The sequence below is a fragment of the Oncorhynchus mykiss genome, chromosome 12 (assembly GCF_057628025.1).
Source record: "Oncorhynchus mykiss isolate SJ-2025 chromosome 12, ASM5762802v1, whole genome shotgun sequence".
Lineage (NCBI taxonomy): Eukaryota > Metazoa > Chordata > Actinopteri > Salmoniformes > Salmonidae > Oncorhynchus > Oncorhynchus mykiss.
Window position 1 is genome coordinate 94,808,554 of NC_143033.1, and position 72,089 is coordinate 94,880,642.

The 72,089-nt window shown below is 43.6% G+C and overlaps 2 protein-coding genes across 6 annotated transcripts; both read right to left on the bottom strand.

The window, feature by feature from the left end:
• Positions 1-7,117: 7,117 nt before the first annotated feature.
• LOC110485264 (sarcalumenin) lies at positions 7,118-40,535 on the bottom strand. 2 transcript variants are annotated; one of them, XM_090191523.1, is made up of 7 exons: positions 40,395-40,535; positions 17,167-17,271; positions 15,436-15,531; positions 14,373-14,402; positions 10,950-11,066; positions 10,200-10,433; positions 7,118-9,524 (listed from the first exon to the last, which is right to left on the bottom strand). In XM_090191523.1, exons 1-7 carry the CDS (start codon positions 40,450-40,452, stop codon positions 8,710-8,712), a joined length of 1,455 nt encoding a protein of 484 aa, XP_090047649.1. In that variant the 5' UTR covers positions 40,453-40,535; the 3' UTR covers positions 7,118-8,709. The 2 variants fall into 2 exon arrangements, with proteins under 2 accessions (XP_090047649.1, XP_090047650.1); XM_090191524.1 differs by lacking the exon at positions 14,373-14,402.
• Positions 40,536-47,539: 7,004 nt separating this feature from the next.
• Positions 47,540-67,202, bottom strand: LOC110487015 (transcription factor AP-4). Of its 4 annotated transcripts, none has more exons than XM_036939099.2 (7): positions 65,967-67,202; positions 63,689-63,896; positions 56,780-56,878; positions 56,250-56,438; positions 53,466-53,564; positions 51,644-51,811; positions 47,540-51,349 (listed from the first exon to the last, which is right to left on the bottom strand). In XM_036939099.2, exons 1-7 carry the CDS (start codon positions 66,053-66,055, stop codon positions 51,197-51,199), a joined length of 1,005 nt encoding a protein of 334 aa, XP_036794994.2. In that variant the 5' UTR covers positions 66,056-67,202; the 3' UTR covers positions 47,540-51,196. The 4 variants fall into 4 exon arrangements, with proteins under 4 accessions (XP_036794994.2, XP_036794995.2, XP_090047652.1 ...); XM_036939100.2 differs by having other exon boundaries at positions 63,731-63,896; positions 65,967-66,684; XM_090191526.1 differs by lacking the exon at positions 53,466-53,564 and having other exon boundaries at positions 63,731-63,896; positions 65,967-66,766.
• Between the last annotated feature and the right edge of the window lie 4,887 nt (positions 67,203-72,089).

The following is a 72,089-nucleotide window of genomic DNA, read 5'->3' on the forward strand; positions in this document are numbered from 1 at the left end:
GGTAGGCTGTTTGGAGTGTTAATCCGACTGGATTACAAATGATGCCCCCCCCCCCAAAAAAAACAAAGTTTCACCCATGGAATATGCTATAACCAACATGAAATGTATGCCCTTTGGGGCACCATATTCCCTATAAAGTGCACTACTTTTAACCAGAGCCCTATGGGCCTGGATCAAACATAATGTACTACAAAGGGAATAGGTGCCATTTTTGGATGTGGTTAATATGACTTTATTATGCCCTGGTTTATTCTAAATATCCCCACTAATGTACACCCACCCTAAATTTAGGGCTCTATTAAATCTGTGTAGCTCATGGGTTACAGATTCCTCAATGATTGAGCCCTTAATGATTGAAGTTGCAGTATGTGACACACACTCACCTCACACTCCAGTAAAACCCCTGCTGAGTCAGCCCTTCACTGTAGACTGATGACTCAAATGGTGTGTGTGTGTGTGTGTGTGTGTGTGTGTGTGTGTGTGTGTGTGTGTGTGTGTGTGTGTGTGTGTGTGTGTGTGTGTGTGTGTCAGGTTGAGAGATCAGGCTGGCAGTGGGATTACTGTCTCCTGTTTGGTCTTTCCAGTCTGTAGCCCTGTAGGGTTGAGGATATCAGAGAGGAAGAGGGTGGATTATATTAAACAGAACAGAGGAGGACACCTTTAGAGCTCACCTGAACCTGGTCAGGCTTTATTTAGTTATTATTTCACCTTTAACCAGGTAGGCCAGTTGAGAACAAGTTCTCATTTACAACTGTGACCCGGCCAAGATAAAGCTTGGAGATGGATGAGGATTAGAGAGAGTGCTTACAGACACACTTGGCTAGTGTATAATAACATGTAAAGGTGGTAGAGAGATCACACATGGATGCAGGTACAAGTACGCACACACACACATGCACACAGAGACACATACACACATGTACAGGCAGTCAGGTAGCCAGACACACACACATGCACGCAGAGACACATACACACATGCACAGGCAGTCAGGTAGCCAGACACACACAGACAGACAGGCATGCAGGTTATCCCCTCCTAACAGAACGAGAGGAAAATCCTCAGCCTGTCCAGCATGTTCACACCAGTAATGAGTTCAGACATGCTCAGACGTCAGAGTATTACACATTCCAGGGAGAGGAGATGAAGGAGAACGACAGATGAGGGAGGAAGAGGAAGGGGAGGGAGAGAGAGTCAGGACTTGAGAGAACTCAATCTGGAGGTGACTTGAGATGTGAAGAACTATGAATATGTATGTGTGTGTGTGTCTGCATGCATTGTGTGTCTCTTAGTTACCACAGTAAACGTAAACAACAACTACAACCAGAAGGCACCTTGACACTTGTATCCCCTTTCACTTTCCCTTTCATCAGAGAACAGTGAACCAAACTACTGTTGTGTAAATATACCTGTGTTCACGTCATTGGGCTTACCTCTCTTTCAAAGTGGGGAGCTATGATCTCACCATCAGGCTAAGCAGAATATATGCACAATGTAGACATGCTGAAACTGAATCATGCAGATACATTATGTACTGAATTATGTGTACTGTCAGCTATTGTACTGAATCATGTGAACTGTCAGCTATTGTACTGAATTATGTGTACTGTCAGCTATTGTACTGAATCATGTGAACTGTCAGCTATTGTACTGAATTATGTGTACTGTAGGCTGCTGTACTGAATAATGTGTACTGTCAGCTATTGTACTGAATCATGTGTACTGTAGGCTACTGTACTGAATCATGTGTACTGTCAGCTACTGTACTGAATTATGTGTACTGTCAGCTATTGTACTGAATTATGTGTACTGTAGGCTACTGTACTGAATCATGTGTTCTGTAGGCTATTGTACTGAATCATGTGAACTGTCAGCTATTGTACTGAATTATGTGTACTGTAGGCTACTGTACTGAATCATGTGTTCTGTAGACTATTGTACTGAATCATGTGTTCTGTAGGCTATTGTACTGAATCATGTGTTCTGTAGGCTATTGTACTGAATCATGTGTACTGTCAGCTGTTGTATTGAATTATGTGTACTGTAGGCTACTGTACTGAATTATGTGTACTGTAGGCTACTGTACTGAATCATGTGTTCTGTAGGCTATTGTACTGAATAATGTGTACTGTAGGCTACTGTACTGAATCATGTGTACTGTAGGCTACTGTACTGAATTATGTGTACAGTAGGATACTGTACTGAACCATGTGGTATGTAGGCTACTGTACTGAACCATGTGTACTGTAGGCTACTGTACTGAGTCATGTGTACTGTAGGATACTGTACTGAACCATGTGTACAGTAGGATACTGTACTGAACCATGTGGTATGTAGGCTACTGTACTGAACCATGTGTACTGTAGGCTACTGTACTGAGTCATGTGTACTGTAGGATACTGTACAGAACCATGTGTACTGTAGGATACCGTACTGAACCATGTGTACAGTAGAATACTGTACTGAACCATGTGTACAGTAGAATACTGTACTAAACCATGTGTACTGTAGAATACTGTACTGAGTCATGTGTACTGTAGGATACTGTACTGAGTCATGTGTACTGTAGGATACTGTACTGAACCATGTGTACAGTAGAATACTGTACTGAACCATGTGTACAGTAGAATACTGTACTGAACCATGTGTACAGTAGAATACTGTACTGAACCATGTGTACAGTAGGATACTGTACTGAACCATGTGTACAGTAGGATACTGTACTGAACCATGTGTACAGTAGGATACTGTACTGAACCATGTGTACAGTAGGATACTGTACTGAACCATGTGTACAGTAGGATACTGTACTGAACCATGTGTACAGTAGAATACTGTACTGAACCATGTGGTATGTAGGCTACTGTACTGAACCATGTGTACAGTAGAATACTGTACTGAACCATGTGTACAGTAGGATACTGTACTGAACCATGTGTACAGTAGGATACTGTACTGAACTTTGTGTACAGTAGAATACTGTACTGAACCATGTGTACAGTAGGATACTGTACTGAACCATGTGTACAGTAGGATACTGTACTGAACCATGTGTACTGTAGGATACTGTACTGAACCATGTGTACTGTAGGATACTGTACTGAACCACGTGTACAGTAGAATACTGTACTGAACCATGTGTACAGTAGAATACTGTACTGAACCACGTGTACAGTAGGATACTGTACTGACCCATGTGTACGGTAGAATACTGTACTGAACCATGTGTATAGTAGGATACTGTACTGAACCATGTGTACTGTAGGATACTGTACTAAACCACGTGTACAGTAGAATACTGTACTGAACCATGTGTACAGTAGGATACTGTACTGAACCATGTGTACAGTAGAATACTGTACTGAACCATGTGTACAGTAGGATACTGTACTGAACCATGTGTACAGTAGATTACTGTACTGAACCATGTGTACAGTAGGATACTGTACTGAACCATGTGTACTGTAGGATACTGTACTGAACCATGTGGTATGTAGGCTACTGTACTGAACCACGTGTACAGTAGAATACTGTACTGAACCATGTGTACAGTAGAATACTGTACTGAACCACGTGTACAGTAGGATACTGTACTGAACCATGTGTACAGTAGAATACTGTACTGAACCATGTGTATAGTAGGATACTGTACTGAACCATGTGTACTGTAGGATACTGTACTGAACCATGTGTACAGTAGAATACTGTACTGAACCATGTGTACAGTAGGATACTGTACTGTACCGTGTGTACTGTAGGATACTGTACTGAACCACGTGTACAGTAGAATACTGTACTGAACCATGTGTACAGTAGAATACTGTACTGAACCATGTGTACAGTAGGATACTGTACTGAACCATGTGTACAGTAGGATACTGTACTGAACCATGTGTACAGTAGGTTACTGTACTGAACCATGTGTACAGTAGGATACTGTACTGAACCGTGTGTACAGTAGAATACTGTACTGAACCATGTGTACAGTAGGATACTATACTGAACCGTGTGTACAGTAGAATACTGTACTGAACCATGTGGTCTGTAGACTACTGTACTGAATTATGTGTACAGTAGGATACTGTACTGAACCATGTGGTATGTAGGCTACTGTACTGAACCATGTGTACTGTAGGCTACTGTACTGAGTCATGTGTACTGTAGAATACTGTACTAAACCATGTGTACTGTAGAATACTGTACTGAGTCATGTGTACTGTAGGATACTGTACTGAGTCATGTGTACTGTAGGATACTGTACTGAACCATGTGTACAGTAGAATACTGTACTGAACCATGTGTACAGTAGAATACTGTACTGAACCATGTGTACAGTAGGATACTGTACTGAACCATGTGTACAGTAGGATACTGTACTGAACCATGTGTACAGTAGGATACTGTACTGAACCATGTGTACAGTAGGATACTGTACTGAACCATGTGTACAGTAGAATACTGTACTGAACCATGTGGTATGTAGGCTACTGTACTGAACCATGTGTACAGTAGAATACTGTACTGAACCATGTGTACAGTAGAATACTGTACTGAACCATGTGTACAGTAGAATACTGTACTGAACCATGTGTACAGTAGGATACTGTACTGAACCATGTGTACAGTAGGATACTGTACTGAACCATGTGTACAGTAGGATACTGTACTGAACTTTGTGTACAGTAGAATACTGTACTGAACCATGTGTACAGTAGGATACTGTACTGAACCATGTGTACAGTAGAATACTGTACTGAACCATGTGTACAGTAGGATACTGTACTGAACCATGTGTACTGTAGGATACTGTACTGAACCATGTGTACTGTAGGATACTGTACTGAACCACGTGTACAGTAGAATACTGTACTGAACCATGTGTACAGTAGAATACTGTACTGAACCACGTGTACAGTAGGATACTGTACTGACCCATGTGTACAGTAGAATACTGTACTGAACCATGTGTATAGTAGGATACTGTACTGAACCATGTGTACTGTAGGATACTGTACTAAACCACGTGTACAGTAGAATACTGTACTGAACCATGTGTACAGTAGGATACTGTACTGAACCATGTGTACAGTAGAATACTGTACTGAACCATGTGTACAGTAGGATACTGTACTGAACCATGTGTACAGTAGAATACTGTACTGAACCATGTGTACAGTAGGATACTGTACTGAACCATGTGTACTGTAGGATACTGTACTGAACCATGTGTACTGTAGGATACTGTACTGAACCACGTGTACAGTAGAATACTGTACTGAACCATGTGTACAGTAGAATACTGTACTGAACCACGTGTACAGTAGGATACTGTACTGAACCATGTGTACAGTAGGATACTGTACTGTACCGTGTGTACTGTAGGATACTGTACTGAACCACGTGTACAGTAGAATACTGTACTGAACCATGTGTACAGTAGGATACTGTACTGAACCATGTGTACAGTAGGATACTGTACTGAACCATGTGTACAGTAGGTTACTGTACTGAACCATGTGTACAGTAGGATACTGTACTGAACCGTGTGTACAGTAGAATACTGTACTGAACCATGTGTACAGTAGGATACTGTACTGAACCGTGTGTACAGTAGAATACTGTACTGAACCATGTGGTCTGTAGGCTACTGTACCACATATCTCTCTCTGCTGGACATGCCCTGTAACTACAGTTAACTACGAGGTCTACAAACGCCAAACCAAACGTGTGGAACACAGTGCACGGAGAGCAGAGCTGACAGAGGCACAGTATTGTACACATGCTTTATTTAGGGGAATCCATTTTTTATCACTGCAGTAAAATTCTCACTGATTTTTTTCTTCCTTTTTTCCCTTTTTTGCAATAAAACATTGTTAGGCCCTGTTGATCAACAATGGTCAGTGAAGGTTAGGAAGAGAGGGTGAGGATAAGTGACTAGTTTGTTAACAGAAGGGATTGGACGTCTAATGTTAGTGGAGAATAAAATGATATTGTTCAGACGAAGGCTGTTGCCAAAACGCTCTGCTGCTAAAAAAATACATTCAAACTTCAAGAATATTTCAGTGAGTGCAGATTTTTCCTTTTGTCCAGTGTATTTTGCCTTTTGAACCCGGCACCCAAAATGATTTTTGCTACTACAAACTTTAGAGTTGAGGACACCAATTACTCATTCTAATGTTGTTCGTGAGCCATGCACCTCCCATGCAGCATCAGAGGCCTGTTCAAGAGGATGTAATGTTCCAGAACGTTCAGATAGAAATGTTTTGAGTAGAACAAATCTGATAGAAATGTTTTGAGTAGAACAAATCTGATGGGAATGTTTTGAGTAGAACAAATCTGATGGAAATGTTTTGAGTAGAACAAATCTGATGGAAATGTTTTGAGTAGAACAAATCTGATAGAAAAGTTTTGAGTAGAACAAATCTGATTGCCTGTCAGATAGAACAGGGAGTCATATCAGCTCTATTCATTCTACTTCGATCAACAACATTTAGAATGTTTCACATCACTGAATAGACCCCAGTTGATCCCCACCTGGCTGTAGCAGGAGAGGAGTGACCTCAGGTCTGGAGTTCAGCTCAGCAGCCTCAGCTTAGAGTAGGATGAAGGTGCACCTAGACCCTGATCTGAGGTCAGTGTTGCATTCTTCCCCCTGATGGTTAAGGTTAGGTGAGGGTAAGCTGATCCTAGATCTGAGCCTTTGGGTGACTTCTACCCACAGCCCTCAACTATAGTCATGAATCTGTTCACTCCTCCCTTCTACTTCTCTTCTTTACCTCTCCCTAAAGAGCAGAGGAAGTCCCACTGTTCTAGAGTGCATGAAGGCAATAAATTAAATTTGAACTAAAGGATGCATCCTCTGAGAGGGAGTTACTCAACAATCTTTCTCACAAAACCCAATACAACCTCTTGGCACTAGTTTGTGTGTGTTGCAATGTGTCATTATACTGTGTAATAAATATATAACTGTGTAACAATCTATGTTTTGTAATGATTGGCTACTCGTGTAATGTTGAACTATGTACAGTGGGGATGAAAGATACATAATTATTACAAGACCTGTAAATGGCTCGCTAACCTGCAGAAGAAATGGATAAAGATATACATGTCACACTCAAACACACATCATTTGGTTTATTTACTGTCACACCATGAGAAGGTTCTCCATCATTCATGTAACCTGTTTCCCTTTTATATCCTGTTGGTCATTCAGCTAAACAGCTGGCAAGCGTATCATTTTAAAGGAGAAAGAAAACTTTGAAATACAATATTGAATTCCTATCAGACAATGGAAGATTCATGGATGGGTTGCCAGACTTGTTTGTGCTTTAGCCAACTCTTCTCTGTTTGTACTTTGTCATGCGATATGATAGAAGGGCTAAAGCACAAACAGACCTGGCAACTAAGCCAGCAAATGTATATACTCAAACAACAGCAAAGTAAGCATAGTTAAGAAGTGAATCAGAGTACACCCAAACCCGCACCCCATCACCCCACCCTACCACCAATAGGATGTGAAGATCATGACCCTGACATCTGCATTCAAGACACTGCTCATATCAAAGATGGTGGATAAATGAAGATGTCCCACTCAGGCCTTTTACCATGGAAAAAAATGGTCACAGTTCCGGTCTGCTTAAGGGGTGTTCTCCCATAGACACCAATGTGATAACAGCTGGGTCTGGTCTACTTAGTTCATGGACTGCATATGAACCAGAAAAAATAAGGGAGTAGGATGTCTCGCTTCCTCATTCGTCTCTGCTCATATCACAGGCTGTCAACAACCTGAGAGCGAGAAGAAGCATATAAAACAAAGATGGCCAAGAGAGTGGACCATCTTACAGCACCGTACATAGAGTTTGTTGGGACTGCACCATAAGGTTTGTCAGTTGTTTAAGGGAACATTATTCAAAGTTCAAAGTGAGAAATGTAAATACATGCACCTATGATATCATCTGTTATTAAATAAATACCATCTGTCATCTAACATGCAGTGTTAAAAGGTATCTTGACAGTGTTATTACACCTAAAGGCTGAGCTTATAATGCCTTCATAGGAGAGAAAAAAGATCCAGATCTAATGTCTGTGGAAAGGACTGAACCCAGACTTCAAAAAGAAAGACAAAGAACGTCGCAGAGAATTGAGACCTGCTGCAATGCATTTTTCAAATAAGATTTTGTAAAACAAATTGGCAACTCCTGTTTCCAATTTCCCATTTTATTCACATACAAGGGAGCTGGTGGTAGACTGTTTCAGTCTCACCATTTTGTATTTTTATACAATTTTACATATTTTTCCTGCAATCACAGACAGTTCATTGTGGTTGTGCAAGGGAGAGAGGAGGGAGATGAGTTATTCTGTAATCTTCTCATCTCTCCAAGCAACTATTATTCTCAGCTGCCAAATCATACACACAAACCCTTCCTCCCTCCATCTCTTCCTCTCCCCAAACCCTCAACACACCACCACCTCTTGTTCTCCTGAGAAACAACCCTCTAAATGAACCCTTCCCTTCTCTGTCTCCTCAAACAACAACATTACAGGCTACTGACAAGATCGTGGGTCTGACCAGACTGGGGGTCTGACAAGACCGGGGGTCTGACAAGACCGGGGGTCTGACCAATGTCACCGTTCCGCTTTTTCCTTTATCACTCCTTCACACCTCCTCTTCTTCCTTTCTTCTCTTCCCTCCTCCTCTCTCTCGTATTCTATCAGTTTTTCCGATAGCGGTTCTTAGGCTTGTCTCCGCATCCAGTGGCCTCGCAGGAGGACAGGCCGGGGGGGGCCTTGCCTGGGTTGATGCTGCTTAGAAGACCCGGCAGCTCACTGGTGATGGCCTTCTCGATCTTGTCCAGCAGGCAGCCGCCTGAGTAGGAGCACTGGGCGGACAGGGACTTGAAACTGCCAATCGGATTCACACCGAAGAAGTCCTGGTAGGCTTCACGGTTGGGCAGGTCGAACTTGCTCACGTTGGTCTTGGCCAGGATGGACTTGAAGATGAAGAACTTGTCCGGGTCGTCCACGATCTCCTTGAACACCAGGTCCGGGTCACTGAAGTAGCTCATCTTGTCCTTGAAGGTCTGAACGTAGCGGTCCACCAGAAGTGCATGGATGCGCACCCGGATGGCATGCTGGCGGATGAAGGCGATCTTGTTCTCCATGCGGTTCTCGATCACCTGGTTTAGGTCTTCCAAGAGGGAGATCTCCTCGCGCTTAAACAGCTCGCGACTGGTGTCGGGTGCGTAGTCGAAAGGCCAGAAAGAGCTGACGTAGACCCTTGGGGGCTCTGTGACGTTGATGAGGGGTGCTAGCGACCAGAAGAGGGCACCGTAGACACGCATCAAGTCCTGGGTGGCCAGGTTGTCTGCCTTGTTGAGGATGATGCGGATCTGGGACTCACGGCCCTTCAGCTGGCGGAAGAGCATCTCCAGCTCCAGGCCCACGTCCAGCTTGGTGGGGTCAAAGGTCACGAAGATGAGGTCGGCACGATCGATGAACCACTGGCACACATCGTTGAAGGGATAGCCTGGAGGGAGGAGGTAGAAACAGGGTCATTTAACATCAATGTCTTGAACAGTCAGGAGTCATGGTTGCATTCCATTTAACACCAATGTCTTCGACAGTCAGGAGTCACGGTTGCATTCCATTTAACACCAATGTCTTGGACAGTCAGGAGTCATGGTTGCATTCCATTTAACACCAATGTCTTCGACAGTCAGGAGTCACGGTTGCATGCCATTTAACACAAATGAGGCTAGATTGATTCTAAATGTCAATTTTTCTATTTTAGGCATTTATCAGACGCTCTTATCCAGAGCGACTTACATCTTAAAATGAATGTAGATTATTATTACATAACACTCATTATTATTTATTGATGTAGATAGATGTATAGGTCTAATTGTGTAACATAAATCTTAGAGGTTGACAGGTTTTTAGGGGTCACCACTGTCTTAAAATTCCTCGGTCTATCTGATGATAAGAGGTGATCATGTTTAATATTTCATGTTCATGTGAATTTGAACTGAAGATACTGTAGCGATGAAACTTAGAAAAACAGCCATGGCAAAGCTGTTGGACTGACAGTCGCAATGACTTGTGTTTGAGCCCCGGTCGTGCTGCCGCCTGAATTTGCTACAAGATCTTCAGCTCTCCTGCTCTCTGTGTGCCTTACCTCTCTCCTGCTCTCTGTGTGCCTTACCTCTCTCCTGCTGCTTGCGGTTCTCAATGATTCCAGGCGTGTCCACGAAGGTGACGCGCTCCAGCAGCTTGTGGGGCATCTCAATGCCAATCAGCTTCTCAAGAAAGCTCTGCCCAAACTTCTCCAGGGGCGAGAAGGAGCGCGAGCTGTCGGCCGCCATGACGATACCCTCTATGGAGCGGGTCTTCTCGCCGTGCATGATCACAGTGAACTCAGAGGTAGTGGGCTCAGCACCTGGCATACAGAGGGAGAGAAAGACGGGAGAAAGATGTGAGAGAGGGAGATGGAAAAGGGGAACAGGAAAGAGGAGAAGATGCAGAGAAGAATGAGAGAAGATGATAGAGCAGAAGAGGAGGAGTAAGTAGGTAGAGTGAAGAGTTAAGTACATCAGAAACCAGGTGAAAAACCTAAATGACTTCAATTACCTCAACTAACCGCACATTGACTCGGTACTGGTACCTCCTGTATATAGCCTCGTTATTTATATTTTATTGTGTAACTTTAAATACTTTATTTACTAAATATTTTCTTAACTATATTTTCTTAAAACTGCATTGTTGGTTAAGGGCTTGTAAGTAAGCATTTCACAGTAAGATCTACTACACCTGTTGTATTCTGCACATGTGACAAATATATTGATTTGATTTGAAAAACAGGTACATCAGAAACCAGGTGAAAAAAACAGGTGCATCAGAAACCAGGTGAAGAAACAGGTGCATCAGAAACCAGGTGAAGTTTGAAGGGGCTTACCTGTGTACAGCTGGTAGGGGCTGTCCTTCAGGCCAAGCAGGTAGTTGATCATGGAGGACTTGCCTACACTCCAGGGCCCAAGGAACAACACCATGGGCTTGGAGGTGATCTCCCCATCTGTCAGGTAGAGAGAGGAGTTGGTGATGCTGGTTATAGAGCCGTGGAGGTTCACTGCACTCATGACGACATGGAAGACCAGAGACATAGAGCCACTCCAGTACGTCTGAAACCTAATCTGATAAATCACAACAGCCTGTTCACCGGGAGTGTATTCAAATGGAAACAACCGCTGGCATACTGTTACCTACAATTACACTCAAATAAAGAGAATGAGACGCTTCCCTGAAAGTAAGTCGATGTTCATAAGATGGTCAACGAAAACTTGAGTTGTTCTAAGCTGGCCAGCTGACAACGTAGAAAATGTTTTGCAAAGGTTCCAGACCTCTCTGTGTCTGAGAACATGTTTCTCAACTGTAGGGGTCAGGAACCAGTGCAATGGCCAATGGGATGCAGGCTTGATGCTTCCTCAACCACAGGCTGCATGGTGCACATGCTTGTAGGTGACAGACAATAAAGTAGCATATGACAGCAAAGCTAGACCACGAGCAACTATAGAAATTGTAGTTTTTCACCGGAGTTGCTTTCATTAGTTTGATGGTGATGCAATTTCTATACAGAATGTTAGACATGCCCTGCATTGTGGCATTCCCATTTCTATGTCTGGCACAGAGCGCAGGCATGCACTGAGTGGACAAAACATTAGGAACACCTGCTCTTTCCATGAGAGAAACTGACCAGGTGAATACAGGTGAAAGATATGATTCTTTATTGATGTCACTTGTTAAATCCACTTCAATCAGTGTAGATGAAGGGGAGTAGACGGGTTAGAGAAGGATTTTTAAGCCTTGAGACAATTGAGACATGGATTGTGTGTGCGTGCTATTCAGAGGGTGAATAAACAAGACAACATATTTAAGTGCCTTTGAACAGAGTATGGCAGTAAGTGCCAAGCACACCGATTTGAGTGTGTGAAGAACTGCAACGCTGCAGGGTTTTTCACAGTCAACAGTTTCCCATGTGCATCACAAATGGTCCACCAACCAATGGACATCCAGCCAACTTGACACAACTGTGGGAAGCATTGGAGTCCACATGGGCCAGCATTCCTGTGGAACGCTTTCAACACCTTGTAGAGTCCATGTCCTGATGAATTAAGGCTGTTCTGAGAGGAAAATGAGGTGCATCTCAATATTAGGAAGGTGTTCTTAATGTTTTGTGCAGTCAGTGTATTGTATTTTGTCCTCAGTAGTGCAATATATAGGGTGTAGGGTGCAGATGCATCCCAAGGGTGTGCTGGGCAGAGGATTCACTAAACATAGTAAGACAGCCTAGTTACTGGACAAAAACTAAATATATCTTAGCAGCAGCATACTGCCAATGATCTCAGACAAACACAGAGGAGCAACATGGAAGAAAGAAGCAGAACAGCAACATGACAGACAGAACAGCAACATGACAGACAGAACAGGAACATGACAGACAGAACAGGAACATGACAGACAGAACAGGAACACAGACAGAACAGGAACATGACAGACAGAACAGGCACATGACAGACAGAACAGCAACACAGACAGAACAGGAACACAGACAGAACAGGAACATGACAGACAGAACAGCAACACAGACAGAACAGCAACATGACAGACAGAACAGGAACATGACAGACAGAACAGGAACATGACAGACAGAACAGGAACATGACAGACAGAACAGGAACATGACAGACAGAACAGGAACATGACAGACAGAACAGGAACATGACAGACAGAACAGGCACATGACAGACAGAACAGGAACACAGACAGAACAGGCACATGACAGACAGAACAGGAACATGACAGACAGAACAGGAACATGACAGACAGAACAGCAACATGACAGACAGAACAGGCACATGACAGACAGAACAGGAACACAGACAGAACAGGAACACAGACAGAACAGGAACATGACAGACAGAACAGGAACATGACAGACAGAACAGGAACATGACAGACAGAACAGGAACATGACAGACAGAACAGGCACATGACAGACAGAACAGGAACACAGACAGAACAGGAACATGACAGACAGAACAGGAACACAGACAGAACAGCAACATGACAGACAGAACAGGAACATGACAGACAGAACAGGAACATGACAGACAGAACAGGAACATGACAGACAGAACAGGAACACAGACAGAACAGGAACACAGACAGAACAGCAACATGACAGACAGAACAGGCACATGACAGACAGAACAGCAACATGACAGACAGAACAGGCACATGACAGACAGAACAGCAACATGACAGACAGAACAGGAACATCTTTTAAAAGATTCCAGAAAATCTATGTATTTCTTTGCAGTCACTTGATAATATTGAGGCCTGATTCATTCCTTGGCACGTGTATCATCGCAGTCCAATTCCCTGTATTCTACCTGAGGCTGTTCTGCTGCCATAGACTGGAGAAGGTCTGGTGACTGTTCATCGCCAAGCAGAAAAACAAGCCCCAGCAGGAAAATGAAAGGTGAACACAGAGGAGGATATATAACCTATGAAAGGAATGGATCGGCCTTCAACCAAACCAAAGCAAGCTTTGTAATGGGAGGTTGTCGGAGATGACCACAAAGTCACTTAAAAGCGACCAGATGTTGTTGTCTGTATATCTGCATGTCAGAATTACAGAGAGAGTCTGAAAGTTGATCAGATCTTTAGTATAGAACTTTCCCCAGGTTGTATAGGATTTAATACTGATGGTGCTTTTTACAACCTTGTGCCCTAGTATTTGTTCATTGTCAGAAGCACCCTTTCCCACCCTTACCTGCTTATTTTGCTTAAGCCAGTGCTGCACATGCACCCCTCTTTACATCTTTGATCCAATGGGGTAGTGCCTTTAAGCATCCCAATTGTAATGGACCAGACCTCAGGGAATCCTTTCATGTGTAACTGCAGATTGAGGATCTCCCCTTATTAATTGATTAGTATAGAATTAAGAGGCTGAGTTAGAATGGTATACTGTATTTACTTAGTATCAAGGGGAAATATGTCCCTCAATTGTTTTGTGAACGTTCAGTCATATAATCAGATTCATAAAATGACCTCGTACATTACTTTCATTTTCCATTACAGTAGGTCTTTGAAATGCAAATGATTTCTGCTCAAGTTTACAGCAGTTCAAAGTGATGTGAATGAAAATGCCTATGTCACAACTGATGACAATTGTGACATACAGGATCATTTGTTTGCGCCAAACAACCAAACTGGTCCATACCAAGGACCAATGGCTGGGGTCCCGGGAGTGTGAAAGAGGGGGGTGAGCACTTCAGCCAGTGCCATGCTTCGGCAAAGGTCCCCCCACTATACCAACCTGTGTTCCCATCCCCAAGTGTTCGTCCGCCTGTTAGGTGAGGTGGGGATGAGGTGGGGATGAGAGAGGGAAAGTGAGAGGGAAGGAGAGATGTCGGGGCATGATCATGTTTAACTGGAAGTGTCAAACATGCAGATCTATAATGGATGAAGTTGAAGGTTACTGGACAACAGGTGGCGGGGGGGGGGGGGGGGGGGGGGGGATCTGTGGGATCCAGATTAATCATTCCTTCCTGTGCACTGCACTCCACACAGTTCAATTCATTATGTGTTCCTTCCTGTGCACTGCACTCCACACAGTTCAATTCATTATGTGACAGTTAGTCAAATTACAGTAAAGAGAGAGAGAGACAAAGCAACATCTTCAAGGAATTTCTCAGTCAAGGGAACAAACCATTGCTTCGATAACACCTGGCTCCCTCTAAACCTTTTTAACACCGTATCTGAGTATTCTGGGATGGCTTAGCACTTCCTATAAAACCTTTTATTCTGATTATGTCAGGAGGTTCAGTATTTGTATGAAGGTTAAAGACCATGCCAGGCCACAAGAGGGCGAGCTTTGCTTCAAGATGGGGAAGTGCAGTTGGGTCTGCACAGGTTGACCAAGGAAGGAGGGAAAGTCATCCCCCCGAAGACATGTTATCAAAAATAACATTAACACCTCCTATGAATATCCTGTTTATAATGCATTATAATGCCTTTTCTAACGCCTTATGGGCTATGCATAATGCATTATAATGCACAACAACATGGGTTATAATAACTGCTTAGTAACATCTGTAACAATACTGCAATAAGAGTTATATTAAGGTACTTAACTTTTAAACCCTTAAAAAATCTTTAAAACAAAAACAAAAAAGTTGAACATGCCTACACTCAGTCACCATGTCAACCCAAACAAGGAAACCACACACACACACACACTTAGCCTGATCCCAGATCTGTTTGCGCTATCATGTCAACTAATAAATGAAAAGGTGACATGATAGCACAAACAGATCTGAGATCAAGCCAACACACAATAACAACCTGAAACAGTGTGCTAAGCAAAGCCCTCCCTGTACCTGAGATCTCATGTGCTCTGAGCTCGTTGTACTTATAGGCCTGTTCCATGGGCTTGATGGCTGAGTGGTAGATCTTACGTAACTTCTGAATAGCAGCTGGAGGGGGAGAGAAAGAGAATGAGGGGAGGATGGTAAGAACAGGGTTCAAATTACAGTGGGGGAGAGGAGAGGCTGGGCACCCCCCCATAACAATTAGGACCACCATATTAATTTAAATATCAATGTCAGCCCCCCCATAACAATTAGGACCACCATATGAATTTAAATATCAATGTCAGCCCCCCCCCATAATTCTCAAAAATATAAATGTCGGGCACCCCCAAGTGGCTTCGGGCAACCCCAAGAGTCTATATATTTTAAATGTGGTATTGGGCACCCCCAAGAGTCAAAGTATTTGAACCCTGGTGTCCATGGTAAGAAGGAATGTAGATGGAATGAGATAGAGGGAGGGAGGTAGAGTTGGTTCATGTAAGAAGAAAGGTAGAATGGTGAGAGAAGATAAGACAAGGGTAAGAGAAGGTAAGACACGGGTAAGAGAAGGAAACATAATAAGATAAGGAGTGTAGATGAAAGAAAGGAGACAGAGAGGTAGAGTACAGGAGTTTCAGTTAAACAGGAGAGGAAGAACGGTAAGAAAATGTTAGATAAATGACAAACAAGTCATTATAGAATGAGAATGAGTTGGAGAGTTCAGAGAGAGAGAGAGGGATGGAGAGAGAGGGAGAGAGAGAGAGAGGGAGGGAGAGAGGGAGGGAGAGAGAGAGAGGGGAGGAGAGAGAGAGAGGGAGGGAGAGAGAGAGAGGGGAGAGAGAGAGGGAGGGAGAGAGAGAGAGGGGAGAGAGAGAGAGAGGGATGGAGAGAGAGAGGGGAGCGAGAGAGAGGGGAGATAAAAGGAAAACAGATTAAAAACAGAAGATTTGGGACTCGTTAACACTAACGATGTTACCCATTAGCACTAATGGAGAAGAGGTCCATTAAGGCTCTGGCACCACGTGTTTCTTTCTCTAACTAAAGCTATAGGGTGTGTGCCAAAAACCACCCTATTCATTATATAGTGCACTACTTTTTTACCAGAGACCTATGAGCCTGGTGAAAAGTAGTGCACTATATACGGACTAGGGTGTAATTTGGAACGCACTCATACACAGGCAAGTACCCACAGACCCATAGAGGATCACCCATCATTACTTTCTATGATGTGCTTCATTAACCCATAGATTAGTATAATGACACATCAGAGCAGGACAGGGAACATACTGAGTACATTTATCGAAACAGAAATATTCATTTTTCTCTGTAATAACACTACTGGTGTTTGACAGGTAATTAATAGACACGAGAAATTCAAAACCAAATCTGCATCCCGAATGGCATCCTATTCCCTATTTAGTGCACTACTTTTGATCAAAGCCATATGGGCCCTGCTCAAAGGAAGTGCACTACACAGGGAATATGGTGCTATTTGGTACATGTCCCATGTCACACCAGGTGCAAAAATGTCTTGTGAATATCTGCAAAGTGCTCTACTGCATGTCTTCTTGTATCTCACAATATCTTTGTAATAATGCTAATGCTCAACAATGACATTTGATAACGTCAACAATATCTAAAGCTCTACAGCCTATTAAGATGGGATCATACTTGATATTTAGGGACAGGAGTTTTTCTTTACCATGTGACCTGACCAGGAACAACTGAAAGCCTCAGTAATATATTTAACCTATTATTTACCATGATAGTTTTCTGCTGCGTTCTCCTCAGAGGCCAGCCTCAGTGTCTCGTCGATGTGTGATCTGTCTCTCAGGATGTGGCTCAGGACATCCTCCACCTCCTCCTCTGTGGAGAGAAACAGCAGATCTGAAGTCAGTCTCTGCTAGTGAATCTTTGCACATTGGACTGGATTAACTGGCATGACAGATGAGGCTGGTAGGGGGCAAATGGGAAAGGTTTGTATGTGCTAAAACATTATTTGCAATCACAGCCCAAAAGTGGCATAATTTACTGGTATGACCCCCCTCTATGGCTGCTGCCTCCCAAATGGTTCCCTATTCCGTACATAGTGCACTACTTCCTGAGATTGTAAATCCTGTTTTAGGACAAAACATCTATATCACTTGCATTGGCAATGTAAACATATGTTTCCCATGCCAATAAAGCCCTTTAAATGTAACTGAATTGACAGAGAGAGAGGTGCTGACTGTTGTGTGTCGTAAACGTTCCAGTAGAGGCTTTACAGTGGCCAATTACCACCATGTTACATCAAGGGTCTTTTCAATCAGTAAATGCGCTGTCTCAATCTCTCTCTCTATTGCTGGGGTCTACAGGGATGGGTGTCAATCTAGAAATAAAATGACCAATGGATTCTAAAGCATAAGAAACAACAACTACGAAATGAACAACTGTGTGTCAGTCAGTGGCACCATACAGTATGTGAATAACAAAGCCAGAGGATGAATAGAAGTGATATGTTCTGTTGTATAAACTGAGGAAAACAACCCTGTGTGATGTCAAATCCAATCAAAATCAAATGTTTTGGTCACATACACATGGTTAACAGATGTTATTGGTCACATACACATGGTTAACAGATGTTATTGGTCACATACACATGGTTAGCAGATGTTATTGGTCACATACACATGGTTAACAGATGTTATTGGTCACATACACATGGTTAGCAGATGTTATTGGTCACATACACATGGTTAGCAGATGTTATTGGTTACATACACATGGTTAGCAGATGTTATTGGTCACATACACATGGTTAACAGATGTTATTGTGAGTGTAGAAATTCTTCTGTTTCTAGATCCAACAGTGCAGCGGTATCTAACAGGTCAAATCTAATAATTCCACAACAAAACCTAATATCTAACACATTCCACAACTAAACCTAATATCTAACAAATTCCACAACTAAACCTAATATATAACAAGTTCCACAACTAAACCTAATATCTAACAAATTCCACAACTAAACCTAATATCTAACAAATTCCACAACTAAACCTAATACACACAATCTAATAAAGGAATGGGATGAGAATATATAAGTATAAAATATATAGATGAGCAGTGACAGAGTATAAAATATATAGATGAGCAGTGACAGAGTATAAAATATATAGATGAGCAGTGACAGAGTATAAAATATATAGATGAGCAGTGACAGAGTATAAAATATATAGATGAGCAGTGACAGAGTATAAAATATATAGATGAGCAGTGACAGAGTATAAAATATATAGATGAGCAGTGACAGAGTATAAAATATATAGATGAGCAGTGACAGAGTATAAAATATATAGATGAGCAGTGACAGAGTATAAAATATATAGATGAGCAGTGACAGATGAGCAGTCGGACCAAAATGCAGCGTTGTGATGATTCATGTTTGTTAAATAAAGGAAAAACTATACATGAATAAACTACAAAATAATGAAATGTGAAAACCTAAATAGTCCTATCTGGTGCAAACACAGAGACAGGAACAATCACCCACAAACACACAGTGAAACCCAGGCTACCTAAATATGGTTCCCAATCAGAGACAATGACTAACACCTGCCTCTGATTGAGAACCATATCAGGCCAGACATAGAAATAGACAAACAAGACATCCAACATAGAATGCCCACCCAGCTCACGTCCTGACCAACACTAAAACAAGGAAAACACACACGAACGATGGTCAGAACGTGACAAGAGCGGCTAAGATACAATAGATAGTGAAGGATGACAGTACACATGAGATGAGTAATGCGAGATATGTAAACATTCTTAAAGTGGCATTATTAAAGTGACCAGTGATCCATTTATTAAAGTGGCCAACATCAGTTGTACTGCAAGCACCTTTCCTCAAACTCAGCCACAGGCTGCGTAGCTACCATACAAGTCCTCTCATATAAGCTGCAGGCAGGATATTCATAGATATTCCTGTCTATCTGTCTCCCAGGCCCAGAGAAATTCCTGTCTGTCTCCCAGGCCCAGAGAGATTCCTGTCTATCCGTCTCCCAGAACCAGAGAGATTACTGTCTATCCGTCTCCCAGAACCAGAGAGATTTCTGTCTATCCGTCTCCCAGAACCAGAGAGATTCCTGTCTATCTGTCTCCCAGAACCAGAGAGATTCCTGTCTATCTGTCTCCCAGAACCAGAGAGATTCCTGTCTATCTGTCTCCCAGAACCAGAGAGATTCCAGTCTATCTGTCTCCCAGAACCAGAGAGATTCCTGTCTGTCTCCCAGAACCAGAGCGATTCCTGTCTATCTGTCTCCCAGAACCAGAGAGATTCCTGTCTATCTGTCTCCCAGAACCAGAGAGATTCCTGTCTATCTGTCTCCCTGGCCCAGAGAGATACCGGTCTATCCGTCTCCCAGAACCAGAGAGATTCCTGTCTATCCGTCTCCCAGAACCAGAGAGATTCCTGTCTATCTGTCTCCCAGGCCCAGAGACATACTGTAAGTGGAGAGAAGAGGGGATGTTGAATGAGAGATATTTATATCCAGTTACATGGCTGTGGGATGAACAATTCCTCCAGGAGGGTTACATTTAGAAGTGTCCCCATTCATTAGCATTCTAGCATTCTGTGTGTGTGTATGTGTGTGCGTGCGTGTGTGTGTGTCTGTGTATGCGTGCGTGCGTGCGTGATCTCAACATTTGAATATCTATGTTATTTATTGCATGTGATCACAGCTGCTACTACAGTATGATCAGTTCTTTAATTAGACTGACTGCTGAAAATACAGGTTTGTTTCACGTAGCCATGGTTTCACAATAACACCATAGATAGTGTTTGTGTGTGTAGTGGGGGAACCCCCAGTTTCATAACAACCTGGGACAGGAGTGTGCACACACACACGCACACACGCACACTCTCTCTCTGCTCCACACCCTAACAACCCCATTGTCATAAAGAGGGGAGAACACGTCAGACTTTCTCTACCCCTCTGCTTCACCTCCTCCAAATATAACCCTCTGTTGTAGACTTATCAGCCTGTTAGGACTGTCCTTGTGTGCCCATTACCCAGGAACAACCATAATTTTATGGCCCCTGACTGTACCGTACAGGGGCCACTAGGGGCCCACAACCAGGTCAGGTTACACAGCAGCACTACAGCCATAGAAATATAACTACTAGAACAGGTTTTCCCATTCAAGTCAATATTCTGTGATGGGTGGACCAGTGGCCATATTGACTGTACCCACAGGAGTAATACCATGTCAGCCATATTGAGTGTACCCATTCTGAGGTGGTCGGAGGGGCTTTGACTGTTCTAGTAATTATATTTCTATTTTTATTTTATTTATTTTTTACCCTTTTTCGTGGTATCCAATTGGTAGTAGTTACTGTCTTGTCTCATCGCTGCAACTCCAGTACAGACTCGGGAGAGGTGAAGGTCGAGAGCCATGCGTCCTCCGAAACAACCCAACCAAGCCGCACTGCTTCTTGACACAACGCACATCCAACCAGGAAGCCAGCCGCACCAACGTGTCGGAGGAAACACCGTACACCTAGCGACCTGGTCAGCATGCACTGCACCCGGCCCGCCACAGGAGTTGCTAGTGCCGGCCAAACCCTCCCTTACCCGGACGACGCTGGTCCAATTGTGCATCGCCCCATGAGCCTCCCGGTCGCGGCCGGCTGCGGCAGAGCCTGGACTCGAACCCAGAATCTCTGGTGGCACAGAGATCACTGCGCCACCCGGGAGGGATGTAATTATATTTCTATGACTACAGCTACAGAGCAGAGCTATATTTATGGGCAACTGGGATATCACCCTGTTTCATACTGCTACACCCAGGGGGTCGTGAAACTCGGATGCTGCCTTCGTTGTTGGTCCTATCACGGGAGATCGGTATTTGACTCTTAGTCGAGACTGCACCCTAAACTATACGAACAGAACAAACTGCACCCTAAACTATACGAACAGAACAGACTGCACCCTAAACTATACGAACAGAACAAACTGCACCCTAAACTATACGAACAGAACAGACTGCACCCTAAACTATATGGACAGAACAGACTGCACCCTAAACTATATGGACAGAACAGACTGTACCCTAAACTATATGGACAGAACAGACTGCACCCTAAACTATATGGACAGAACAGACTGCACCCTAAACTATACGAACAGAACAAACTGCACCCTAAACTATACGAACAGAACAGACTGCACCCTAAACTATACGAACAGAACAAACTGCACCCTAAACTATACGGACAGAACAGACTGCACCCTAAACTATACGAACAGAACAAACTGCACCCTAAACTATACGAACAGAACAGACTGCACCCTAAACTATACGAACAGAACAAACTGCACCCTAAACTATATGGACAGAACAGACTGCACCCTAAACTATATGGACAGAACAGACTGCACCCTAAACTATATGGACAGAACAGACTGCACCCTAAACTATACGAACAGAACAAACTGCACCCTAAACTATACGAACAGAACAAACTACACCCTAAACTATATGGACAGAACAGACTGCACCCTAAACTATACGAACAGAACAGACTGCACCCTAAACTATACGAACAGAACAAACTGCACCCTAAACTATACGAACAGAACAGACTGCACCCTAAACTATATGAACAGAACAAACTGCACCCTAAACTATACGAACAGAACAGACTGCACCCTAAACTATATGAACAGAACAAACTGCACCCTAAACTATACGAACAGAACAAACTGCACCCTAAACTATATGGATAGAACAAACTACACCCTAAACTATATGGACAGAACATACTGCACCCTAAACTATATGGATAGAACAAGCTACACCCTAAACTATATGGATAGAACAAGCTACACCCTAAACTATATGGATAGAACAAGCTACACCCTAAACTATACGAACAGAACAAACTGCACCCTAAACTATATGGATAGAACAAACTACACCCTAAACTATATGGACAGAACAAACTACACCCTAAACTATATGGATAGAACAAACTACACCCTAAACTATATGGACAGAACAAACTACACCCTAAACTATATGGATAGAACAAACTACACCCTAAACTATATGGACAGAACAAACTGCACCCTAAACCATATGGACAGAACAGACCACACCCTAAACTATATGGATAGAACAGACCACACCCTAACTATATGGCTAGAACAGACCACACCCTAAACTATATGGCTAGAACAAACTGCGCCCTAATCTATATGGCTGGAACAGACCACACCCTAAATATGGCTAAAACAAACTACACCCTAAACTAAAGGAACAGAACAATGGATGCAAATTCTCTACTGCATTGTTTCTCCTTCGTAACTGAACATATTGACAAAGGATTTACCTAGACAGTAAACAGAGAAGATATTTATTATTGAATCATACATTGTTATTTTTAACTGAATCACCTGAATAACACAAAGTCATAAATGACATCCTGTCAGCCAGTACTGTTCATTTTCACCTGTCAATCAGTCATGGTTACCAAAATTGTACCTCCTAAAAATGTTGTCAGAATGAACGTGAAAAAGCCAGACATCAAGTTCTCTTCCCTTCAAACATGATCAGACCACATGCATTCCTCTGTACTTCCCCCTCAGTCCAGTCACCACCAAATGTTCGCCCACAAACGTAGAGCAGAAAATGTTCCAAAGCTCTGGCCCTGGGAGGTATAATGTTGGAGATGTCTGTCCAGATCAAGCTGAACCAAGGATCAAAATAAATAAAATCTAGTAATATTGCTCTTGGCATGGTTTTGTCATCTGAGCTGGAAACTAAACTACGAGGAGGGGCGTGGGCCTGGAGAATGGAGGTCATGCCAGGTTACTTGTGTAATTGTCACAAATCACACGGCTGGTGGTGACCGATGTGGGGCAGAGGCTCAGAGAAGACCTCATCAATAACTGGACCACAAAACTGGTCACATAAGTCAGACTTGGTCAAAGAGGAGAGACTATTTTTGGACAGCTGTTGGTCAAATCAAATCAAAGTGTATTTGTCACGTGTGCCGAATACAACAGGTTCACCTTAGAGTGAAATGCCGAATACAACAGGTTCACCTTACAGTGAAATGCTTACTTACAGCCTCTAACCAACAGTGCAATTTCTAAGTAAAAAAAAGAAGGTATTAGGTGAACAATAGATAAATAAAAACAGTAAAAAATAATGAAAAATAACAGTAGCGAGGCTATATACAGTAGAGAGGCTATATACAGTAGAGAGGCTATATACAGTAGAGAGGCTATATACAGTAGCGAGGCTATATACAGTAGCGAGGCTATATACAGTAGCGAGGCTATATACAGTAGAGAGGCTATGTACAGTAGCGAGGCTATATACAGTAGCGAGGCTATATACAGTAACGAGGCTATATACAGTAACGAGGCTTTATACAGTAGCGAGGATATATACAGTAACGAGGCTATATACAGTAGCGAGGCTATAACATTTGCGAGGTTACATACAGTAACGAGGCTATATACAGTAGCGAGGCTATATACAGTAGAGAGGCTATATACAGTAGTGAGGCTATATACAGTAGTGAGGCTATATACAATAGCGAGGCTATATACAGTAGCGAGGCTATAACAGTAGCGAGGCTACATACAGTAGCGAGGCTATATACAGTAGCGAGGCTATATACAGTAGTGAGGCTATATACAGTAGCGAGGCTATAACAGTAGCGAGGCAATATACAGTAGTGAGGCTATATACAGTAGTGAGGCTATACACAGTAGTGAGGCTATATACAGTAGCGAGGCTATATACAGTAGCGTGGTTATATACAGTAGCGAGGCTATAACAGTAACGAGGCTATATACAGTAGCGAGGCTATATACAGTAGCGAGGCTAGATACAGTAGTGAGGCTATATACAGTAGTGAGGCTATATACAGTAGCGAGGCTATAACAGTAGCGAGGCTATATACAGTAGCGAGGCTATATACAGTAGTGAGGCTATATACAGTAGCGAGGCTATATACAGTAGTGAGGCTATTTACAGTAGCGAGGCTATAACAGTAGCGAGGCAATATACAGTAGTGAGGCTATATACAGTAGTGAGGCTATATACAGTAGTGAGGCTATATACAGTAGCGAGGCTATATACAGTAGCATGGTTATATACAGTAGCGCGGCTATAACAGTAGCGAGGCTATATACAGTAGCGAGGCTATATACAGTAGCGAGGCTATATACAGTAGCGAGGCTATAACAGTAGCGAGGCTATATACAGTAGCGAGGCTATATACAGTAGCGAGGCTATATACAGTAGCGAGGCTATATACAGTAGAGGCTATATACAGTAGAGGCTATATACAGTAGCGAGGCTATATACAGTAGTGAGGCTATATACAGTAGTGAGGCTATATACAGTAGCGAGGCTATAACAGTAGCGAGGCTATATACAGTAGCGAGGCTATATACAGTAGTGAGGCTATATACAGTAGTGAGGCTATATACAGTAGCGAGGCTATAACAGTAGCGAGTTTATAACAGTAGCGAGGCTACATACAGTAATGAGGCTATATACAGTAGCGAGGCTATATACAGTAGCGTGGTTATATACAGTAGCGAGGCTATATACAGTAGTGAGGCTATATACAGTAGCGAGGCTATAACAGTAGTGAGTTTATAACAGTAGCGAGGCTACATACAGGCACTGGTTAGTCAGGCTGATTGAGGTAGTATGTATATGCATTGTAGGTATGGTTTAAGTGACTGTGCATATATGATGAACAGAGAGTAGCAGTAGCGTAAAAGAGGGGTTGGCGGGTAATGGGTGGTGGGTGGCGGGACACAATGCAGATAGTGCGGGTAGCCAATGTGCGGGAGCAACGGTTGGTCGGGCTAATTGAGGTAGTATGTACATGAATGTATAGTTAAAGTGGCTATGCATATATGATAAACAGAGAGTAGTAGCAGTGTAAAAGAGGGGTTGGGGGGAGGGCACACAATGCAAATAGTCCGGGTAGCCATTTGATTACCTGTTCAGGAGTCTGCTGTTGGTCAAGTTTGGTCATTTGAATAGAAATTCAGTCCTATATGTGAGAGGGGATTTTATGTCATCACTGTACATGTGGAGCACACAGAGTATCCCTTTTAAAGGATTGTGACATTCTGGGGACATGATCCCATCTAGTACATATTACAGATGGACACAATCTGAAATACATCTATTACAACATATGTAATAGGAGTGTCATTACACAGTATAGAGCTTTATAACCTGCCTTGAGTGTCAAGGCAACACAACTTTACTTCTGCCATAATGACTGCTCCTTGTGCTCATTTAATTGAACAAACACATAAACAACACTATATTTAGTTGTTTTAATTTTCCTCAGTTGGGTGTACATTTGATTTGAGACACTGAAATGTTCACCGATCTACATGAATAATGAATCATATGGAAATCAATTAATACCAGAACACAGACTTTCACATTTGTGTCTTCATGTCTGTAATTGAAACCATTCAATCACAAATCAGTATTTCTCACATTTAACATCATTCTAACACATATCTTGAATGACAACAGATTTAAGCTATCGAGTGACTTCCACAGTCCAGTGATCTTTTACAGAAATACTTGGAATGAAAGTAGAACATCTAAGCCATGTAGGATCCCCGGGGCAGTCGACCAGCTGGATCTCAGGTTTAAAGTTCCAGAAGAAACCAGCCAGGATGAGGATACGTGACCTTCTAAACTCCCCTCTCCACTTAGCTGGGGTGGGAAATCCGCCTCACCCCTATCATTCAACACCTCACCCCCAACACTGCCCACATGCCCCCAGGCGCTAAAGAGATCCTCTGGCTAACTGGACTGTTCCTTGGCTACACCAGGGTCATGTTCATTAGGGCATGCAGCGTTATCCGTTTCAAAACATTCTGCAACAGAAAATGAAAATGAGTGTTTCTTATTGGACAAGGAAGTACCTTTTTTTGTCCACTTTTTCTGTTTGGTGCCTAATGAACACAACCCCGAGTCATGATACCAACCATGGGAGGACTGAGCCTTCCTGGTGGGCATGGTGTTGAGGCCAAAGGCCTGGACCTCTGACTCTAGTTGCAAGACTTGGACTCAATCCACAAGATTATTGGCCAAGTCTCAAAAGAAAGCTGCATCAAATGACCCAGAACAACGACGTAGTGGCCACTGGGCATCGGAGTTATTTGTTAACTAGCTCCTGCAGTTAGCATATTTTATTGACATTTAGACTGTTGATGATTTTCATTTTCAAATGAACATACTCAACAGCATCAGCTCTGATTGGGAGTCGTAGAGTACATCTGCTGTTAGAAGGTACAGATGGAACTATGTTTACACTGAGCAGACATTAAAAACGGCAAACATCCGTTAAGCTTTTAGTGCAGTGGGCTAAATCAGGGTCACACACAGTGTTTCTTAGCAGTCTTAAACACATCTACAAAACTATCCACCTCACACACATGGCTACGGGCTAAAAATAAAAAGCACCTGTACCATGTCAGATACAGAGTTGAAATGTATTCCATTTTGAGTTTGCATCCCAATAGTACACTTTATATACATCACAGTAGACTGAAATATAACAAAACCCAATAGTACACTTTATATACATCACAGTAGATTGAAATATAACAAAACCGTGTGAAATACAAACACAGGATTTTCTAAGTAGAAAAAAAAAATGTTTATTAATTATGAAATTATGAAAAATTTGAATAACATTCCACCCATGAGGCCACTAGGTCATTTGACTTCAGGAAAGAGCTACTACCACATTAAACCACATAAAACCCAGAGGAACAGGCGTCCCATGTTAAACATACAAACACACTCCTCCTATAGACACAGGCCTCCTGCTGCTTTGACTCCGCCTCCCTACGCTCTCCACCAGTGTCAACTGTTGAATGGCAAAGACAGACACTGTAGCATTGTGTCAACGCTAACCAAGGGAAGTGATTACGGGGGGCCTTGAAACTGTCTTGTGCCAGAGTAAGAAGGGAGAGGATAGTGAATGCTACAACACGCCACAGCAAATAATTGTTATGAGCATATTCTACCGCTCAGACTTAAAATGAATGCTAGACAGATGCTCCTTTCAGCGCCGGTAGGCTGCTGGTGGCAGCGCCATGGTAGTGATGACACATGCTGCCTGGTTAAGGCTTACTTCTTCACTGCCCATGATAGTGGAGTCAACCTGCTAAAAATAAAGACTGCACAATGTTGCTCTCAGCACGGCCCAAGAACAACCAACAACCAAAGGTTAGCAGGGTGGAACAAAGGGAGGATAGGACAAAATAGTGCCTTTCAACAGCTTCAACAACAATAGTGTATTGTATCTGCATAAAGAGTGTCTTTGATAGTCTGATACCTGGTACAGAGATCTGTTAAAGTGGTCTGGTACAGAGATCTGTTAACGTGGTCTGGTACAGAGATCTGTTAAAGTGGTCTGGTACAGAGATCTGTTAAAGTGGTCTGGTACAGAGATCTGTTAAAGTGGTCTGGTACAGAGATCTGTTAAAGTGGTCTGGTACAGAGGTCTGTTAAAGTGGTCTGGTACAGAGATCTGTTAACGTGGTCTGGTACAGAGATCTGTTAAAGTGGTCTGGTACAGAGATCTGTTAAAGTGGTCTGGTACAGAGGCCTGTTAACGTGGTCTGGTACAGAGATCTGTTAAAGTGGTCTGGTACAGAGGTCTGTTAAAGTGGTCTGGTACAGAGATCTGTTAAAGTGGTCTGGTACAGATGTCTGTTAACGTGGTCTGGTACAGAGGCCTGTTAACGTGGTCTGGTACAGAGGCCTGTTAACGTGGTCTGGTACAGAGGCCTGTTAAAGTGGTCTGAAACAGAGGGAAGTTACAGTGAATGAAGATCGGTGAGGCCTGGGGATGTCTGTGAGTCTCCAAACCGGCTAACACTCTAGGTCTTAAAATAGTGGAGAATTCTCTGCCCCCCTCCTCCTTCCATCCCCTGACTCATTGTAGGGCTATTTCTGGCCACAGGGGGTACCAGCTCCAAACGCTTTAGCACCTGTTGCTACCCCCCAGCAACCAACCATGCCCTGCACAAGCCTCTATGTGTTGTTGTCAACCATTTTTGTTATAAGCCCGGGAATGAACCACAGAAACTCTATATTAAATAAATGTTCTTATTTTTTTCCTTAACTTTTTTGGAATAGGAGTTGGGCCTAACTTCACTAATTTTACAGTCTATAATGATCATTCACAGAATGACTTGTCTCTGTAACGATGACACTAGATCAGTGTCACATGGGTTTGACAGTCATGTGTGGATCAGAGTATTCCATCCATGGAGATGAATAGTGTGGTTAATAATGATCTCTTGGTAATGAAAGTGTATTTTAGATAGTGATGCTGCTCCTCTCTGATGGAAATCCCCTGGCCCGGTGTAAAGGTTGCCTGAAACTCCCCGTGGCCCAGAGTAAATCCGCAGGGTTTAAAGACCTAGCGGGCTAATCATGTCAACGCTAATTTAATTGACCTCTGCTCCCTGGTGGTGCAGCAAGCACAGCAGAACTTCATCTGGAGGTTTTACACTGATATTAGATGTGTATGAGAGCACACACTCAGACACGCACTATAGCACACACACACACACACACACACACACACACACACACACACACACACACACACACACACACACACACACACACACGGACAAGACACTGCAATCGAAGCAGGACGTTTACAGTGCCTTGCAAAAGTATTCACCCCCCTTGGCATTTTTCATATTTTGTTGTTTTACAACCTGGAATTAAAATAGTTTTATTTACACAACATGCCTACCACTTTGAATATGCATAATATTTTTATTGTGAAATAAATAAGAAATGTGACAAAAAAACTGAAAACTTGAGCTTGCAAAACTATTCACCCCCCGAAGTCAATACTTTGTATAGCCACCTTTTGAAGCTGCAAGTCTCTTGGGTTATGTCTCTATGAGCTTGGCACATCTAGCCACTGGGATTTTGGCCCATTCTTCAAAGCAAAACTGCTCCAGCTCCTTCAAGTTGGATGGGTTCCGCTGGTGTACAGCAATCTTTAAGTCATTCCACAGATTCTCAATTGGATTGAGGTCTGTGCTTTGACTAGGCCATTCCAAGACATTTAAATGTTTCCCCTTAAACCACTCGAGTGTTGCTTTAGCAGTATGCTTAGGGTCAATGTCCTGCTGGAAGGTGAACCTCTGTCCCAGCCTCAAATCTCTGGAAGACCGAAACAGGTTTCCCTCTATTTAGCGCCATCCATTATTCCTTCAATTCTGACCAGTTTCCCAGTCCCTGCCGATGAAAAACATCCCCAACGCATGATGCTGCCACCACCATGCTTCACTGTGGGGATGATGTTCTTGGGGTGATGAGAGGTGTTGAGTTTGTGCCAGACATAGCATTTTCCTTGATAGCAAAAAAGCTTACGTTTAGTCTCATCTGACCAGAGTACCTTATTTCATGTGTTTGGGAAGTCTCCCACATGCCATTTGTCGAACACCAAACGTGTTTGCTTATTTTTTTCTTTAAGGAATGGCTTTTTTCTTTCCACTCTTCCTTACAGCCCAGCTCTGTGGAGTGTACGGCTTAAAGTGGTCCTATGGACAGATACTCCAATCTCCGCTGTGGAGCTTTGCAGCTTCTTCAGGGTTATCTTTGGTCTCTTTGTTGCCTCTCTGATTAATGCCCTCCTTGCCTGGTCCGTGAGTCTCTTGGCAGGTTTGTTGTGGTGCCATATTCTTTCCATTTTTTAATAATGGATTTAATGGTGCTCAGTGGGATGTTCAAAGTTTCAGATATTTTTTTATAACCCATCTCTGATCTGTACTTCTCCACAACTTTGTTCCTGACATGTTTGGAGAGCTCCTTGGTCTTCATGGTGCCGCTTGTTTGGTGGTGCCCCTTGCTTAGAGGTGTTACAGACTCTGGGGCCTTTCAGAAAAGGTGTATATATACTGAGATCATGTGACAGATCATTTGACACTTACATTGCACACAGGTGGACTTTATTTATTGAATTATGTGACTTCTGAAGGTAATAGGTTGCACCAGATCTTATTTAGGGGCTTCATAGAAAAGGGGGTGAATATATTGGCCTGCACCCCTTTCCGTTTTTAATTTTTTTAAATTTTCTGAAACAAGTTATGTTTTTTCATTTCACTATTTTGTCTATGTCCATTACATGAAATCCAAATAAAAATAAATTAAAATTACAGGTTTTAATGCAACAATATAGGAAAAACACCAAGGGGGTGAATATCTTTGCAAGGCACTGTATGTGCAATCTTTACATACCTGAGAGTACTAGAGAATATAATGTAAGGTATTGCATACTTTTGTTACACGATACAGTGCATTGCGAAAGTATTCGGCCCCTTGAACTTTGCGACCTTTTGCCACATTTCAGGCTTCAAACATAAAGATATAAAACTGTATTTTTTTGTGAAGAATCAACAACAAGTGGGACACAATCATGAAGTGGAACGACATTTATTGGATATTTCAAACTTTTTTAACAAATCAAAAACTGAAAAATTGGGCGTGCAAAATTATTCAGCCCCCTTAAGTTAATACTTTGTAGCGCCACCTTTTGCTGCGATTACAGCTGTAAGTCGCTTGGGGTATGTCTCTTATCAGTTTTGCACATCGAGAGACTGAAATTTTTTCCAATTCCTCCTTGCAAAACAGCTCGAGCTCAGTGAGGTTGGATGGAGAGCATTTGTGAACAGCAGTTTTCAGTTTTTTCCACAGATTCTCGATTGGATTCAGGTCTGGACTTTGACTTGGCCATTCTAACACCTGGATATGTTTATTTTTGAACCATTCCATTGTAGATTTTTCTTTATGTTTTGGATCATTGTCTTGTTGGAAGACAAATCTCCGTCCCAGTCTCAGGTCTTTTGCAGACTCCATCAGGTTTTCTTCCAGAATGGTCCTGTATTTGGCTCCATCCATCTTCCCATCAATTTTAACCATCTTCCCTGTCCCTGCTGAAGAAAAGCAGGCCCAAACCATGATGCTGCCACCACCATGTTTGACAGTGGGGATGGTGTGTTCAGGGTGATGAGCTGTGTTGCTTTTACTTGCATTGTTGCCAAAAAGTTCAATTTTGGTTTCATCTGACCAGAGCACCTTCTTCCACATGTTTGGTGTGTCTCCCAGGTGGCTTGTGGCAAACTTTAAACGACACTTTTTATGGATATCTTTAAGAAATGGCTTTCTTCTTGCCACTCTTCCATAAAGGCCAGATTTGTGCAATATACGACTGATTGTTGTCCTATGGACAGAGTCTCCCACCTCAGCTGTAGATCTCTGCAGTTCATCCAGAGTGATCATGGGCCTCTTGGCTGCATCTCTGATCAGTCTTCTCCTTGTATGAGCTGAAAGTTTAGAGGGACGGCCAGGTCTTGGTAGATTTGCAGTGGTCTGATACTCCTTCCATTTCAATATTATCGCTTGCACAGTGCTCCTTGGGATGTTTAAAGCTTGGGAAATATTTTTGTATCCAAATCCGGCTTTAAACTTCTTCACAACAGTATCTCGGACCTGCCTGGTGTGTTCCTTGTTCTTCATGATGCTCTCTGCGCTTTTAACGGACCTCTGAGACTATCACAGTGCAGGTGCATTTATACGGAGACTTGATTACACACAGGTGGATTGTATTTATCATCATTAGTCATTTAGGTCAACATTGGATCATTCAGAGATCCTCACTGAACTTCTGGAGAGAGTTTGCTGCACTGAAAGTAAAGGGGCTGAATAATTTTGCACGCCCAATTCTTCAGTTTTTGATTTGTTAAAAAAGTTTGAAATATCCAATAAATGTCGTTCCACTTCATGATTGTGTCCCACTTGTTGTTGATTCTTCACAAAAAAATACAGTTTTATATCTTTATGTTTGAAGCCTGAAATGTGGCAAAAGGTCGCAAAGTTCAAGGGGGCAGAATAGTTTCGCAAGGCACTGTATGTAATACATTACAGTACATTTGTACAGTGCATTGCGAAAGTATTCGGTCCCCTTGAACTTTGCGACCTTTTGCCACATTTCAGGCTTCAAACATAAATATATAAAACTGTATTTTTTTGTGAAGAATCAACAACAAGTGGGACACAATCGTGAAGTGGGACACAATCGTGAAGTGGAACGACATTTATTGGATATTTCAAACTTTTTTAACAAATCAAAAACTGAAAAATTGGGCGTGCAAAATTATTCAGCCCCTTTACTTTCAGTGAGAGCATCATGAAGAACAAGGAACACACCAGGCAGGTCCGAGATACTGTTGTGAAGAAGTTTAAAGCCGGATTTGGATACAAAAATATTTCCCAAGCTTTAAACATCCCAAGGAGCACTGTGCAAGCGATAATATTGAAATGGAAGGAGTATCAGACCACTGCAAATCTACCAAGACCTGGCCGTCCCTCTAAACTTTCAGCTCATACAAGGAGAAGACTGATCAGAGATGCAGCCAAGAGGCCCATGATCACTCTGGATGAACTGCAGAGATCTACAGCTGAGGTGGGAGACTCTGTCCATAGGACAACAATCAGTCGTATATTGCACAAATCTGGCCTTTATGGAAGAGTGGCAAGAAGAAAGCCATTTCTTAAAGATATCCATAAAAAGTGTCGTTTAAAGTTTGCCACAAGCCACCTGGGAGACACACCAAACATGTGGAAGAAGGTGCTCTGGTCAGATGAAACCAAAATTGAACTTTTTGGCAACAATGCAAGTAAAAGCAACACAGCTCATCACCCTGAACACACCATCCCCACTGTCAAACATGGTGGTGGCAGCATCATGGTTTGGGCCTGCTTTTCTTCAGCAGGGACAGGGAAGATGGTTAAAATTGATGGGAAGATGGATGGAGCCAAATACAGGACCATTCTGGAAGAAAACCTGATGGAGTCTGCAAAAGACCTGAGACTGGGACGGAGATTTGTCTTCCAACAAGACAATGATCCAAAACATAAAGAAAAATCTACAATGGAATGGTTCAAAAATAAACATATCCAGGTGTTAGAATGGCCAAGTCAAAGTCCAGACCTGAATCCAATCGAGAATCTGTGGAAAGAACTGAAAACTGCTGTTCACAAATGCTCTCCATCCAACCTCACTGAGCTCGAGCTGTTTTGCAAGGAGGAATGGGAAAACATTTCAGTCTCTCGATGTGCAAAACTGATAGAGACATACCCCAAGCGACTTACAGCTGTAATCGCAGCAAAAGGTGGCGCTACAAAGTATTAACTTAAGGGGGCTGAATAATTTTGCACGTCCAATTTTTCAGTTTTTGATTTGTTAAAAAAGTTTGAAATATCCAATAAATGTCGTTCCACTTCATGATTGTGTCCCACTTGTTGTTGATTCTTCACAAAAAAATACAGTTTTATATCTTTATGTTTGAAGCCTGAAATGTGGCAAAAGGTCGCAAAGTTCAAGGGGGCCGAATACTTTCGCAAGGCACTGTACATACTGTTGGTACACTATACAAATATACTGTATTGTATGCTGCATGCACTATTCAAATTACTGCCAGTGCTTTAAAGGTTAGATTCTCTTTATTCTCTGTGTCACGCCCTGGTCTTAGTATTTTGTGTTTTCTTTATTATTTTGGTCAGGCCAGGGTGTGACATGGGTTAATTATGTGGTGTGTTTTGTCTTGGGGTTTTGTAGGTATCGGGATTGTGGTATAGTGGGGTTGTCTAGAAAAGTCTATGGTTGCCTGAAGTGGTTCTCAATCAGAGGCAGGTGTTTATCGTTGTCTCTGATTGGGAACCATATTTAGGCAGCCATATTCTTTGAGTGTTTTGTGGGTGATTGTTCCTGTCTCAGTGTTTGTTGCGCCAGATAAGGCTGTTTAGGTTTTCATGTTACGTTTATTGTTTTGTATTGTTCGTGTTTATCTTTTATTAAACATGTATCAAAATAACCACGCTGCATTTTGGTCCGCCTCTCCTTCGACACAAGAAAACCGTAACACTCTTATCTGTCCCCCAGTGACCCTTGGACCAACTAAGTTTATGAACTTCATGAACCTCTCCTACAGTACTTAATATGGCCCCCATAATAATGGAGCATGCAGTCATAGCAGGGAATAACAGGGCTCAGAACTGGTACTTTCATAGTATTGATTGAGAGAGAGAGATGAATCTGCCACCAGTATCAGGAATATTGTAACATTTCCTTCTGTTGGCGCATCAGTGAGATAATGAACTGCTAAAGTTGAGGCGTGACACAGAACTTCCCCCAGCCCTGGTCACTAAAGCCTGAAGAACATCAGGGCGTGTCTCACCCGTCCCCAAAAGCCCAGAGCCTACACCATCATCGGCAGCTCTACCCGCAGCATTCTGACTGGAAGTGCTGCCTGTTGCCTGTCGGAATGTTTCTCCAAACTGAACTACGGTTGCCTGGCAACAGGCTCAACTAGGACTGACACATGGTCCGGGTGACAGACGTCCTGGGGTTCATATCAGAAGGTTCGCCTGGCGCCTTGGGGGGTTAATTTAGAGAGTGCAGAGGTACGGGGGCTGATGCAAACTACAGTAACGACATCCAGAGACAACAGGCAAGAAGTCCTCTCTCTCTGATCTATATTCTACAGCTCCATGCTGGATGTTGGCTAGAGGGTGTGGATGATTAGGCGGGGAGGTGTTAAGTCCAGATGTATTTTCTAAAGCTCTATATTCTGGGTAGGGTAGAGGGTTCGATCTATTTTCTACAGCTCTATATTATGCTGGGCTATACACTAAGTGTACAAGACATTAGGAACACCTGCTCTTTCCATGACATAGACTGACCAGGTGAAAGCTATGATCCCTTACTGAGGTCACTTGTTAAATCCACATCAATCAAATCAAGTTGTTATTGTCACATGCTTCGTAAACAGCAGGTTTAGACTAACAGTGAAATGCTTACAATCAGTGTAAATTTAAGGGGAGGAGACAGGTTAAATAATAATTTTTAAGCCTGAGACAATTGAGACATGGATTGTGTATGTGTGTCATTCAGAGGGTGAATGGGCAAGACAAAAGAGAGATGAGGTTGGTGGCACCTTAATTGGGGAGGACGGGCTCTTGGTAATGGCTGGAGTGGAGTAAGTGAAATGGTATCATGCCATTCCATTTGCCCCATTCCAGCCATTATCATGAGCCCGTCCTCCCCTCAGCAGCCTCCACTGGTGCCTTTGAATGGGGAATGGTAGTAGGTGCCAGGCGAACCAGTTTGAGTGTGTCAAGAACTACAACGCTGCTGGGTTTTCCACGCTCAACAGTTCCCTGTGTGAGTCCATGCCCAGATGAAATGATGCTGTTATGAGGGCAAAAGGGGGTGCAACTCAATATTAGGAAGGTGTTCCTAAGGTTTCGTACACTCAGCGTATGTAGGCTTGAGGGTGAGGATCTATTTTCTACATCTCTATATTATGCTGGGCTATATGTAGGCTAGAGGGTGAGGATATATTTTCTACAGCTCTATATAATAGGCTATATGTAGGCTAGAGGGTGAGGATATATTTTCTACAGCTCTATATAATAGGCTATATGTAGGCTAGAGGGTGAGGAGGATTAGGGAGGTGTTAACAAGTCTGAAGCAGCTACTCAAGAGGCCGCTGACAAACCACATGACACTCAATGATGCATTCCAAATAAGGGAAAGGGGTTAACTGCATTGAATGCATTGAACCAAAATGTCTTACACATAGGGATACAACGTTCAGGAGTTCTTGTCAAATAGAAATGTAATACACAGAGTGGGCGCTCTCTTCAAGGTGAGAATTAGGCCTGCTCTTTACTTCCTATTTCTATGAGCAACTTTCTGAACATGGAGCGGATTTTCTGACCCTATAACCCCCTTCTAATTGTTGCAACAGAATGTAATGGTCCTTGGGGTATGTTGGTTGTAGTGGTGGTCTGATACTGGTAAAGAAGAAGACAAGTCCCATATCCTATCAGTAGCTGTAAGTGTGGTCGCCAAGCAACAAGCCAGTATCAGGTAAAACTGCCATGTTGGGAACACACTACTACTGGTTGTTTTCACTGTCTTAGGTTTACATTCCTGTTCAGTCTCAGACAGCCCTCCGTGCCGGAGACCAGTTGGCCTGCTTCACTAAATGGATGCAGGAGTGATTATGAGAGTGTTTTGGCCGCTCTGAGTGCATTCCAAACAGCCCTCTGTCACCCCCCAACATCTTGATTCAGAATAAGGACCCGTCTAGCCTCATGATAGTTGTGATACAGCCATCTTGGAGAACCAGGTAATCTAATCTGTGTTCTTCCTGGTCAGGTCACATGATCAGGAAACAGTCACACTCATATGCCAGGAATCATCACACTCATACTCATGTACATACCTTAAAACACATTTAAACTCCAATACACAGGGTACACAAGCTCTCTCCATATGTACAAACCCATACATAGACTCCAGACGAAGGGCAAACCAATTGTCAACGTGTGTCAAAAATGGAGACACAGAGTTCATGCCATTTTACAGATAAAGAACGTTCGAAGGACTCCTGGACCGGGGCTGTTTTTAGGGATACATCTTAAAAGGATTTCATGGCTTAAAGGCTACGCTGGCCAATGTCACAGGCCACAGTGTAAGCACTCTTGGTGACGTGGTTCTGGATGCTAGGAGCTGGCCGATGGAGGGCATGTCCGGGTGGTAATTCCACAGAAGGGGGGCGAGGACCATGAGGATCAGTCTGAGGACACAGTGGAGTGACACGGGATGGGGGGAGGGGGGGCACTTTACGCTGGGGTGTTGATCTGACTCTACTCTCCCAGCAGTCCTGTCACTGATCCACAGAGACTCACCAGGTGACCGACCTTGAGGCTGAGGGGACTGAGGGGCTTGTCCAAGAGGGGGAGGAGGGGGTCGGGTGTCCCCACTGCCGGCACTGGAGGGATGCCCCGGGCCCCCGGGCCTACTGCTTGCCATCAATGGGGGACACAGAGGGAAAGATTTGCCCGTGTCACCCCATATCTCCTCATACTTCAGGTCGGGCCAAAAGCATTCTGTTTCCTGTTACTTCTCTGATTAGTAGGGAAAGGAAAGGGGGAGACCTGGTCAGTTGTACAAATGAATGACTTCAACTGAAATGCTTCTTCAGCATTTAACCCAACCCCTCTGAATCAGAGAGGAGCGAGGGGCTGCCTTAATCGACATCCACGTCACCCACGCCAGGGGAACTTGCTCAGGGGCAGAACGACAGATTTTTACCTTGTCAGCTCAGGGATTCGATCCAGCAAGTATTATGGCTTCTAGTGTAAACAGTCAGGAACACAGGACAATACAGCAATCAACTGTTAACACTTATCTCCCACTGACTTCAATGCAGAAATCATCCAAAATCAGGATTCTGCTTTAAGTAAGAGAAGAGAAAATGGTCCAGTTAGCACAACAGGAAGACCAACCCTGGTCTGAATGAGCAGAACAGTGTCTGAGCACCACTCCTGGTTAAACAGGTGGCCTGTAGAAATAGCCATTAACATTGTCAGGATAACAAGTATCCCTTTGTAGCAGTGATGAATCCAATTAAAGGAGCCATGTCATTTATAATCATTGCAGTAATATAATTTGCTGATGACATACAATAGTCTAACTGAACATGACAGTGTGGAATTTCCATCTGGACGCTCCAATCTCTTAACCAGTGTATCACTCCAACACTTCCGCTACAGTACAATACTCTTAGTCGTTACTACTACTGTTACCATGGGCTTTGAAGGACCTCATGCATACCAAGGAAACAACATTTACTGGCAACCATTTAGTTAAATACGGACAACATCCCCACAGTTCAGTTTTACAGTGTAATCTAGGCGATGCTAACATGAGCCTAAAGTAGGCTAATGCTATCCTCGTTAGCCCAGGGGAACTTCCTGTCAGTCCTTCTCCACTCATATGAATAAGCCATCCACAGGAACAACAACATCACCCTACAGTAGCGCTCCATGGAATCAGTGTTACACACTAACAAACCTAGCTATAGGAGGACGGGCTCATTGTAATAGCTGGAATGGGATAAATGGAACGGTATCAAACACAGACATTCCCTTTCCAGCCATTACAATGAACCCCTCCTATTGCTCGTCCCACCAGCCTCCTCTGCTAGCATTAGCCACCTTGCTTTGCTATTCAACCCTACATAGCTAGCCACCCACGCTGCTGGACCAGACTAGGCCCAAGCTAAGCTAGCAGGGGTTGTGACTAGAGGGAGTATAGCTACAACCGGAAGTTACTTTCAGTAGCAGGTTAGGAGACCATTTTAACTAACCCTAACCCTTTTCCTAACCTTAACCTAAGTCTCCTAACCTGCCACGTTAATTCTCCTAACCTGTTACAAAAAAGTTACTTTCAGCCGTAGCTGTAGTCCCTCTAGTCAGAACCTCTAGCAGGGTCTGTGTGCTCCTGCTCCGGCCTCCTCCCTCCTCCGGCCCCGCCTGACTCGATAATGCATGTCCCTATAAGGCCAGCTGCTGGGAATAAATTGTCATTGGGGTGACAGCAGCTGTGAAGGCAATGTGGCTAAAGGGTAGTGCTGGGTCTGGGGAGGGGTGGAAGGGGGCCGGGGGGCCGGTGGGAGGGATGGGGGACCTATAGTGGACGGTGTCCGGTTACGGGACGCCTGCCTTCCAATCCTAGACATCTGACAGCAGGCTGGGATTGGGATAGGAAAGCATGTTGCCCTGGTGCTGAGCGGAGCCCAAGGACAGACAAGGGTAACAGGAAGAAACGGTTTTACTTTCGAGAGATCCCTCCACCACATTTCTGGAGAGAGGCTGATCTGGATGTAATCTGGGCATTTTATTTCACCACAAAGGCAGATAAAGCTATGGACAATACATGGAATCACTTGAAAATACAAGTATGTATTATATATGAATCATCCAGTAAAATGTAAAGCTAATCAGTCAATAGATACAAGTATCAAACATGTCCCTACGACATCTACTTGTCAGCAAGGACAGAGAGGGGAGGGAGAGACATTCTAAGAAAGGGAAAATAATCAAAGAAAGCGAGAGAGTGATACAGTGAGGGAATACAAGCTCTTCTCTCTAGTACAGTCTGAGACGTTCCATCAGCTGGTGCCATGCTTTAGGACAGCTGACACACCGTCACCACGCCAAAAGCCTCTGGTTTATTAAAGTCACACCGACTGTGTGTGTGTGTGTGTGTGTGTGTGTGTGTGTGTGACCAATAAAGATCTCGATGAGGCTTAATAAAGAAATATATGCACACACAGTAAAAATAACGAGAGACAACAAGATGTGCCAAGTTGGCACCATTTTAAAATGTGTTTTTCTAAAAAGATGAGACCTTAAAATATTCTGTCCTGATTGAACTCAGCATTCTACCACATTTAATTTGCAACCCTTTTAAATAGTGCTGCAGGGTAGTAGAGAGAGAGGGACACGGGTGTCTATGCTCATGCCTGCGTCCAGGTGACCGCCACTGTTTGAAGGACCCCTGCACGTCCTGACTTAAACTACAACACTAAAAAATACAAAATCTACATTTCTACAGTACCTTCTCTGTCCCTATAAACCCACACCACTGACTGACAGAAGAATCTATCTGCTAAAAGCCCGAAGAGTAAGACAGTTTAGTCCACTGAAAAGAATGTCTGGAAGTATCGGTATAGAGATCTCAGACTTTCCCAGTTTGAATAAAAATAAAGTATGTTGGATCAGTAAAAATGGATCCAGTGTGTGTGTCTACAAGCCAGTAAATTGACTGGACAATGAAAGCATGCAGACAGCCAAGACATCCAACCCAACCATGCCACATCTCATACATTTGATACATGAGCTGTACCCCAGGACATGTACAGTCCAGCACTGTAGTCTTCCAACGACCAAAAGCACTAATAAGCCTATAAACACACACCCATACAACATCTATTTATATCGACATCCACATAAACATATAAAACGGTAGATGAGGTGTGAGGCCCCTTACCTGCTAAGGCCAGGACAAGCAGGCTGAAGAAGCAGCAGATTGAGACTATACCCTTCATGATGGCTGCCAGGAGAACTCTGATAGCCTCACTGACTATATATACCAAGGTAAGAAAGTCAAAGGGTATGAGGTAGCACAGGGGGCGGGACAGAGCGAGAAAGAGAGAGGGCCGTTGGGTGGAGGGTGTGTGTGTGGCAGGCATCACGGGCGTCAGAGCTGCCACACGGGGCCTTGAGCGTAGCGGCAGCTGACTGTCTTTCGTTTAGATAGACAGGCAGTTTGGGCACTGAGGTCAACACATTAAGGACAGAGGTTTAGCATTTCCTTGTCAAATCATTCCTCAATTATATTATACAATGGTATATGGATTAAAATAGCATGTAATATTAGATTCTGTACAAACTGGGAGTGCTGATACATTCATATGGTTGAATGAGTGGCAAAATCAACTCATTTACAATCTACACCCACTGAGCAAATGATGATCTTTTAGGATTTAGGGATAATTAAAATAATAATTACGATAAACCGTATTCACAAATTACACCCATTATCTGATCAACATGAAAACAGAACAAGCAGCAACGCCTTGTCAACAACAGAATGCAATTAGCAAGTACTGTATCTGTGACAGTTGTATCACTTTTACTACACAAACTATTCACAATAAATCATTTTCATTTAACGAGGTTGATTGTGGCGTTGAAATGAGCTGTCGAACTCACTCTAGGTCTGTTAAAAATAAAGAATTATGTCCATTTGGATGCCATGTTTGGGGGTTATCAATCATAAATGTGACAGAGCTTGACTGTGTGTGCGTGTGTGTGTTTGTGTATGGGTCTTTGTTTATGGCTGTGTGTGTGTGTGTGTGTGTGTGTGTGTGTGTGTGTGTGTGTGTGTGTGTCTGTGTGTTGGCTGCCACAGCAAGACCACAGTCACCCTGGCTCTCCAAAACAGCGTGATGGGGGCTTAGTATTTTATCACAGTGAACCAGACACTGTGGTGAAAATAATCTCACAACAACTCAGTCGGAGTTAACGTCTAACCACAAATTAATCCTCAAATATGGAGGGTTAAAAATGGTACTTCAAAATTGATTAAAGCCCAAAAATGGATTTAATTTTTGCTCTGTACTGTACAGTACAACGCCTTCTGAAACTGGAGAAGATGGTGGGCTTTAGTTTGACCATGGCAGTTTGGTGCTGGTTAGATGGACTTGTTGTATCACGGGAGGAAATGCATGAACGTGTCTTACACAGGGACATCTCTTTCTTGAGGACATAGGGTACACATTCACCCTCCCTGTTAAATAGAGCGGAGACTTACAGAGTGTGAGTGCTCTATTCTGAACACCACCAGGCATTGGGCAGAGGTAGTAGACAACTAACATATCAAATGTTATTTGTCACGTGCCAAATACAACCTTACAGTGAAAGTCTTACTTACAAGCCACTAACCAACAATGCAGTTAAAAAAAAATACAGATAGGAATAAGAAATAAAAGTAACAAGTAATATAACAATAGCGAGACTATATACAGGGGGGTACCGGAACAAAGTCAATGTGCGCGGGAACCGGTTAGTTGAGGTAATGTAGGTATAGTTATAAAGTGACTATGCATAGATGATAACAACAGAGGGTAGCAGCGGTGTAAGGAGGGAGGGGGCAATGCAAATAGTCTGGGTAGACATTTGATTAGGTGTTCAGGAGTCTTATGGCTTGGGGGTAGGAGCTGTTTAGAAGCCTCTTGGACCTAGACTTGGCGCTCCGGTACCACTTGCCGTGCAGTAGCAGAGAGAACAGTCTATGACTAGGGTGGCTGGAGCCTTTGACAATTTTTCGGGACGTCCTCTGACACCGCCTGGTATAGAGGTCCTGGATGGCAGGAAACTTGGCCCCCGTGATGTACTGGCCGTTCACACTACCCTCTGTAGTGCCTTGCGGTCAAAGGCCGAGCAGTTGCCATACCAGGCATTGATGCAACCAATGCTCTCGATGGTGCAGCTGTAGAACCTTTTGAGGTTCTGAGGACCCATGCCAAATCTTTTCAGTCTCCTGAGGGGGAGTAGCTTTGTCGTACCCTCTTTGCGACTGTCTTGGTGTGCTTGGACCATGTTAGTTTGTTGGTGATGTGGACACCAAGGAACTTGAAGCTCTCTGTCCGCTCCACTGCAGCCCCGTTGATGAGAATGGGGGCATTTTTTTTCTGTAGTCCACAATCACCTCCTTTGTCTTGATCACGTTGAGGGAGAGGTTGTTGTTGGCACCAAATGGCAAGGTCTCTGACCTCCTCGAAGTGAACATACAGTCGTGACCAAAAGTTTTAAGAATGACACAAATATTAATTTTCACAAAGTTTGTTGCTTCAGTGTCTATAGATATTTTTGTCAGATGTTACTATGCAATACTGAAGTATAATTACAAGCATTTCACAAGTGTCAAAGGCTTTTATTGACAATTACATGAAGTTGATGCAAAGAGTCAATATTTGCAGTGTTGACCCTTCTTTTACAAGACCTCTGCAATCCGCCCTGGCATGCTGTCAATTAACGTCTGAGCCACTGATGGCAACCCATTCTTACATAATCAATGCTTGGAGTTTGTCAGAATTTGTGGGTTTTTGTTTGTCCACCCGCCTCTTGAGGATTGACCACACGTTCTCAATGGGATTAAGTTCTGGGGAGTTTCCTGGCCATGGACCCAAAATATCGATGTTTTCCCCGAGCCACTTAGTTATCACTTTTGCCTAATGGCAAGGTGGTCCATCATGCTGGAAAAGGCATTGTTCGTCACCAAACTGTTCCTGGATGGTTGGGAGAAGTTGCTCTCAGAGGATGTGCTGGTACCATTCTTTATTGATCGCTGTGTTCTTAGGTAAAATTGTGAGTGAGTCCTCTCCCTTGGCTGAGAAGCAACCCCACACATGGTCTCCGACATCCGACGAGCGTCAGCCTGTGTAATATGATTCGATCTTAGTCCTGTATTGATGGTTCGTCGGAGGGCATAGCAGAATTTCTTATAAGCTTCCGGGTTAGAGTCCGGCTCCATGAAAGCGGCAGCTCTAGCCTTCAGCTCAGTGGGGATGTTGCCTGTAATCCATGGCTTATGTTTGGGGTATGTACGTAGTCACTGTGGGGGTGACATCCTCGATGCACTTATTGATAAAGCCAGTGACTGATGTGGTGTACTCATCAATGCCATCGGAGGAATCCCGGAACATGTTCCAGTCTGTGCTAGCAAAACAGTCCTGTAGTTTAGCATCTGCTTCATCTGACTTTTTATAGACCGAGTCACTGGTGCTTCATGCTTTAATTTTTGTTTGTAAGCAGGAATCGGGAGGATATAATTATGGTCAGATTTGCCAAATGGAGGGCGAGTGAGAGCTTTGTATGTGTCTCTTTGTGTTGAGTAAAAGTGGTCCAGAGTTTTTTTCCCTCTGGTTGCACATTTAACATGCTGATAGAAATTTAGTTTAAATGGATTAAAGTTTCCCTGCATTAAAGTCCCTGGCTATCCCACACTACATTAATGCCATAATTTACACAACAATGAAGAGGTTGTTTCTCCCCCTAAAACAAAGACACACAGCACCCATCAGATGGAACGTACCATGTGTGGTGTAAAGTAGATCTCCACAGGTGGTTAGTTACTTACTTCACTGGTGTCGAGCCGCAGCAGGTGAACAACATTGTGAGTCTGTGGCTGGGGGTAGAGTCAGGAGAAGACAGGGGTCTAGCCATTCATGTAGGCAGGATACGTTCCTGTCCTGGCCCTGCAGTGCACTATAGTGCCGGTTGTTCTCAGAGGCACACTCGGGTTCCTCCCAGCAGTTCTTCCATAAATATAGTATCCAGAGAGGATGACCTCCGACCCCAAAGAGAAGACTGGCTCTGGTTGCATGGATGGCCGGGACTGGAGAGGAGCTAAGCATGGTTAATTGACTGAACCTAGCTACTTAACTACCTCAACAAACGCGCAATTTCCCCATGTCCCTTCAGGCCATCTCTATGCCAGGATACTGTCCTTCTTATGGGTGACTTTTGTTCTCACCTCTCGGTGTGTGTGATGTTCATGTTCTCCAGACTCAGATCTGTCTCGTTTACACATGGTCTGTACATTCTGTGCCTCCGCGACCATGTGCATGTGCTCCGCAACATAATCTCGGAACATAATCAATCAATTCATGTTATTTGTTTGTTTCAAGACCAAACACGTCCATGGATCATTCTGGGGATACATTGGCCAAATATAAACAAAAACATTTTTGTTTTTGTATCCAAATAAAATGCAGATAATGGGGCTGGATCGACCACTAGGAACATCCATCCTCACCAGACCCTGGTCCCTGACAAGGAAACCACTGGACAAAATAAACCGTGGAAGACCAAGGAACACCTAGATGGAAGAACAGAAGTATTCATGGAAAGAAGCAAACAAAATGGTGGAGGTGGAGATCATTCATGGATGACCTCTGCTCACCATGGAATAAAACAGTTGAAGTCAAGTCTGTCACAAGAGACTAGCTCCAACTTCAGTCTGGTACTATCATGTTTATTTATGTCGCGTTCCCCTGCTCAGATGTTGCATGCATCAACCAATGGTTGTGTGCCACGTCAGACTGTGCTGTCACGCACGAGATTGCTAGAACATAAAATACCTATCCAGGCATTGTAAGTTCTGGCATGCTCCAGCAACGTCTGTGCAGAGAAACACAACCTTAGTCATTGTGAACATTCTCCACCTCCTGCTGTGTTGACTTGACACTACCCCAGTCTAGAATGTGCTGATTGTTTTGTGTGTATTCAGACCAGTGTGTATTTTGTGTGTATTCTAATGACCAGGAGTTTCCCTGAACATGTGACCTAGCAATCCAGGTACATGTTGAGACCCAGTCAGACCAGGTACATGTTGGAGCCCAGTCAGACCAGGTACATGTTGGGGCCCAGTCAGACCAGGTACATGTTGGGGCCCAGTCAGACCAGGTACATGTTGGGGCCCAGTCAGACCAGGTACATGTTGGGGCCCAGTCAGACCAGGTACATGTTGGGGCCCAGTCAGAACAGGTACATGTTGGGGCCCAATCAGGCCAGGTACATGTTGAGGTCCAATCAGGTCAAGTGATAAGAAAGACTCCTAGCCCTACCTAGATTATCTCTGAATAACAGAGCACCAGGATTGTGATCCAATTCCCTTTCAATTCCAGGAGGTGAACTAAATTCCAATTACACATTTTCCTAATTGAATAACATTGAGAATAGGAATTTCAGTGTACTTCTTGAATTGAAATGGAATAGACTCCAATCCTGCAGAGCACTGATGTCAAAAGGTGTCCCTTGGTTTGAGAACTTGTAGTTTCAGAAACATCTAGATTCAGAAACTTCTAGAGCTTCAATTATAGCTTGAGCAAACAATGGAGTCATTGAGAATCTTTTCTTTTGACAATCAAATCTGCCATTTGACAGCTGCTAATTTCCACCCAGACAGCATGGATAGTGCCTGTCATAACATGGCGAGTGTCACTATCCCTGCAGTACCATCATGGGGGCATGATTCAGAGTGGGTATGGGCACCAGAACACTTACCATTCCAGAATTCCAATGGGACATTTTTGAATGGCGATCACATATCTGGTGTGAACCTGTGAGCTAGACAGGCCGAGAAAGAACGAGTGAGGGAATGAGAGACAGAGAGAGACTGAAAATGAACACTGCATAGACACTGAAGTACTAGAGGACAGTGACATGCCACCTACTGGAGTCACTAGTGCTGCAAACTGTCACAGACGCCGATGGTGACGGTGGGCCATCTTTATTTAGCACCAGACCAGCCTGACTGTGGGTCTGCCCAGGGGGCTTCTGGCACGACCACCAATCACAAAAGGGACACATGTACATAAACCAGAGAGCTGGAGTGAACCAACAGGAGGGAAGGAAGGAGAGCGAGAACCTGGGCCACGTTCAATAAAACCTGTTTCATGACTACAGAACACAACCCTTTTTTAACCCTTCGCTATACAGTGGGGCAAAAAAGTATTTAGTCAGCCAACAATTGTGCAAGTTTTCCCACTTAAAAGATGAGAGGCCTGTAATTTTCATCATAGGTACACTTCAACTATGACAGACAAAATGAGAAAAAAAATCCAGAAAATCACATTGTAGGATTTTTAATGAATTTATTTGCAAATTATGGTGGAAATAAGTATTTGGTCAATAACAAAAGTTTATCTCAATACTTTGTTATATACCCTTTGTTGACAATGACAGAGGTCAAACGTTTTCTGTAAGTCTTCACAAGGTTTTCACACTGTTGCTGGTATTTTGGCCCATTCCTCCATGCAGATCTCCTCTAATATAACTTTTTGGTAAAAACTCAACTCGTCGTGTTTGGAGGACAAAGAATGCTGAGTTGCATCCAAAGAACACCATACCTACTGTGAAGCATGGGGGTGGAAACATCATGCTTTGGGGCTGTTTTTCTGCAAAGGGACCAGGACGACTGATCCGTGTAAAGGAAAGAATGAATGGGGCCATGTATCGTGAGATTTTGAGTGAAAACCTCCATCCATCAGCAAGGGCATTGAAGATGAAACGTGGCTGGGTCTTTCAGCATGACAATGATCCCAAACACACCGCCCGGGCAACGAAGCTGCTCTAGAGGAGATCTGCATGGAGGAATGGGCCAAAATACCAGCAACAGTGTGTGAAAACCTTGTGAAGACTTACAGAAAACGTTTGACCTCTGTCATTGCCAACAAAGGGTATATAACATAATCTCAATAATAAGTATTGAGATAACATTTTGTTATTAACCAAATACTTATTTTCCACCATAATTTGCAAATAAATTCATTAGAAATCCTACAATGTGATTTTCTGGAATTTTTTTTCTCATTTTGTCTGTCATAGTTAAAGTGTACCTATGATGAAAATTACAGGCCTCTCTCATCTTTTTAAGAGGGAGAACTTGCACAATTGGTGGCTGACTAAATACTTTTTTGCCCCACTGTTACATCACCGGTGTCATAGAAATTGCACTGCCGTAAAAATGTATTACATTTAAAATCAGATATGTAACAGTTAAACTGCTCTTAAATGCTAATGTGCTAGCTACACAAAGTGATAGTGATAAACAGAAACGAGACCAACTTGTAAAAAATGAAGTACAAACTTTATTATTCTGTCTTTACAAAAGGCACAAGCCTCTTCTTTATCCACCCACAAGTTTCTTCTTAAAAAAAAACTCTAAATATAATAGCTTCTCAACGACCGTGTGGACTGACTGTCCAACAAAACATAAGACAACAGATAAAGAGGAGCTGGGGAGGAGAGGAGTGCGTGAGTGACGGAGAGGGAAGACAGGATGAGAGTCTTGTGTTGACTACAGACAGACAAAGAGATGGGGGACAGACAGACATGGGACAGGGGTTGTATTCACTAGGGCACACCGTAGCAATGGAAAATTAAAACAACGGTTTCTTATTGGGCAAGGTCAGGTAGTATCTCCCTGTTTCAGTCCATTTTCTTCCGTTTGGTGCCTAATGAATACACCCAGGGTATATGACCGGGTCAGACACAGGGAAAAGGGGAAATACACAGCTGTGTGGTTTTAGTCTCACAACATATCAAGAGCTTCAGCCGAGGAGAGGCCCCCTTTCAGAAAATAAGAGGAACCCTCTCCCATATATAGTACAGTAAGTGCTTTAGAACCGTAACCCCCCCCATTCACTGACCTCCTCCCTGACCCCTGCCCACCTCACAGGCAATCTGTTATGTATCTAACAGAGATATCGTATAGAAGATACACAAAACATCTATGGGACAGTGCTTGGCATCAGCAGAGAAAATGTTTGAACACAGGTACTGAAAAGGGCTACTACGGACATAGCATAAAGCGTAACCAAACAAAAACAACAACATTTTCTTCAGCAATCAATAGGACTGGATCAGAGGACCGCCCCTACCGATCCAGATTATAAGGTTTATAGAGGGCACACCTCAAGAATCACTGACCATTTCCAAATAATGGAACTCAACATGGCTAAGTTGGTTTTTTTCCTGGGTGAACACAGTGGTTGCGTTCCAGGCTGACTAAATTACAGTCACAGTGCATGCAGCAACCTATGGCTGCGTGCCACCTCACTGACTTTCCAGTCCGGCATCAGTTGGCGGTGTCATTTTGTGGTAAGCTGATACAAAAACACCTATCCAGGCATTGTGAGGTTCTGGCATGCGACTGCAATGAAGTGGCCTTGAACGTGGCCAGTGTGAATCCACTGTAAATACCAAGAAGGAAGGATAGGAGGGAGATGCGTCTCATCTGACCAGCAGTAAAAGGACTCCCTCTACACTCAAAGGGAAGACATAAGGGACAATCAACAAATCAATACAATTTACCATCAAATCATTTTACATTAAAAACGATTCCTCTGCGATTGGCCGTATTGTGGCCAAAAATAACCTCGGACAAAACCGTTGCTTTTTGCTCTTGAAAAGTGCCAGTTAGAGATGCTAAAGGTACTGGTGGAATCTTCTGGAATGTCTAAAAACAATGCATCCACATCTCCTTTTGGAAACCGCAGCACACTAAAACAAAGCATAAGCCACCAAGTGTGTATTTATATTGGGAGGTTCTGGACATAAAGGTTTACAGTATCAATCCTATTGAACAGTGTTCAGGCGTTCTCTATATAGGTGTGGCCAGCCTCTACCTCTTTCTCGCTCTGACTCCAGGGTTGAGTTAAGGCTGGCCTCACAGTGCCTACCCTGCACATTAGAAGCTGTGTTATGGCAAACCGCTGCCCCCCTCTCTCTCGCTCTCCACACACCTCAGGCAGCGTGTTATCCTGGGTGCAATCCAGATGGGTTTATTCTCAACAATTTCTGTAAGTATTGTAAGGATCTGACAATCTGCACAGAATCTGGGTCTCACGAACCCACCATGAGTGTACATGTGTGTCTGCATTCCCCCCCTCACTCCACGGGATAGGAGAACCCCCAAAACAACAAGGTTTCAATCAGGTCAGCCTGGGAAAACTCAGGCTTTTGAAAAAGTGTCTGTGATCCCTGTAAAACCACTGTCATATCTGGGGCACAACAGAACCATCATAGACAGACTTTACAGAGAGAATGAAACACACTGAAAAGCACAATAATAAAAACGGACAATAGCCAGGGATGCTAACTGGTCGGGGCACAAAGGAGCCAAAACATTTTGTTTTGCACTGTGACACGCTAGAAATCTGTGGAAACTGCAAGAAAATGTGTCTATTTTCAGAGTGGGGTTGTCACAATATCAACATTTTACTAATGACGTGATACCACGCCAAGTATCACGGTGCCGAGTAGTATGGTGATACCAGAGATACCTGACCCCCCCCAGGACGCGTGTTCCTATTAGTGGAAACAGAGTGAAATGCGCAGTCAACCAATATCATTGGCAGTTAAGGATCTAAACTCACAAACATCAGAGACGTTTTCAATACTCAAGGACAAATTATGGGAGGAGCTTTATCAGATCTGGGACCATTAATTACACAGGGGGGTGTGAGTGTTCTCCTACAATATCAAACAGAGGCCTGTCCCAAATACAGGGCTTTCCTAACCCCGGACACAACCCACCTAATTACAGCGTGGAGCTGGATACACCAGCCTACCCTATGTGTACAACAGCAAAAACACACAAAGGCTTTTAAAACTCAAGACATTCTCATCGATTAGCTTATTCAACAAGCTAGATGCCAAAATGTCAGAAGCAGCACACGAAAGGGTGAATCGCTGTTACAGGTTTTCATCTGTACTACTAATTAGGGGAGAGTGTCACCTATATAAATGTCTACTGGGAACCCAGCCCAGTAAAACGTGTGATGGCACAGAAAGAGAAAGAGGGAACCGGAAGTGCACTCCTCCTCTTTCCATAGTAAGCTTAGCTTTAGCTTTGTCTCCTAACAGCACCACTGAAATGAACAGACCTCTAGCTGCGTCAATATGGTCACGTTTCAGTTCAATCCCTGTGATTTATCGACCAGAGCCCCCGAGCACAACACAAGATCAAAAAGAAAACCTGTAACGCAAACTCTTACAAATTCTTTGTAAAGTACAACAGAAAAACGACAACATTTTCTCTTACTAAGGAGCCAAAAGGTGTGTTGGAACTGATTTAGAATGAGTCTTTGAATGCTCACAGTGTCTCATCGCTCAGGGGAGATTCCCCTGGGCAGAAATATGGTGAAGAGATACAGGAAGTAGAAGATTTCTTGTAGAAATGATCTCTAGTATGGGGGGTGTGGGGTCACCTGGGACGTCTGTGCTGCTGGTTGGGGTACACCTGTCCTGTCCAGGCGCGCTTTCCTGCTCGCTGGGCAGAAGTTGCTTATTTGGTTTTGGAGAAGGTGAGAAAGAGTCTCCATTGGACAACTGAGCCAAGGGACCGGGCTGGACCTGGGTGTGACACTTCCATCCTCAGGCAGCCCTCTGGAGGAGCTAGACCCAGAGAGGGAGTGGGTTGAATGGGTGTTTCGTGACCGATGGGAAGGCTGCTGGCTGCTTGAGCTATGTGGAACGGTCAGGTCAACCCATCACCTTTCTACTGATGTTTTTTGTCCGGTTTGAGAAAAAGCAAGAAAGCAGAAAAGGGAGACAGAAAGAAGTGTGTATGTGTAATTATCCAGTTACAGTAGACTATCCTAGTTCAGTGTGTGTGTGAGTCTGATCCGTCTATCCAACCTAATAAATGGCCATATAATCAGAGTATTGTGGGTGTTTTACAGGGCCCCCTCTCGTGGCCCTTGTGTGTGATGGGAGGCCTCAGGGCAGTGAGCAGTCCTCTGGCCACTCGCTGTCGGACGCCGTGTCGGACCCCGCTGTGTCTGTGAGGGCGCGTCCCTGGGTGACGATCACCGCCCGGCGCTGTTCCTCCTCCCCCACCCTCTCCTGGATGCTCTCAATGTGCTGGATGGCCTGGAGATGGAGGGAGAGAGACAGATATGGAGGGAAGCAGAGAGTGAATGAAAAACAGCAGTGGCAGACGCAGTGACTACACCACCATCTGGTGTTCACATGTGGAAATGCACTGACAATTGCCACTTTTTATGGACACTTTCCATAGAACTACCAAGTGTTTTACAAACTGACAGAAGAAAAATCTATCTGCAACATACCAAAGATAACAGTTGCATAAATTCAGAGCGCAGTTTTTTCTCCCTGGCTTTGATACAACTACAATTTCTCCACTAGTGTTCTTCTTTGGCTCACCTGCACAATGGTGTCCAGGTTCTGGCGAGACGTGGAGGCTGTGTTGATGACAGAGGCCGGGCCCATGGTTACCACGGTGACGTGATGGGGAGGCGGGGCTGGTGCGGGGGCTGGGACGATGACCGTGGGGTGGTGGGTGGGGGCGGGGGACGACCTGGGGGCCAGCACCTGGAGGGACGGGAGGATGAAGAGGTCACACAGATATACATTGTGCATGTTAGAAATTGACTACAGTAGAGTCAGACTACACAGAATTACAAATCACCTTGCATCCCAAATAACTACAGTGTATTCAGACCCCTTGACTTTTTCCACATTTCTGTTATGTTAAAGCCGTGTTCTAAAATTGATTACATTGTTCGCCCCCCCCCTCACCAATCTACACATAATACCCCATTATGACAAAGAAAAAACAGAGTAAAGGGTCTGAATAGTTATGTAAATATAATATTTCAGTTGTTTATTTTGAATACATTTGCTAAAATGTCTAAAAATCTGTTTCGTTATGTCCTTATTGGATATTGTGTGTAGATTGATGAGTAAAATAATACATTTTATCCATTTTAGAATAAGGCTGTAACTTAACAAAATGTGGAAAAGGTTAAGGGGTCTGAATACTTTCTGAATGCACTGTATTCATGGGATCAAGATGAGTGATTCTGCACCTCTCCTTGCCCAAACCGATCCCCGAAAACACACTGGTTGACACTCGCACTCAGTGAAAGTGAATTTTTAGAAAGAGCAAGACATTTGGTTCAGTCATCCTAAAACGCCACATGATGACTAACAACAGATTATATCCCAGCTTTATTATTTAATAACATGAAAATACACCAGCAGACTCATCTTCCCAACACCCCTTTCCTAGGGGCTTCTGCTGCCCTCTGGTGAACAACAATACAACTACCATACACCTTACTATGTTCCTCTCCAGCCTGAACCCTAGTGACACTGTCATCATGCTGTTCCCTATTCAACCCGAGATGCCACCGTGAGGGAGGGAGAGACCGTCACCGCAGAGATGGGATTTCTAGAGCCATATAAAATGAACAAAATGCATCAGTGATTCGTATTTTCCTTCCACTTCCTGAAGAGGCAACAGCACAGGAACGCCCGTCTGTGTGCACATGTTTGTCTACCACTTCGTGTAGCCGCTAGTGGTGATGCTAATGTCATGACAACCATCTTCTGGTAGATAGAAATGGTTCTTAAAAACTTTGGGAACCATAAAAAGTGGCCTATATCATGATTATTTGCATCAATCGAGGGGACGTCTGTTTTGTAAACTCTGCCATCAAATGAGCGCTACAGAGACATTGCTACCCAAACAACAGTCTCTAGCTGGTGTGCAGCTCAATTAAAGGGTAACTACACCCCAAAATCAACCTTTCTTTTTCCACACCTCAAAAGTTGTCTCCTGGTGTGGTCTAAGTATTATTGTGGACTTACAACATCCAGTTGTGTAGTTTTTCTATTAAAAAATGTGTGATTTTGAAAGCAAAACAGAATCAGGAAAAAGCTATAACAACAAAAATATGGGACTAGAATGATGATTCCCGGGCTCTCAAGGATGTGACTGAAACGTAGTGATCTGTGCGCCAGTAATGGAGAGTCGGCTGTAAATGTGTCAGAGCTGTTGACCGCGGTAAACCTTGAGCTCAGCTATGTGTTACTCTCAGACGGGTGCTGTGTTGATGCGTTTCCACTGTGGCGATTTAGAGTCTTCCTGACGCCTCTGGAGACAATAATGTATGTCACATCAGTAGTGTGTGTGTGTTGATATGCGAGTGTGATTTTATGTCTCTCAGTCTCTTTCTCTCACCTGTGGGCTGTGGGCTGGGGTGCTGGCTCTCTCCTGCTGCTCGGAGTGAGTTCCTAACACATGTTCAGGCTGAGTACCACCAACCACAACACAGCAGACCTGAGTGGTTAACAGAGGTAGGACTCAGACTGGAGACAATAACACGGCCATTACTGAATATGCACCGTCATATCTATTATCTCTGCGCAACATTGCTAATGAGTATGGTCATTAAAGCCTTGGATTGGTCTTTATATACTGAACATAAATATAAACGCAACATGCAACAATTACAAAGACTTTATTGAGTATAAGGAAATCAGTCAATTGAGATAAATTAATTAGGCCCTAACTTATGGATTTCACATGATTGTCCATGTAGGCTACCAGTAGCATTAATCTCACCCTTCCATTTAGGCCACCAGTAGCATTAATCTCACCCTGTCCATGTAGGCTACCAGGAGCATGAATCTCACCCTTCCATTTAGGCCACCAGTAGCATTAATCTCACCCTGTCCATGTAGGCTACCAGGAGCATTAATCTCACCCTTCCATTTAGGCTACCAGTAGCATTAATCTCACCCTGTCCATGTAGGCTACCAGTAGCATTAATCTCACCCTCGCTATGTAGGCTAACAATAACATTAATCTCACCCTTCCATTTAGGCCACCAGTAGCATTAATCTCACCCTCGCTATGTAGGCTACCAGTAGCATTAATCTCACCCTCGCCATTTTGGACACCGATTATGGCCGATTACATTGCACTCCAGGAGGACACTGCGTGGCAGGCTGACTACCTGTTATGTGAGTGCAGCAAGGAGCCAAGGTAAGTTGCTCGCTAGCATTAAACGTATCTTATAAAATACAATCAATATTAACATAATCACTAGTTAACTACACATGGTTGATGATATTACTAGTTTAACTAGCTTGTCCTGCGTTGCATCTAATCGATGCGGTGCCTGTTAATTTATCATCGAATCACAGCCTACTTCACCAAATGGGTGATGATTTAACAAGCGCATTCGCGAAAAAAGCACTGTCGTTGCCCCAATGTGTACCTAACCATAAATATCAATGCCTTCCTTAAAATCAATACACAAGTATATATTTTTAAACCTGCATATTTAGTTAATATTGCCTGCTAACATGAATTTCATTTTAACTAGGGAAATTGTGTCACTTCTCTTGCGTTCCGTGCAAGCAGAGTCCGGGTATATGCAACAGTTTGGGCCGCCTGGCTCGTTGAGAACTGTGTGAAGTCCATTTATTCCTAGCAAAGACCATAATTGACTTGCCAGAATTGTAAATACTTATGACATAACATTGAAGATTGTACAATGTAACAGCAATATTTAGACTTAGGGATGCCAAATTAACATGAATTTCATTTTAACTAGGGAGATTGTGTCACTTCTCTTGTGAAGTCCATTTATTCCTAACAAAGACCATAATTAACTTGCCAGAATTGTAACAGCAATATTTAGACTTAGGGATGCCAGAGAACACCAAGATTGGCAAATTCGCCACTGGCGCCCTGTGCTCTTCACAGATGAAAGCAGGTTCACACTGAGCACATGTGACAGACGTGACAGTCTGGAGACGCCGTGGAGAACGTTCTGCTGCCTGCAACATCCTCCAGCATGACCGGTTTGGTCAGTCATGGTGTGGGGTGGCATTTCTTTGTGCTCCATGTGCTCGCCAGAGGTAGCCTGACTGCCATTAGCTACCGTATGCTGGTGCGGTTGGCCCTGGGTTCCTCCTAATGCAAGACAATGCTAGACCTCATGTGGCTGGAGTGTGTCAGCAGTTCCTGCAAGAGGAAGGCATTGGTGCTATGGACTGGCCCGCCCGTTCCCCAGACCTGAATCCAATTGAGCACATCTGGGACATCATGTCTCGCTCCATCCACCAATGCCACGTTGCACAACAGACTGTCCAGGAGTTGGCGGATGCTTTAGTCCAGGTCTGGGAGGAGATCCCTCAGGAGACCATCCGCTACCTCATCAGGAGCAAGCCCAGGCGTTGTAGGGAGGTCATACAGGCACGTGGAGGCCACACACACTACGGAGCCTCATTTTGACTTGTTTTAAGGCCATTACATCAAAGTTGGATCAGCCTGTAGTTTGGTTTTCCACTTTAATGTTGAGTGTGACTCCAAATCCAGACCTCCATGGGTTGATAAATTTGATATCCATTGATAATTTTAGTGTGATTTTGTTGTCAGCACATTCAACTATGTAAAGAAAAAAGTATTTAATAAGAATATTTCATTAATTCAGATCTAGGATGTGTTATTTTAGTGTTCCCTTTATTTTTTTGAGCAGTGTATATATACAAATCGGCTGATTAATCAGTATCGGCTTTTTTGGTCCTCCAATATCGGTATCGGTGTTGAAAAATCATAGTCGGTCGACCTCTAGTTTTGTGTCATGTTTTTCAAACGAGAAAGCAACAACAAAAAACTGTTTCCTTTGTCATGGAACGCCAAGTTGAAGTCAATATGCTGTTGACCTCAACAAACTGGCCCAACACCCGTCAATTGAAACGCTGGGAAACTCTCACAAAAACGGATCAGAAATAAAAATCATTGGATAATTATATTGGAGCAGGAGAGTTTATAAATAGCCTATTTTCAGGGACTTTTTAATGACCAAATTGAGGAAACGACTGATTTTCAACTCAAGGTTTTCCAGTACTTGATTTTCTGAGCTCCAAATTCAAGTACTTCAATCACTTCAAACAAGCACGCTGTGAAAACCCTGAATACGGACGGAGGTTCCTGGTGTGTCTCTGTTCCTACCTCCTCCTGTCTCAAATGCTCCTCCAGCATCATGCGGACAGAGCGCTCCTTGTCCAGCTGCTGTCTCAGCTCCACCATCTCCCGCCGCAGGTCATCCGTCTTCTCCTCCTCCAAAATGTCTGGGGAACCGATCCCTTCATCCTTCTCCTCCGCCCCGCGCCTCCTCTTTGGGGAGGAGCCGCTGAACTCCTGTTGGAGCAAGAGAGGGAGCGGAGGGAGGGAGGGAGAGTAAGTCATGGAGGACTAAGATAGGGTTGATTTGGACTACGACGGTTGAGTCCTTCCATTGTGTTTGATGAACAGTCTATGAACTAAGGAATGGACACAGGAAAGTAAACTGAATTTTAAGAGCTGAGAATAGTAGAACATTTCATCTACTGAGGCCAGATTACTATTGTTAAAAAACAAAGTAATGATTCTGAGCACAGTAGTGTGTCTAGAGAGCCACGTGCTGGAAGGAACAACTGCGTATCTAAACTTAATGGGGGGGGGGGTTGTAGTAGTGACACCAAATGATGACGGTGTCTCACCTGAATGAAGCGTTTGAGCTGGCTGTTCTGTTGCAGTAGCCGTGTCTTCTCCTGCTCCAAAGCGAAGATGTACTCTGCTGTCTGCTGCAAGATGGCCGCCTGTAGAGGAGTGAACACTGTTATAACTACGACAAAATGTTACATAGCAGTAACAAGAGCCTTTTGACTGGTGCTGTAGCAGCAACTAGAGCCTCTTGACTGGTGCTGTAGCAGCAACTAGAGCCTCTTGACTGGTGCTGTAGCAGCAAATAGAACCTCTTGACTGGTGCTGTAGCAGCAACAAGAACCTCTTGACTGGTGCTGTAACAGCAACAAGAGCCTCTTTACTGGTGCTGTAGCAGCAACAAGAGCCTCTTTACTGGTGCTGTAGCAGCAACAAGAGCCTATTTACTGGTGCTGTAGCAGCAACAAGAGCCTATTTACTGGTGCTGTAGCAGCAACAAGAGCCTATTTACTGGTGTTGTGGCAGCAACAAGAGCCTATTTACTGGTGTTGTAGCAGCAACAAGAGCCTATTTACTGGTGCTGTAGCAGCAACAAGAGCCTCTTGACTGGTGCTGTAGCAGCAACAAGAGCCTATTTACTGGTGCTGTAGCAGCAACAAGAGCCTATTTACTGGTGCTGTAGCAGCAACAAGAGCCTCTTGACTGGTGCTGTAGCAGCAACAAGAGCCTATTTACTGGTGCTGTAGCAGCAACAAGAGCCTATTTACTGGTGTTGTGGCAGCAACAAGAGCCTATTTACTGGTGTTGTAGCAGCAACAAGAGCCTATTTACTGGTGCTGTAGCAGCAACAAGAGCCTCTTGACTGGTGCTGTAGCAGCAACAAGAGCCTATTTACTGGTGCTGTAGCAGCAACAAGAGCCTATTTACTGGTGCTGTAGCAGCAACAAGAGCCTCTTGACTGGTGCTGTAGCAGCAACAAGAGCCTATTTACTGGTGCTGTAGCAGCAACAAGAGCCTATTTACTGGTGCTGTAGCAGCAACAAGAGCCTATTTACTGGTGCTGTAGCAGCAACTAGAGCCTCTTGACTGGTGCTGTAGCAGCAACAAGAGCCTATTTACTGGTGCTGTAGCAGCAACAAGAGCCTCTTTACTGGTGCTGTAGCAGCAACTAGAGCCTCTTGACTGGTGCTGTAGCAGCAACAAGAGCCTATTTACTGGTGCTGTAGCAGCAACAAGAGCCTCTTTACTGGTGCTGTAGCAGCAACAAGAGCCTCTTTACTGGTGCTGTAGCAGCAACAAGAGCCTCTTTACTGGTGCTGTAGCAGCAACAAGAGCCTCTTTACTGGTGCTGTAGCAGCAACAAGAGCCTATTTACTGGTGTTGTGGCAGCAACAAGAGCCTATTTACTGGTGTTGTAGCAGCAACAAGAGCCTATTTACTGGTGCTGTAGCAGCAACAAGAGCCTCTTGACTGGTGCTGTAGCAGCAACAAGAGCCTATTTACTGGTGCTGTAGCAGCAACAAGAGCCTATTTACTGGTGCTGTAGCAGCAACAAGAGCCTCTTGACTGGTGCTGTAGCAGCAACAAGAGCCTATTTACTGGTGCTGTAGCAGCAACAAGAGCCTATTTACTGGTGTTGTGGCAGCAACAAGAGCCTATTTACTGGTGTTGTAGCAGCAACAAGAGCCTATTTACTGGTGCTGTAGCAGCAACAAGAGCCTCTTGACTGGTGCTGTAGCAGCAACAAGAGCCTATTTACTGGTGCTGTAGCAGCAACAAGAGCCTATTTACTGGTGCTGTAGCAGCAACAAGAGCCTCTTTACTGGTGCTGTAGCAGCAACAAGAGCCTCTTTACTGGTGCTGTAGCAGCAACAAGAGCCTCTTTACTGGTGCTGTAGCAGCAACAAGAGCCTCTTTACTGGTGCTGTAGCAGCAACAAGAGCCTCTTTACTGGTGCTGTAGCAGCAACAAGAGCCTCTTTACTGGTGCTGTAGCAGCAACAAGAGCCTATTTACTGGTGCTGTAGCAGCAACAAGAGCCTCTTGACTGGTGCTGTAGCAGCAACAAGAGCCTCTTTACTGGTGCTGTAGCAGCAACAAGAGCCTATTTACTGGTGCTGTAGCAGCAACAAGAGCCTCTTTACTGGTGCTGTAGCAGCAACAAGAGCCTATTTACTGGTGCTGTAGCAGCAACAAGAGCCTGTACAACTTCAAAGGGAAGACTTGTCTATCAACTCATCAGTAGGTGTTACAGGTCTGCTTGAAAGTTAGTGAGCCCCTTGTTCTATTACAGATGTGTTTAGTTTTTACCATCAAATCTTCATTTAATCAGAACCAGTCTTTTTGATCTGACATAACAGGTTTATATTTACCAATACCATATGTTGGTGTAGAGGAAATTATTATTGTAGTAGAAAAACAGAATTAAAAAGGAATTAGTGCAGGTGCAAAAATAAGAGAACCACAAGTTGCATTGGTTAAATCAAGTAGGTATGTAGAATCAGGTGGGTAAAATAATTTGGTACCAAATGACCCAATCAAAGGAGAGATCGTTAGGAAAGAGTTTGGGCGGGACTCTGACAAATAGAGATAAGAAACCTGGTCAGTTTGGTGTTACCCAACCAGGTGAAGGCAAAGCACGCCATGCTGCGAGGAAAGGAGATCTCAGAGGACATCAGGACGTGGGTATTGAGAGGACATCAGTCGGGGGAAGGTTATAAAATCATCTCAAAAAGATGTGAGCTCCATCAGTCCACTGTTTACAAATGGAGAGCATTTAACATCACAGCAACTCGGCCTTGAAGTGGACATCCTTCCAAAATATCCCCAAGAGCCACAAGAACAATAATAAATCTGGTAAAAACCAACCCAAATATAACATCTAGAGATTTTCAGACCTCCCTTGCTGCATCTCAGGTAAATGTGCCTGCTTCAACAATAAGAAGAACACTGAATCCAAATGCCATTCATGGGAGGGTTGCTAGGAAGAAGCCTCTGCTGTCAAAAAAGAACCAAACTGCCTGTCTTAACTTTGCCAGAGACCACCTGGAGAAACCTGAAGGTTTCTGGATGTCTATTCTCTGGACCGATGAGTCCAAAACTGAAAACGAAAACACAACACGGTCTACCCCCAAAATAACCTTATCCCAAAGTCAAGCATGGTAATGGAAATGTCAAGATCTGGGGCTGCTTTTACTTCTCTGAACTGGGACGACTCCACATCACTAAGGGAACCATGAATTCTTGAACAGACAAGGGGATTCTTGAACAGAACGTCATGCCATCAGTCAAGGAGCTAAAGCTGGGCCGAAAGTGGGTCTTCCAACAAGACAAAGACTTAAAGCAAATCTACCAAATAATAGCTCAGGAGAAAGAAGATTTGTGTTTTGGATTGGCCAATCCTGACCTAAATCCAATCGAGATGCTGTGGCAGGACCTGAAGCGGGCAGGTCATGCCAGACACCCCTCAAACCTCACTCAATTGGCTGAGTTCTGTAAGAAGGAGTGGGCAAAAATCCCTCAAAAACAGACATCAGAGACTGATCACTGGCTATAGGAGACAGTTACTCCAAGTTATCGCTGCTAATAACTATTGACTGAAGGGGCTCACATATTTGAGCACACATCAAATCTGATTTTCTGTTAAATAAACCACTTTTGTTAGATGAACAATGAAAATATATATATTTTTTGTTTCTGTCATTTACCTGGAATGTCTGTATTACGAAATGGGGTTAATATGTTTATTTTAATATTTTATAGCAAAATAAATAACCAGCCTGTAGGGTTCACATTATTTCAAGCAGCACTGTACATATCTAGAATCATATGTACTGGGAGTTGAACAGACATGGCAATATCCCCGTCTGTCTGACTGATCTCTATAGACTTTAACCTACTGTCCCACTATCCCTGTCTGATCTCTCTAGACGAACCTACTAACCCCGTCTGTCTGACTGATCTCTATAGACTTTAACCTACTGTCCCACTATCCCTGTCTGATCTCTCTAGACGAACCTACTAACCCCGTCTGTCTGACTGATCTCTATAGACTTTAACCTACTGTCCCACTATCCCTGTCTGATCTCTCTAGACGAACCTACTAACCCCATCTGTCTGGCTGATCTCTATAGACTTTAACCTAATGTCCCACTATCCCTGTCTGATCTCTCTAGACGAACCCACTAACCCAATCTCCCTGTCTGTCTGGCTGATCTCTATAGACTGTAACCTACTGTCCCACTATCCCTGTCTGATCTCTCTAGACGAACCTACTAACCCAATCTCCCTGTCTGTCTGGCTGATCTCTATAACTTTAACCTACTGTCTCACTATCCCTGTCTGATCTCTCTAGACGAACCCACTAACCCAATCTCCTTGTCTGTCTGGCTGATCTCTATAGACTGTAACCTACTGTCCCACTATACCTGTCTGACCGATCTCGCTAGACTTGAACCTAGTATCTTAATCTCTCTGTCTGTCTGACTGATCTCTCTAGACTTGAACCTACTATCTCAATCTCCCTGTCTGTCTGACTGATCTCTCTAGACCAGGTATTCCCAAACTGGGGTACGCCAAATAAAAATGTGATTCACATGTATAAAAATGTTGACCAATTTGATACCATTAATTACCATTAATTAGAAGGGGCTAGAATAGTCTTATATGGTGAGCTACCAAGTGGCTAGGACAGGCAAGCCCCAGACTATTGTAGAGGACTTAATTATTCCTGCTGCCGCGGATATGGCTGGGACAATGCTGGGGGAAAAGGCCAAAAAAACGATACAGACAATGTCTTCATCAAACAACACTGTTTCACGATGCATCAGTGACATGGCAGATGTTTTGAAACAATCACTGCTTCGCATACAAGCCAGTGAATTCTATGCGTTACAGCTGGATGAGTCAACAGATGTGGCGGGCCTGGCACAGCTCCTGGTCTGTTACATTTATGGGGAGTCAATTAAGGAAGACATCCTCTTCTGCAAACCACTGGAAACCAGGACAACAGGAGAGGATATGTTTAAAGTACTGAACAGCTTTGAGACATCTAATGGACTTTGGTGGTTAAGATGTGTTGGTATCTGTACTGATGGAGCAAAAGCCATGACAGGGAGACACAGTGGAGTGGTAATGCGTGTGCAAGCAGTTGCTCCCGACGCCACTTGGGTACACTGCAGCATCCACCGAAAAGCTCCTGCTGCCAAGGGAATGCCTGACAGCTTGAAAGACGTTCATTAAAGCAAGACCCCCAAACTCTCGTGTATTTTCTGCATTATGCAATATGGGCAGCGACCACATAACACTTTACAACATACAGAAGTGGGCTGGTTATCAAGGGGCAAAGTATTGACACTTTTTTAATAGAGAGACAAGCTTAAAGTTTTCTTTACTGACCATAATTTTCACTTGTCTGACTGCTTGTATGATGAAGAGTTTCTCAAACGACTGGCCTATCTGGGTGATGTTTTTTCTCGCCTGAATGATCTGAATCTAGGATTACAGGGACTCTCCGCAACAATGTTCAATGTGCGGGACAAACTTGAGTCTATGATTAACTAGTTGGAGCTCTTCTCTGTCTGCATTAACAAGGACAACACACAGGTCTTTCCATCATTGTATGATTTTTTTGTTTGCAAATGAACTCAAGCTTACGGACAATGTCAAATGTGATATAGCGAAGCACCTGAGTGAGTTGGGTGAGCAATTACACAGGTACTTTCCTGAAACAGATGACACAAACAACTGGATTCGTTATCCCTTTAATGCCCTGTCTCCAGTCCACTTAACGATATCTGAACAAGAGAGCCTCAACGAAATTGCAACAAGCGGTTCTATGAAAATGTTATTAAATCAGAAGCCACTGCTAGATTTCTAGATTAGGCTGCGCTCAGAGTATCGCCAAGCAGGAGTCGCTCTGTTAAAACACGGATGTCCTTTGCAACCACGTACCTATGTGAGAGTGGATTCTTGGCCCTCACTAGCATGAAAACTAAATACAGGCACAGACTGTGTGTGGAAAATGATTTAAGGCTGACTCTCTCTAATTACAACCCAACGTTGCAGAGTTATGTGCATCCTTCAAGCACACCCTTCTCATTAACCTGCGGTGAGTTATTCACAATTTCCGACGAACAAAAAATATTTTATATGTAAGATGGCTAAATAAAGAGCAAAATTATTGATTATTATTATATTATTATTTGTTCTCTGGTCCTATAAGAGCTGTTTGTCACTTCCCACGAGCCGGGTTGTGAGAAAAACTCACACTCATTCTTATGTTTAATAAACGCATTGTATAGTGTGTGTGTGGCAGGCTTATTACAATGATGGCAAAAAACAACATTTGAGAGTGTGCTGACCCTGGTGCTAAACAGCTGGAGGTTGACTGTTTGAAGGGGTATGGGACTATAAAAAGTTTGGGAACCACTGTTCTAGACTTTAACCTACTAACCCAATCTCCCTGTCTGTCTGATCTCTCTAGACTAACCTACTAACCCAATATCCCTGTCTGTCTGATCTCTCTAGACTAACCTACTAACCCAATATGCCTGTCTGTCTGATCTCTCTAGACTAACCTACTAACCCAATATCCCTGTGTCTGATCTCTCTAGACTAATCTACTAACCCAATATCCCTGTCTGTCTGATCTCTCTAGACTAACCTACTAACCCAATATCCCTGTCTGTCTGATCTCTCTAGACTAACCTACTAACCCAATATCCCTGTCTGTCTGATCTCTCTAGACTAACCTACTAACCCAATCTCCATGTCTGTATGATCTCGCTCTCCAACTCCCTCCTATCTGACCTTGCTAAATGTTCCCCCTCCATTTCCTTGACCACAATGTGTGGTGGACCTTTCTGCCTTTATTGTGTCCTCTTATAATTTCATTAATGCATGTTGTAGTTTGCTACGCGGTTTTAATTTGTTATTGTCTAATAAACAAGTCAAAGTCTGACCTACCTTGCTGAGTTTCTCTCCCTTCCTTTCCTCCCTCGGACCCACCTTGCTGAGTTTCTCTCCGTCGCTGTGGGGGATGAGCGTCTTGAGCGATTGGAAGCCGGAGTTGATGCTCTGCATGCGCCGCCGCTCGTTGCTGTTGGCGATCTCCCGGCGGATTCGCCGCTCCTGGTCACGCGCCGTCTCGGGGGTCAGAGGAATGTTCGCCAGGCTGGGGGGGGGGGGGGGGGAGGGAGAGAAGAGGTCGGAAGGTTACACAATAGGGGTCAAAGGTCCACAGAGTAGATATCAAGCGAGATCTTCAAGTTGACCTCTATTGGTCAGTTTTGAATGGAGTATAAATTCAAAACATGAATGAACCTACTGTGAGCAACGGCGCAGCTATGTATGAACTATCAAAACAAGCCAGAAAACAAAACTTTGTTGAGCTTTCAAAACAGAACCATTGTGATGGTCAATTTCGATGCTAAAAATACAGTAACAACCATGTCATGTGCCATGCTTCCTACTACCATGTTGACTGTGCCTCGAGAAAACAGCATGAAAGTGCAGAACAGGCTTTGATGCTGTTTTCTTATAACACCCTAGCAGACGCTTCACGTGGCCCACTGCACAACACAATGCTGACGTTCCTGCTAGAATCCCTGGCCAAACCCCATTGTTTCAGACCTCTGAACCCACGGAACACAGCCTGTGAGAATTCCAACCATAAAAGCGTTTGTCATCCTGATTTGTTCAGCATGGCTCCCACACAGATTCCATTTGGGATGGGAAATGTCTAATTGAACTTCCACATCCTCTGTATCTAATGGGAGTATCACTGGGAAGCTTTCTAGTAGCAAGGCTCTTATCAGTACTGACTCAGCTGCCTCAGAGCAAACACAGGGAACAATTGTGCAGACACAGATGGGGAGAGAGACCGTGTCTGCTGTTTCCTTACAACCCAGAAACCAGCCAGCAAACACAGCCTCTGCCAAATCACGACTGGGTGGTAGCGAATAGCGAACCCAGTCACAAATACAACCACCATAGCTTGACAGACTAGGAACAGTATATTAGATGAGTTGCTTTAAACAGGGTCCCCAAATTATAGCAACATTAACATAATAAACAGTCAAGTATTATCATAATAAATACACATTTGTAAGTGAGAAATAATGTTTGACAATGTATTATGGCCAAATGTGCACATCAAAGACTATAATTGAGTGTTGCTTGGACAATTTTATGCAAAATTACACAATTCGAAAATAGAACTACATGTCCCAGACCACGTGCGCAGACCACACTTTATCCTTCATCTCCGCCTCCCTGTCTACTAAAGGTTGCAAATGCATCGACTGGCCTTCCACTATACACACCCCCTAATTAAAAAGACCACTACTAATTTCTCAATCGGTTGCGGAATGCCTCGCGGCGACACAATCAATTTCATACGGTCCAATCTGTTTTAGAATGCATCGCGCCGCCACACTGCTGCGTTCAAAACCACTCATCGAGTCCTCCGCCATTACAACAATGCGACTGCTTCCTCTACATGCGGCGGCATTGCTGAGCTGCGGGAGAAAAGACGCAGTGCATACGGTACTAGAGTGCACCAAAATGTGGCCAAGAATACCAGCGAAACTGTGATTTCGTTGCACAAATGCGATTACTTAAACTTTCACCGTGAATTTTACATAAATTATCCGGAAATGTGAAGTTACTGGAGGGAAGACTACGACAGATCCCTCACCACTTTAGCACAAGCATGGCCGCACTACCCACAATAACTTCAGCGCGCTCCCCAACGAACTGAGCAAACAGTACACCCTAGGACGTGAACGAAACATTCATAACAAAGGTGCGACACCTTTGTTATACATGTACTACCTCTCTTGATCACATGTAAATTAGTATACTTATCCAAAACATAACGTAACCGTTGGGAAAATATCAAAATAGCCAGGGATCTCTCAGAACAGAGCAGCAGCGTGGTGTGCATGTAACCACGTGGGGTATGTTTGTTAGCTACTAAATGTCTAGATTTAGCTAAAGTAACGGTAAAATTAAGTTACATATGAATGTACTGAATCGTCTTCTACCTAATATGAGTACTTAATCGATATTCAATAAAGGTAATTGTCTCGCTCTTTGACAGTGGGTCGTGTACAGTACACAATAACATACAGATCAAATCAAGCATGTTGCCACGCCACAGTCGCTAAATGCGCACCACCAGCAGAGATAAACAATTTGTTATCGTATACAATAAGGCGAAATAGTAAAAGTGCACACACACCTACAAAGACCCCCAATCACTTCCTTCTCCGTTTTCCTAAAATGTTGCAAGGAGGGCACCTTCTGTGCTGGTACCATGAAATACTCCATGCTTTCCTCTCCAGTTGTGTGTCCCCCGGTTCAAATGAATTAACGCACAAAATATGTTCCAGTTTCAGGTGCAAATTCCCTTGCTCGTAAATCTAGAATAATTTCATAATTCGGAAAATTCCTTATGTAGTAGCAGAGCAGTCGGAGTTCTAAACGTTACTCTACTTCCAGCTGATAGGGTTCCCTCGTTGTGTGGCGCTCTCAATCTCTCTCTATTTCCTTCTGCATGTACGTGTATGTGTGTAGTTGCAGCTGATCGGATGTCTTTCAAGGCGGGAAACAGCTGGTAGGAATCACACAGCACTACCAAAAGCCTCCTTCCGCGGACAGAGGGACTGCATCATGTAAACAAAGGATTATTTAAATCTACACTGGAGGGGGCGAGGCACGAGTCTGGTTGATTAAATGATAGCCACAAATGTAGAATTGTTTCCATTGAGTGATACCGATCACTGATGCTATATCTCGAATCCTAGTAGCCTAATCTACAGTTATTATGACATTATCTATTTTGTGAGGATTTTCCACGTAAATTAGGAAAAACATTATTTTTTTGCATGCGTCACTTAATTATTTTAAATCTACGATGTTTTTCGAAATGTTAGCGATAGAGCGGAGGAAACCAGTCTGATGTAGGGGCACTGGTCTCCTCTCACTATGAAGCGAACAAGCGGGATCAGCTGACGAGTTGGCAGGGCTCACAAAAACAGCAACAAACTGTGGGGGGCTCGAGTGGGGAGAGGAGCGAAGGGAAACAGCGCCGAGAGAAAGAAGCTGACATTGAACAGCTGAATGTGTTCACCATTTTGGGTGTAGGAGAGGAGAGTTACCTAATCGCCACTCCTGCCTTGTTGGTGCGTGCTGTGCGAGCAGAACAGAACTCGAGTCACAAAATGGGAGCAGTACTCTTGCACCCGGAAATGTGTGTAGGATAAGCGTGTGTAGCAATGTTACAATGTTGGTCAATTTCACGGCTGATCAGTCGCTGCTGCAACAATTGTTACACTTGCTGCTGTTGCTGTGCATAATGTTGCATGCCAGGCTATTACGGCGTTATAGTATAGCGCAATCTTTCTCCCAAAACTGCAGGCAATCCGCAAGTTTAGCACAGGATCATTTAGCGACTTATTGACACGCCCCAGCTATTGCTTTTCCTATGCTATCAGCGATTAATAGTTTTTATATGACATCATAGATAGGCTGGACCTAGATTCATTGACAAAAAAAAATGAAAGCCTGCAGTCAGCTGGTTTTGCTTCTAGGCTAAAGGAGCTCACTGGGTGGTCAGGTTAGATCCTGCCATGGAAAAGGAAGACCTGGTGCATGTCCTGCAGCGTGATGCACCATGCAACATACACAGTATTGCAGATGACATTGACAATACACAACTATTTTCAGCTACTGAAGAGACATCATCTAGGGAGGCTATTCCACATTCCTATGTAACTTTAATATTGTGCCCATGTGATCTGAATGGTCTGAATAACATACCTGTAATAAATGGAGGGCAGGAAAGATTAGAGCATTTTGCATTATGTCAGAGAACATTGTTAGTTGCATAGCCTATACACATAATTATAAGCAAAGTAGCCTATTACATCACTAATATGGGTAACCATTAAGAGCCTAAACTCATGCCTCCAGTCTCATTTCTGATTCTGCCCTTCACACCTGAATCTGAGCATTCCCAACAGTGTTTATTCAGTAGTCTACCTAGTCATAAAACAAATGAACAACTGGATTCGTTTTACAGGAAAAAAAAAAACTCTGCAACAAATCTAACATACTGTACATCGGTAAAGGTGGCAATGAATCTGTTATTACATATATTTGCACCAGTCATCATTGCTCATAGGGCTACACTTCTCCTCCAGTACACACATACACACACACACACACACACACACACACACACACACACACACACACACAGGCCCCGGAGGACAGCCAGGGACACTGGCATAATACCACAAAAGGACGAAGGCAACACAGTTGAACAGGAATATAATGAATTAGTTAAGTGTCATGTTCATACCCTTCAGTCTAACATGAACATAATATGTGCGTGAACATGTTGCTTGGGGGCTATTGTTATATGTTATAATGTAATCTGTTACAAGTATTTTGCATATATCTACTTTAAAGTTTCTAATATAACAGGTTCACGCAAGCTGATTTATGCACGTAGACCTACACTTAAAGGCTATACAGTCAAGTAATGTTGTCGACCTGCCATTATGTTTAGAGTTATGTGATAACTGTCTGTCTGGTGGCTGTGGTGCTACACATGACTTACCCTTCACCTTAAATAACCTGTTTGCATGGCTGTTTTCATCAATAATAATTATTTACACATTAATATAGGCTATGTTTATTTGTGTACTTTAGTGTGAGTGTATTTGCCTACGAATGTAACATTTTTGGATGTACCACTAGGTAGGTACCAGCCACTATAGGTCCAAAGAGTTCTGTACACAACACAGGTGTTGCATAACTTCCTCGTTACTTACCGTATGCCCCAGACATATTGACCCATATGTTCCCAGAGACAGACGTATTCACCCAATATCATGCACAAGTTATGTTGGACTTGATCATTAGTCCTAGTCTTGGGAGAGCTAGACATATGTGCAACCCATCACTAAAACACCAGACACAACTGGGCGGCAGGTAGCCTAGCGGTTAGAGTGTTGGGTGAGTAACCGAAAGATCGCTGGTTCGAATACCCACGCCGACAAGGTGAAAAATCAGAAATCTGTCAATGTGCTCTTGAGCAAGGCAGTTAAATCTAATTTGCTCCATGGGCGCTGTGCCACTATGTATGACCCTGTAAAACAACCAATTTCACTGCATATGACAATTAAACAGGTATTATTATTAACTACTCGTCAAGATAATATGGCGTATTAATGATGGGCTGGAACAAAAGCCTGCTCACTTTGTAGCTCATGACCAGATTGGAGAGTCAAAATTCACAATTTACTGTTACTGACACGACCTCTGGTGGTTGGATGAGGTAAAACAATGTTACTGGTTCAGCGCTTACCTGAAACACCATAATTGCTCTGGGGTTTTTGGTACTCCGAGGCAGTGTATCGGAGTTCTCCCTAAGCAACACAAGTGGGCTATACCTAATGGTGCACTGCAATAATTATTAGGGCTATGGGCCTAGGTATGTGCCACCTATTGCATTAGGAATTCATTGACTTGGTAGGTAGCCAAAGTACATTGATTGGTCCCTGTCATTTCCTAAATTAATTTAGTAATTGAATAACAATAGACAAAAAGATAGACATTTATATAGGTATATTTACAATAGTACTATTTTCTCCCATCATCTCTAATAAACTGAACGCGAATGAATAGAAAATAAGCAGATGTCACTTATAAGACACCAAAACAACTAGAAACACGTTTGTTGAATATAAAGAAGTTAACGGGTTAAATATGAACACCAAGTATGTGGCAAGGAGTTTTTTTTAAATAAGCTCAGCAATTTCCTGTTGAAACTTGGGAAAACAGAGACGTGTCCAGTAACACAGATGCGTTAAAACATGCAAACCAATTGTCTCCTAACACATACATATCCCTTATGATTTTCTGTATGGTTCATTGTAAGAGTTAAAGCGGGTTAAAGAAAACGGTATGTTCCGCGGGGAAGGAAAGAGACTTATTTTGAGAGGAGCTGAGGACTGACTGCCCATGGTGGATGGGCGGAGCAGCAAGCATGCGCTGAGCTGGCAGAGCCGGGGCTAGTCTGCTGCGCGCGAGGAGAGGGAGATCACGGGCTGGCTCGGGTCCTCTCAGACGGACGCGGGGAGACCACCTTACCAAACACGTCTCCTTGAGGACTAAATAGGCGAGAACAGAAAAGAGCAAGAGGGAGAGTGAGAGACAGGGAGAAATAGAAGAATAGTAAGCTATAAGGACAACACCTCCGTTTGTAACCACAGGGAGTCGGCATCTGGAAACATAACGAGCGAAGAAGACCCCCCCCCTCGCGACATCTCTCGGCTCTGTATCTCCCAGCGCACCCCTCCTATAGCCTACTCCCTGGAGAACGACCACCCATTGAACACCCTAATTGACCAGCGTTGCCATTAAGCGATGCACTTTGAATCCAAGACGAAACCGAACGCGTAATTTTTATGCACATTTTACAACCAGTGATCTTAATTTTCCAAAACGGAACAGTTTAGACTATGGATACAGTTCAGGATTTTTAGCCTAAAATGAACGGGTTTCTGGAGACGAGAAATTATCTCACCCCCGGTAACTGACATCAACACTATACTATTATCTCGTATTGCTTGTGAAATAATCTTATCGTCTTCGTTTTATTCCATTTTCTTTTTCAAACCAATGGTCTGGGAACGGACCGCCTCACTCGACACATACTATTGTATTTAGACGTGTCAGCTTCCTTTAGTGCTTTGAACGAGGACAACATTACAGATTTGCAAGGGGAAATTGCCATCGAAAGGCTTTTGCACAAACATACGGAGTGGAAAGTTTGTTGCCGGAGAGGGAATACATCGGAGACATCTCGGCCATATCCACGGGATTTTTCCCTAAGGTAAGCCCGTTGCCTTCAGCCTACAACTCCCCTATATCCTTCCCTCTATCCTTCTCTGTGTGTCGGGTTATTGTTACACTGGATGACATATAGGCGTTACATAATTTGCACGGGCAGTTTGTTCCCGTATGGTATATTTGATGTTTGTAAATGTGGTCTTGTGTGTCCGAGATAGTCGGTGAAATGTGAAATGGGCAGAGTTCAAGGAGGACAGGGCGGACTGACCTAATTTCTGAGTCCACAGTGGTGCGCCAGCCCTGCTCCGTTGTCCAGAGCCGCCGCCGCTCTCCCTGGACTGCCTGTCATATCTTTATACACTGGCCATGGCGTAGGCCTACGTGCACCGCCAGCGTCTGTGATTTACAAAGACACCGTGTCACTCCTCATATTCATAGGGACACGACATGTCTGCTTGACAGTCACACCCAACAAAAAGTAGAATTCCCCCAGAAACACATTTTCAGAGCGCGCATGACAAGCGAGGCCTTACTCTCCTTGTGGGGTTGCATCGGCTCAAATAGTGAAGCCATATGCGCGGGGCATGTCAAGGATTTCAGTTCTGCGCGATGATGGAATGGAGTCAGATTCAGAACCAGAAGCAGAACACTATCGGTATTATTTCTACCATTACATCAGTTTACTGTGATACATTATCAATATTCAAAGCCTTAAACAAAAATATGCTATTGCAAACCCTAAAGACTCAATGTTCTCTCTTAACAGCAGGTGAACAAACAACACTGGGATCCAATAACGGCACTGTCATGAAATATCACCATTGTTATGTTGCCAGTTCCCAATTTAACAAAACATAACTCAGAGTTGCTCTCAAGGGCCAAGCACCCAAACCAATAGCAGACCAGGACAGCTACACTGTACTGGGCAATGGGGCAGCAGATGATCTGTGTGGGCAGAAGCCTGGATAAAGAGGCTATTTTCCTCCAATTAAGCAATTGCTCTGTCCCTGCGCCTAATGGTGTGCACATTTGGAGCTCGGGGAGCAGGTTTGGGACAGAGCCTCTCCCGATTGGCTGCCTCCCATTGTCCCAGATGAGGCCAGGGGAAAAGGGTGAAGGCCTGCCAAGGCAGAATACAGTTAACCAACCCATGAGGAGGCCTGATCATTATAAAACATTACATTATGAACCCAGGCACACTCTTACTTTCTGAGGGGGGTTGGATTGGAGGGGGTTGGTTGGGGGCTGGATGAAAGTTTGAATGTTTTCAAGGGGTTGGTGTTTTTGAATATGTTTCTTAAGTGTGTGTGTGTAGCCTACTGTGTGTGTGTATATATATATATATATATATATATATATATATATATATATATGAGACTCACTGGAGGGAGGTCTGGCTGGGGGCCCACTGGAGGTTTTGGGGAAGAAGAACAGGAAGAGAAGGGGATATTGAATCTCCTAGAGAGCTGCCTCCCATCCAAGCCCCCTGTCCACTATTTCA

What these genes read in the sequence shown, in the direction of transcription:
- LOC110485264 (XM_090191523.1), bottom strand. Translation starts at nt 40,452, where the DNA reads ATGAAGGGTATAGTCTCAATCTGCTGCTTCTTCAGCCTGCTTGTCCTG. An exon ending in CGCAGCAGAAAACTATCATG is followed by an intron (nt 15,532 to 17,166) that starts GTAAATAATAGG and finishes CTCCCCCTCCAG; the next exon opens with CTGCTATTCAGAAGTTACGT. An exon ending in CCGCAAGCAGCAGGAGAGAG is followed by an intron (nt 9,525 to 10,199) that starts GTAAGGCACACA and finishes TCCTCCCTCCAG; the next exon opens with GCTATCCCTTCAACGATGTG.
- LOC110487015 (XM_036939099.2), bottom strand. Translation starts at nt 66,055, where the DNA reads ATGGAGTATTTCATGGTACCAGCACAGAAGGTGCCCTCCTTGCAACAT. An exon ending in AGCTCAAACGCTTCATTCAG is followed by an intron (nt 56,439 to 56,779) that starts GTGAGACACCGT and finishes TTGCTCCAACAG; the next exon opens with GAGTTCAGCGGCTCCTCCCC. An exon ending in ACCTGGACACCATTGTGCAG is followed by an intron (nt 51,350 to 51,643) that starts GTGAGCCAAAGA and finishes CTCCATCTCCAG; the next exon opens with GCCATCCAGCACATTGAGAG.